The sequence below is a fragment of the Eretmochelys imbricata genome, chromosome 13, assembly GCF_965152235.1.
Source record: "Eretmochelys imbricata isolate rEreImb1 chromosome 13, rEreImb1.hap1, whole genome shotgun sequence".
NCBI lineage: Eukaryota > Metazoa > Chordata > Testudines > Cheloniidae > Eretmochelys > Eretmochelys imbricata.
Window position 1 is genome coordinate 43,445,256 of NC_135584.1, and position 71,542 is coordinate 43,516,797.

Consider the following 71,542-nt stretch of genomic DNA (forward strand, 5'->3'; position numbering starts at 1 on the left):
GGGCACAAAAGCAAACTATCCCAACCAATAGGAAAGTTAGGAATTGTGGTAAGAGGCCACCTTGGCTTAACCAGGAGGTCTTCAATGACCTGAAAGTCAAAAAAAAAAAAAAAAAAAAAAAAGTCAGGCAAAAAGCAGAAACTAGATTAAATTACAAAGGACAAATACTTTTAAAAACCCACAAGCATGTAGGGACTAAATTAGAAAGGCCAAGGCACAAAATGATATTAAACTAGATAGGATCGTAAAGGATATCAAGGCAGTATTTGACAAATAAATAAGAACAGAGAGAAAGACCAAGGACAGGATAGACTCATTACTCACTAAGGATGGAAAGACAAAAACAGAAAATGCAGCAATGGCTGAATTGTTCAATGCCCTTTTTGTTTCAGTTTCCACTCCCCCCCCCCCCAAAAAAAAAAGTTAAGTAATCAGGCAGCTAACATAGTGAACATCAGTGTAAATGGGGCAGGACATGAGCTAAAACAGAAAAAGAAAAAATTAAGAATTACTTAGACAAGTTAAGTGTCTTCAAGACAGCAGGGCCTAATGAAATACACCCTAGAATACTGAAGGAACTGGCTGAATCCATTAGCGATTTATCTTTGATAACTTAGGGAGGACAGGACAGATACCAGAGAACTGGAGAAGGGCAAATATAGTACCTAGCTATAAAAAGGGCAATATGGAAAACGTGGGGAATTATAACCAGTAGGCTTAATTTCAGTAACTGGAAAGATAATGGAGCAAATAATCAGTCAATCTATTTGTAACCTCCGAGATGAAAATAAGGTAATAAATAACAGTCAACATGGATTTGCCAAGAAAAAATCATGTCAAACCAAGGTAGTATCCTTCTTTGACAGAATAACAAGTTTTGTGGATGGGGGGAAGCTGTAGATGGGATATTGTTCAGCATTAGTAAGACTTTTGATACTGTCTCACATAAATAAACTAAAGAAATATCACCTAGACCAGGGCTTCTCAAACTTGGTCCATGGCTTGTTCAGGGTAAGCCCCTGACACGCTGCAAGATGCTTTGTTTACCTGAGCATCTGCAGGCAGGGCAGCTGGCAGCTCCCAGTGGCTGCGGTGCACCGTTTCTGGCCAATGGGAGCTGCGGGAAGCAGCACTTCCTGCACCTCCCATTGGCTGGAAACAGTGAACCATGGTCACTGGGAGCTGCAAGCTGCCGTACCTGCAGATGCTCAGGTAAACAAAGCATCTTGCAGCGTGTCAGGGACTTACCCTGAACAAGCCATGGACCAGGTTTGAGAAGCCCTGGTCTCGATAATTCTTACTCCTTCTTCAGTGCATGGGATTGGACTCTACGACTGATCAGTGTCCCTTCCAGTTCTACATTTCTATGATTCTGTGATCGACTTCCATGGAGTTATGTTGCTTCGCAACACCTGGGAATATGTCCCTGCATCTCCTCCCTGAGCTGTCTCTCAGAGACTGAGGGGTTTTGCCCTGAGCCCAGCTCTGCCTGTGTCACTGTGCATCCACCATACAGAGGTAGCTGCCTGAGTCCCCAAGCTGGGACTCAGTGATGTGCAGAGAGCTGTGTTTCCCATTTTCCAGGCGCTCACCTATGAACCGCCCCACAGTGACTTTGTCATTAGAGCTTGCGGTCAACAGATTTGCTGGCTTTTGCCTAGAGCGTTGCTGGTACCAGTAGAAGGTTTGATAAGCGCTGGTGAAAGAGCAGGACATGGTGGTGACCTCCCCTTCGCCAGTAACCAGCCACTCGGGGCTCTGAACCACTTGGGATTCACAGCAGGAGACTGGAGGGAAACAAATGGGTGCAGTAGCTCAGAGAGAGAGAGAGATCGATCTTCATTCCTCTATCTATCTAAGAGATTTTAAACTCTCAGTGACATCTAAGAATCTGCATCCTTTTGCCCTTTAGAATGAGGAAATATTTGTTTACCTCACAGAGAAAAATAAAGGTGATGAGAAGGCCCCACAGAGTAGCTCCACTCTCTGAGGCCATGGTGAGCTCCGTTCTTCTCTCCCTTGCAGATGCAGATCGAAGCAGAGTCAATCCGAGAAAGGTCTGCAGGAGACCAGTGGAAATGAGAATTTTCTGTCCCTTCAGGTTACAGCCTCTCAAGGGGAAGGATGGCAATGATACAGAGCCATACACCTCTTCAACATGCATTTACTCCAATGGACCTACCCCGATTTAAAGCAGCTGGGGATATGGCTCCATTGACTCCAATGGACCACTGCCAATTCAAAAGAGCTGAGGATCTGTCCCCTTGAAAGCTCAGAGAATTGGTAGGTAAGATCCCCTGGGAAGCAAATCTATGGGGGGGAAAGAGTTCAGGAGAGTTGGCGGTTTTTAGAGAGATATTATGAAGGGCACAAAAGCAAACTATCCCAAGGTATGGGAAGGTTAGGAAGTATGGTAAGAGGCCACCTTGGCTCAACCAGGAGGTTTTCAATGACCTGAAACTCGAAAGAAAGAAAGAAAGAAAGAAAGAAAGAAAGAAAGAAAGAAAGAAAGAAAGAAAGAAAGAAAGAAAGAAAGAAAGAAAGAAAGAAAGAAAGAAAGAAAGAAAGAAAGAAAGAAAGAAAGAAAGAAAGAGGCAAACAGTAGAAACGAGAGCAAATATTTAAAAACAGCAGCACAAGCATGTCGGGAACAAATTAGAAAAGCCAAGGCACAAAATGAGATTAAACTAGCTAGGGTCATAAAGGATAACAAAGTATTTTACAAATATACAAGAAGCATGAGGAAGACCAAGAACAGGGTTGGCCCACTACTCATTAAGGATGGAAAGACAATAACAGAAAATGCAGCAGTGGCTGAATTGTTAAATGCCTATTTTGTTTCCGTTTTCACCAAAAAAAGTGATTGGGCAGCTAACATAGTGGACGTCAGTGTAAATGGGGGTAGGAACTGAGGCTAAAACAGGAAAAGAAAAAATTAAGAATTACTTAGACAAGTTAGATGTCTTCAAGTTGGCAGGATCTGATGAAATACATCCTAGTAACTGGATGAAGAGATCTCTGAGCATCAGTGATTATCTTTGAGAACTTATGGAGGACGGAAGAGACACCAGAGGACTGGAGAAGGACAAATGTAGTGCCTGTCTTTAAAAAGGGGAATATGGACAACCCTGGGAATTATAAACCAGTCAACTTAATTTCAGGGTCTGCAAAGATAATGTAGCAAAAAATGATCAAACAATATATTTGTAATCTCCTAGAAGAAAATAAGATAATAAATAACAGCCAGCATGGATTTGTCAAGAACAAATCATGTCAAACGAAGGTAGTTCCCTCTTTAACAAGTCTCATGGATAGGGGAGAAGTGGTAGGTGGGATACATCTCAACTTTAGTAAGACTTTTGCTACTGTCTCACCTGACTTTCTCATAAACAAATTAGAGAAATATCACCCAGACAAACCTTATATAAGATGGGTGCACAACTGCCTGGAAAAGTGTACACAGAGAATAGTTATCAATGGTTCACAGTTGAGTTACAAGGGCATATCGAATGGGGTCCCATGGGGAATCTGTCCCAGGTCTTGTTCTATGAAATATCTTCATGAATGGTTTATGGACAATGGCACAGAGAGTACACTTGTAAAGTCTGCAAAAGATACTAAGCTGGGAGGGGTTGCAAGTACTTTGGAGGACAGAATTAGAATTCAGAATGATCTTGACAAACTGGAGAAGTTGTCTGAGTTAAATGGGATGAAATTCAATAAGGACAAATACAAAGTACTCCCCTTAGGAATCAATTGCACAAACACAAAATGTGAAATGAGTGCCTAGGAAGGAGTACTGCAGAATAGGATCTGGGAGTTACAGTAGATCACAAACTAAATATTAGTCAGCAACATAATATGGTTGCCAAAAAAATGAACATCATTCTGGAATATGTTAACTGGAGCGCTTTAAGCAAGAGAATGCATCCGACGAAGTGGGTATTCACCCATGAAAGCTTATACTCCAATGAGTCTGTTAGTCTATAAGGTGCCACAGGACTCTTTCCCGCTTAAGCAAGAGAAGTAATTCTTCCACTCCACTCAGCACTGATAAGGCCTCCAATGCAGTATTGTGACCAGTTCTGAGCACCACACTTCAGGAAAAGTGTGGACAAAGCCTAGGGAGCAGCCACAAAAATTATGAAAGGTCTAGAAAACATGATCTGTGAGAGAAAAGAGAAAAAACTGTGTATGTTTCATCTGGAGAAGAGAAGGAGGGGAGACATGATAACAGTCTTCAAATAGGTAAAAGGTTATTTTAAAGAACAAGATGATAAATTGTTCTTCTTAACCACTGAGGACAGGACAAGAAGTAATGAGCTTAAATTGCAGCAAGGAAGATTTAGGTTAGACGTTAGGAAAAGCTTCCTGTCAGGGTGGATAAGCACTGGAACAAATTGCCTAGGGAGGTTGTGGAATCTCCATCACTGGAAGTTTTTAAGACAAACACCTGTCAGGGGTGGTCTAAATAATATTCACTCCTGCTTCAGTGCAGGGGACTGGACTCTACGACTGATCAGTGTCCCTTCCAGTTCTACATTTCTATGATTCTGTGATCGACTTCCATGGACTACTGTTGCTTTGCAACATCTGGGAATATGTCCCTGCATCTCCTCCCCTAAGCTGCCTGTCAGAGACTGAGGGTTTTTGCCCTGAGCCCAGCTTTGCCTGTGTCACTGTGCATCCACCGCGCAGAGGTAGCTGCCTGAGTCCCCCAGATGGGAGTCGGTGATGTGCAGAGAGCTGCGTTTCCCACTTTCCAGGTGCTCGCCTATGAACCACCCCACAGTGACATTGTCATTAGAGCTCGTGGTCAACAGGTGGGTCGGCCCTTGCCCAGGCAGCTGCTGGTACCAGTAGAAGGTTCGGTAAGCGCTGGTGAAAGAGCAGGACATGGTGGTGACCTCCCCTTCGCCAGTAACCAGCCACTCGGGGCTCTGAACCACTTGGGCTTTGCAGCAGGAGACTGGAGGGAAAAGAAATAACAGCAGGTAAAATAAAGACTATGAGAGTGTTACATTGACTCTTTATCTATGGATCTATCTATCCAGCCTTCCCACTGCAGACTCCATCCATCACTCTATTGTTCTATCCCCTGTATCTATATCTACTTGTCTATACAGTTAGATATAGATCTTGCCATCAGCATCTATTTATTCTTCTCCGTACACTCCCTGAATCTTAAAAAAGCAGGACAAGGAATGATAACAAAGAACTCCAAAGCAATATTACTGTTCAAATAGATCAGAGGCTGCGATATGTCCCATTGGCAGGCCCCTCTCTCCTGATGGGTGCAGTAGCTCATAGTTAGATAGCGTAATGGAGAGCTATCTATCTAACTATTTACCTATCCATCTATAAGATCTTGCCCCTCACTGACTTTTAAGAGTTTGCATCTTTTTACCCTTTAGAACGAGAAGATATTTGTTTCACTCACACAGAAAAACAAAGGTGAGGAGAAGGCTCCACAGAGCAGTTCCACTCCCTGAGGCCATGGTGAGCTCCGTTTCTTCTCTCCCTTGCAGAGGAATATACCGAGGCAGAGTCAGTCCGTGGAAGGTTTGCAGGAGACCAGTGGAAATGAGAATTCTCCTTCCCCTCAGGTTTCAGCCTTCTCGAGGGGAAGGATTCTCCGCCTACAGAGGCTGCTGTTTCATTGTGTGCCCCGGGGAGGAACGGCAGCTCTGTGAACTGGGCTGGGCTGGGGACATTGAGGACAGCCCGGACCTCAGGCTGTGGGAATTAACCAGGGTCTGCAGGGGAGGAGGGTGAGCCCTCTAGCGCCATCTGCTGCCCTGGGACAAGAGAGGGGATGGGAAGAAGTTTTTTGCTTCAGAGGAATCCCAGCTGAAGGATCACGAGAATGATACAGAAGCAAACACAGTTTCATTCCCCATTTTCTACACTGATTTACACCTGCTGGGGATATGGCTACATTGGCTCCAATGAACCACTGCCAATTTACAAGAGCTGAGGATCTGTCCCTTAAAAACTCAGAGAATTGGTAAGTAAGATCCCCTGGTAAGCAAGTCTATAGGGAAAAAGAGAGCAGGAGAGTTGGCAGTTTTTCTAGAGGGATATTATTATGGCCAGAAGAGCAAACTATCCTAATGTATAGGAAAGTTAGGAAGTATGGCCAGGAATCATGGCCAATGGGAGCGGCGGGGGTGGAGGCTGCATGCCAGGGCAGCAGCATGGGCCGCGCAAAGCCACTTGTTCCCCTCCACACACACAACAAAGGGGAGCTGCCCCAGGTAAGTGACCCTCAACCCAACCCCCTAACCCAACCCTGAACCCTCTCCCACACCCTAATTCCCTCCCAGACCCCGCACCCCAACCCTGAGCCCCTACTCTGAGCCCAAGCCCTGAGCCTGCTCCAGCACCCTAAATCCCTTCTAGATGGTAGACCCCCACAGCAAAACCCTGAGCCCCCTCCCAAACCCTAACTTTTGCCTAGAATCCAGACCCCAGCCCTGAGCCCCCTCTCGCACCCTAATTCCCTCCCAGACCCCGCACTCCCACCCCAACCTCCTGCCCTGAGCCCCCTCCCACACTCCAAACCCCTTGGCCCCAGCCTGGAGCCACCTCCTGCATCCCTAAGGCCTCATCCCCAGCTCCACCCTACAGCCTGCACCCCCAGTTGGATCCCTCACCCCTCCCACACCCACCCTCATGTCTCAGTCTTCTCCCACATACTGAACCCCTCATTTTTGGCCCTATCCTGGAGCCGAGGGGCCCCACAAAATCTAATAGCCCCAGGACCCCAGAAGAGTTAATCCAGCCCTCGAAGGAGTACTGCAGAAAAGGATCTAGGGGTTGTAGTGGATCGCAAACTAAATATTAGTCAGCATTGTAATATTGTTGCAAAAACAGTGGACATCATTCTGTGACTCAAGTATTGCGACCAGTTTAGGGCACCAGACTTCAGGAAAAATGTGGATAAAGCCCAGGGGGCAGGAACAAAAATTATTAAAGGTCTAGAACACATGATCTATGAGGGAAAAGAGGAAAAAACTACATGTTTCATCTGGAGAAGAGAAGGAAGAGGGACATGATAACAGTCTTCAAGTAGGTAAAAGGTTGTTTTAAAGAAGAAGGTGATAAATTGTTCTCCTTAACCGCTGAGGACAGGACAAGAAGTAATGAGCTTAAATTGCAGCAAGGGAGATTTAGTTTAGACGTTAGGAAAAGCCCCCTGTCAGGGTGGTTAAGCACTGGAATAAATTGCCTATGGAAGTTGTGGAATCTCCATCACTGGGGATTTTTAAGACCAGGTTAGACAAACACCTGTCAGGGACGGTCTAGATAATACTCACTCCTGTTTCAGTGCAGAAGCCTGACCTATATAACCTATCAGTGTCCCTTCCAGTTCTACATTTCTATGATTCTGTGATTGACTTCCATGGAGTAATGTTGCTTTACACCATCTGAGGATCTGTCCCTGCATTTCCTGCCCTAAGCTGTCTCTCAGAAGATGAGAGTTTTTGCCCTGAGCCCAGCTCTGCCTGTGTCACTGTGCTCTCACTGCACAGAGGTAGCTGCCTGAGTCCCCCAGCTGGGAGTCGGTGATGTGCAGAGAGCTGCGTTTCCCATCTTCCAGGGGCTGCCCCACGAACCGCTGCTCAGTAGCATTCTCCTGAGGGCTCACGGCCAGCAGGTAGGTCAGGTCTCGCCCAGGGAGCTGCTGGTACCAGTGGAAGGTTTGGTACTTGGTGGTGAACGCGCAGGACATGGTGACAACCTCCCCTTCCCAAGTAGCCAGCGACTGGGGGCTCTGATCCACTTGGGCTTCGCAGCAGGAGACTGGAGAGAAACAAAATACCAGTTAAAATATTCAAGTGTAGGTGAGAGTGTGTTACTTTGCCTGTCTACCTATCTGACCATTCTTCCCTATGTGCTATCTCCCTATCCTTCCCTCTGAAGCACCTTTCCGTCCATCCATTGACCCATGCACCCTATCTCTCTCCACCTAGAATCTTCCCCAGTCTGAAAAGAGGCAAGAAATGCTAACAAAGAACCCCGGGACAAGATGACTCTGTAAATAGATCAGGCACGGAGTGTTTCCCATTGGCAGCCCCCTCTTTCCCATAGATAGGTGGTGTAACTCTGAATCAAACAAAGCAGGGAACTGAATCAAATACGTCTCCACTCATTTCTGCCTCAATGTCCGACAAGCGAAGCAGCTGCCTTGGAGGAACCCAGAGTGTTCTGAGCAGAAACTTACAGTACAAAGGAAGAAAGACCCAGGGGATTTTCAGTCTCATGATTCCCAGGGGGGTGAGGTGAATTTCTGAGACCGGTAGCAGCCGGGCACTGAGGTGCAATGGTGCCTGGCTCATCTCGGCCTGATGTTTTCTTATGCTCAGACACATCATGTGACACCTCCCAGCCTAGGATCCTGTAACTGCCGCCGCTTGCTCCTGCACAATCTCAGCTGCCTTCTCGGAGCTGTACAATCACAGCGTAGACAAAAGCACCCAGCATGAGGGGTTTCCTTGGCAGTATCTGAACAGCACCGGCTGCGATGTCCAGTGGCTATAATGTTAGCCTGGGTTCGAGTCCTTCCTCCACCACAGACATTCTGGATGGCTTTCAGCAAATCACTCACGGCCACGTTTTTAAAGGGTGGCCCAGTGGGGTTTTCAAACACACCCAGGACCCCTAACACCCATTGATTTCAAAGGATGTTTGGCACCGAGGCACTTGTGAAAAATCCCACCAGGTACTTAAAGCCCTTTAAAAATCTGTCCTTTTGTTCCTCAGATCCCCAGCCATAAAATGGGGGTAACTTTCCCACCTCACACGGGTATTGTGTGGACCAATAAAGTGATGATTGTGAGGTGGATAGACACTGTGATAATATGGCCAGAGAAATACTCAATGCAGGCAGTTTTAGGCTGCAATGGTCAAAGATTTGTGAGGGAGTTTGTAGCCCAATTTCCCTTGAATTCCACAGGGAGCTGAGCTCCTAATTCCCTTGGGCTCCTTTGAAAATATTTTAAAAGCGCTTTTGTCCCATCCCACCCCCCCGACCCAACCCCTGCAGTATCTCAGCACCAGACAGACATGAATGGATTTAGCCTGGGATTTTCAAAGGAACCAAAGGGATTTAGGAACCCATGTCCTGTTGCATTTCAGTGACATTTGGCCACCTAGCCTCACAATGGCACATTTCTTGAGTTTTTATGAAGTTAAGGAGTCTAGCAATAGTTATTCTCAGTCAGAGGAAACAAGGGGACAGATTTTCAAATATTTCTGATATCAAGAAGGCCAGAAATGACCAGGTTGCAGCAGATAAACAAATGTGTGTGTAAAAAGAAAAGGAGTACTTGTGGCACCTTAGAGACTAACCAATTTATTTGAGCGTAAGTTTTCGTGAGCTACAGCTCTCTGATGAAGTGAGCTGTAGCTCATGAAAGCTTATGCTCAAATAAATTGGTTAGTCTCTAAGGTGCCACAAGTCCTCCTGTTCTTTTTGCGAATACAGACTAACACGGCTGTTACTCTGAAATGTGTGTGTGTGTATGAGAGAGAGAGAGAGAGAGAGAGAGAGTTGTGTGCAGGACTTTGAGAGAGTGCATTTATGTTTGATCTGCATGCGTGAGTGAGTCTGGGATGTGTGTGAGTGTGTGTGTCACTTTATGGTGTGTGAGTGAGAGAATTTGAAGGTTGTGTATGAGTGATTGTGTGGCTGTTTGTTGTATGTAAGAGAAAATTTGGTATATGTGTTATTCTGGGAGTGTGTGACTTGTTTGTGCATGTGAATTGTGAGTTCACTTATGTAGAAGTGTGTGTGTGTGTGTGTGTATGAGAGACAAAAAAGAAAGAGAGTAACTTTGTGAGTGTGTGTGACAGAGATTTTGTGTTTGTGTGTGTGTCCGTGAAACACATAAGTAGTTATGTGTCTAAATGACATTTCAATGTCCAGGCTGAAATAAGGATGTGCCTTTATATTTGGTAGTAAAACAGTGGTGAAAACTCCTGCACAAATTTTCATTAGTTCCTGCAGCTGTCAAAGTGCAACGCAATGGACACCAGATGGCAGCACGTGACCACAAGCCTGTTTGTTTGCTTTCAGAACAGGGTTTGCCACATTTTTATTACATTTTCTTTTCAGATCAACCCAGCAGGGCCTGAGGGATTTCTGTTACTTCGCTCTCGGTTTTAGGTGATGGGGAACCGTCCACTTTCAATGCAGTTTGTAGTTCCTGTGATTTGAACATGCAGGCTGAGAGTTTGAAACTAGCCCAAGAGAAAAAGATGCCCGATTCCCATTAAAATTCATGCAGCTTGAGTATCCACATTTCCAAAGCAGCCTAAGGGATGCCCAAATACTTTTGAATTTGAATGGAAGTTGATCCTCTAAATCCTCTAGGGCTTTTTGAGAATGCCAGCCTCAGTATAAATCTGGGAGTTCTCTTTCCAGGAATAACTGAGCTCCTCTGACCATACCATGATGTTTGCCCCTGTGCAGAGCCCTAAGTGCCAGTTGAGTCCAGAAGTGAGGGTTAGGTGTCCCTTGGGTTAAATGTCAACCCAGGATGGAATTTCAACTAGGGTTTTCAAAGGAGCCTAGGGGAATTAAATGCCCAGCAACCATTAGTTTTGAATAGATCCACAAGGAACCCATCCCATACTTCGCCAGCCCACAGTGAGATATTAATAGATTGATTGATGGATAGATCCTAAAGTGAGAAGAGACCTTTGTGATCATCTAGTCTGACCTCCTGCTTTAACACAGGCCAGAGAAGGATACTCAGGGATACCCGCACCCAGCCCATATCTTGTGGCTGACCTAGAGGAAAGACACCCAGTCTTGATTTAAAGACTTCAAATGATGGAGAATCCACCATGTCCCTGGGTCAGTTGTTTCAGTGTTTAATTACCCTCACTGTTAAAAATGTGCACTTTCTTTCTAGTCTTAATTTGTCTCACTCCGGCTTCCAGCCATGGGATCTTATTCTGCTTTTGTCTTGTTCCATCTCCTCTTTGCGGCGAATTTCTGAGTACCATTGTGGTGCCCCCTTTTCCCAGAAATCAGGAAGAGGTTTTCATCTCCAGAAACCCAACTGTGGCAGGTCTCACCCCACTTCATAGCCCTCCCCCCACCCCCACACCCCTTTCCTGCCCGTGCTCGCCTCCTAACTTCACCTGCAGGAGTCAGTTTCTTACAGTAGTTGGAGAGGTGTCAAGTTTTTGTTCAGGGCTCCCTATGAATTTCAACACAGTGTCTCTCCTGAAAGTGCAGAAGTACATGGCCGCGTCCAGCAACTCCAGAGCTGTGATCCTCATACTGACAGAGTGTCTGGACTTCTCCAAATTAACAGAGAATCTCTCCCCGGCCTCATTCCTCTTTGTTCCTCCAGAATGTTGCCAAGAAAGGAAAAGAAGGCTTTCCCCAGGGGGCTTTTTGTACCAATACAAATAATAACTGCTAGCAGCTGTTTCATAAGTGCAGTCCAGGGAAACGGACTCGCGCTCCACCCCTGACACTGAAGGCTGGGTCTGAGTTACAGCATCTTCCATGCTGGAGCCTGGCACAAGAAGAGGGGGAAAGAGAGGTTAGTCGGAGGATGCTGTCACTGAGGGGAGTTCTTTGTTCAAGGAGTTTTTAAGGATCTGCAGGGATTTCATGGAATCATAGAAATGTCAGGCTGACCTCAAGAGGTCGTGCAGTGCTCCCCCCCGGCCATGAGACCACCCCTGACAGGTGTTTGTCTAACCTGATCTTCAAACCCTCCAACGATGGGGATTCCACAGCCTCCCTACTTAATCTGTCTGGAGCTCAACTCTCCTTATAGTTAGAAAGGTTTTCCTAACATCTAATCTATATCTCCCTTCCTGCAAACTAAGTCAGTTATTTCTTGTCCCACGCTGTGGACATGGAGAACAGATCACCCTCCCCTTTATTTAGACTCCCAGAATCCATTGAAATTCAATTCCAGTGGGATTTGGGCACCTAAATGCCTGCCTGAGAGCATCCCTTATTGCAGAAGAGGAGGGGGAAGGAAGAGGAGGAGGAGGAGGAGGAAGGTCTGTTTAATCTCTCGGCGCCAGTAATGAAGGGGGAAGCAGGTGGAGAATCTTTCAGAAACGGGATTTGGAATTTTACTCACTGAAAAGCCAAATCAGCACAATGGCTGAGCCCGGGATCGTGACCATCCCCCCAGCGTCTCGGCTCTTCTGCAGGGCGCCGCCGCTTTTCTCTCCAGCCAGCCTGGGAGAGAGTCACCCAGGCGGCAGCTCTTCTCCTCCACCTGCAGCCCTGGGCCGAGGGAGGCGAGAGAGCCGGTGTCTGAATGGTGAAGGTCAGACATCAGGCAGTGATGTCACAGCTGGAGGTGGGGCCAAGCATGAGCCTCCCCTCCCCTCAATACCTGCCCTGCCGCTGAGCCCACAGGTGCTGGAACTAAGGGTGCTGGGGGGAGAGCGGGGGCTGCTGCACCCCCTGGCTTGAAGTGGTTTCCATCAGATCCAGGGTTTACAGTTTGGTTCAGTGGTTCTCAGCACCCCACTGTACACATTGTTCCAGCGCCCCTGGCTGAGCCCCCACATGCCTCACCGCGTATGAGGGGCTGGCAGGAGAACTCGGCCACGGGACACCAGAGGCTGGAATAAACTGGTGCGCCCTGTCTATGGAGAGCCACGCTGACTGTGCTGCGGTGCCTTCTGGAGGAGAACAGCCCGAACCGCAGCCGGACCCAGGGCCAGCCGGAAACTGACCCATCATCTCTGTCCCAAGGGAGCTGCGCTTCCCAAAAGCTGGGGGCGTTTTTCCCTTCGCTGCCGGTGGATTTTTCCATGGCTGCAATGGTGGATGATGCCAGGTTGTCCAGAGAAGGGACTTTTCCCTGTAAAATTCCATTTCCTAAAGAAAAATTCCCCTCCAGGGTTTACCTGTTGTTTTTAATGTTTGTGGTCATATGTTTTAAGGAGTATCAAGCGGGAAAGAAAAGCACTAGGGACTCTAGGCCCTACATCTGGTTACATCAGTGTAAACCCACAGCAGTGCCAATAAAGTCACTGTAATTGATAAGCAGTGTGGTCTGGTGGATAACCAGCTGGAATGTGGTTCAGGGCTGCTAGGTTCTATCCCCAGCTGTCTGACCTTGAGAAACCCCCTTCCCTACTTTCAGTCTTTCTCTGTCTTGCCCATAGAGCTTGTGAACTCTTTCGGGGCAGAGACTTTCTCTGTGTTTATGTACAGCAGCTGGGGATTTGACCCCTTGACTCTAGCTAAGCTATGATTCATTCACACCAGCTGGGGATCTCTGCACCAGCATCTCCTCCACCAAGCTGCCTTGCAGAGAATGAGGGTTTTTACACTTAGCCCATCTTGGGTCGTTGTGCCTCCGCCCCACACAAGTAGGGGCCTGAGTCCCCCAGCTGGGAGTCTGAGCTCTGCCAAGAGCTGCTTTTCAAATCCTCCAGGTGCTCACCCATGAACCACTCATCAGTGACTGTCTCCCTAGCATTGACAGTCACCAGGCAGCCAACCCTCTCCAGGGGAGCTGCTGGTACCATCGGAAGGTTTGGTAAGCGCTGGTGTAAGTCCAGGTCATGGTGGAGATGTCTCCTTCCCAAGCAGCCCATGACTCGGGTCCCTAAATCGACAAGGCCTCACAGCAGGACACTGCAGGGAAATACAATGATAGCATTAGAACGACGTATGTCAGAGTGTTACAGTACCTGTCTAACGTAATGTCTGTCTGTCTCCCAGAAGCTGGGAATGGGCAACAGGGGATCAGAATCACTTGCTGATTATCGGTTCGGTTCAGTCCCTCTGGGGCACCTGGCATTGGCTGCTGTCAGAAGACAGGATACTGGGCTAGATGGACCTTTGTTCTGACCTAGTACGGCTATTCTTATGTCTCTCTCCCAGTCTATCTGTGTATCTTTCTTTCTTCTGTTGCCTCTCTCTAATTTCTTAATTCTCCTATCTACCCATGTCCATCTGTCCTTCCTTCTGCACCATCTATCCATACATCAATCTGTTGTAAAATGCAATTTCCATATCTTTCCATCTCTCTCTCTCGCTTTCTCTTTATGCCCTTCTGAAGTCTTGAGAAAAGGAGGTAAAAATGCCAACAAATGTTCCAAATCACTACAAATAATGAAATAGGACAGTGACATGTCCAGCTGGCAGCCCCCTCTCTCTTTATGTGTGCAGTACCTCCTAATCATCCTAAACCCCGAGTGAAATGCTGCCTCAGCCATTTCCGGTTCAATATCCCACAAGCGAAGTAGCTGGGTTGGAAGAGGCCAGAGTTTTCTGAGCAGAAACTTACAGCAGAAGTGAAGAAAGACCCAAAGGCATTTTCAGCCTCATGGCTCTGACATGAGTGGTGTTACTTTACTAGTACCTGAGACATTCAAAGCACAGAGATACACTGGCTCCCTGTCTCATCTCTGCCTGAGTTTTTGCACCTCAGGCTCATCACCTGACACATAAACCAGGTTGAGGTTCCATATCTGCCTCTGTTTGCTAGGCACCAAGCTGAACTGCCTTCTTGCAGCTCTGCAACCCCAGCCATAGGGACTATTCCAGCGGCCGCATCCACGAGTATGGGAGTAAATTTGATGTGTGTAAGTTTGAATGTATGAGTGAATTTTGTGTGGGTAAGTGGTGTGTGGTTGTGTCCAGAATATACTGGATTATATGTAAAATTTACAGGTCAAATGTCCAGGATGACAGGAGGATTTATGCGGATATTTGACATCTATCTAGTAGAACAGTGGTGGAAAACTGCAGAACAATTTTATACAAATTTTCGGTAGATGTGAACACTGGATGAAAAGGCCTTTAGGTGGCAGCGCTTGAACACAAACCCGCTATTTCCTTCCAGACAAGGACAGGTCACACTTTTATTAAATGTTATGTACAAATAAACACACTGGGTTTTCAAAGAGTTCTATTATTTCACTTTTGTTTTTGGGTTATGGGGACCCTTCTACTTTCAATCCATTTTATATTTCCCTGGGATTTTAAAATGCAGGCTGTAACTGTGAAGACTGCCTAAGGGTAGGCAAGGTAAATAATCCCTAAAATTAATAGGGATTGGGCATTCAGGATAGGATTCCAAAGCAGACTAAGAGAGTTAGGTGCCCAAATCTCTTTTAATTTCAATGGGATTTGATCATCCTTTGAAAATTCCAGTATCAATATAACTCTGGGAGCTATTTTTTTCAGTTCTGCCTAAACTCTTCTTACGATACAGTGGTGTTTGCCCCAATTCAGAGGGGCCAGCACAGATTAAATCCATGCATTGGGGGCTGAAGTAAGACTTAAGTGGTGCATAGGCCTTTTTGCTGATCAACTAAACAATTTCAGCTGTGATTTTCAAAGGATCCATTGGGAGTTAGGCACTTAAATCCCCCTTGAGTTTCAATAGAATGTGGGTGCCTAACACCATGAGGAGCCTGTGACAGTTCCAGCCTTCACAACCAGGGGTTTATTCAGCAGATTCATGGATTTGTAAGGAAAGGACAATTGTGATCATGTGACCTGGTCCCCTGTATCACACAGGGCAGAGAATTTCAGCCATGGCTCCCTGAGCTATAGTATGTCTTTTAGAAAGAGAAATCCAATCTGGGTTTGAATCATCCAAGTGATGAAGAACCCAGCACCTCATTAGATAGGCTGGTCCAATGGGTAACTGAAACATTCACCCTCGAAAATTTTCACCTTATTTCTAGCCTGCATTTGTCCTGCTTCAGTTTCCAGACACTGGATCTCATTCTGACTTTCTCATGCTTGATTAAAGACTTCTCTGCTTCCAGTAATCTTCTCCCAGTAATGGTCCTTCTGGTCCTTGGGTCACATTCTGCTTTGTCTCCTTCCAGCTCTCCCCTTTGTGGTGAATTTCTGAGCACAGTTGTGGTGCAGATTCCCAGAAATCAGTTAGAGGTTTTCATCTCCAGGAAGCCAGCTGCAGCAGTTCCCTTTCCCCCTACACACACACACACACACCCCTTTCCTGTCTGTGGTCTCCTTCTAACTTTGCGTGAAGGAGTCAGTTTCTCAGGGAAGGAGAAAGCTGTAGGGGTTTTGTGTAGGGCTCCCTGTTAATCACATCACCGTGTGTCTCTATTGAAAGCACAGAAGTACATGGCTGAGTCCCTCAGATCCAAACCCGTGATCCTCAAACTGATGGAGCTTTCGGATTTCTTGAAGTCCACAGAGACACTCTCCCCAGCCTCGTTCTTCTTTAATCCGTCGGAATATTCCCAAAGTAGGAAAACAAGCTTTTCTGCTCCATGTTGTTTGTACCAATACAAAGAATAATAGCTAGCATCCATTTTGTAAGCACAGTCCAAGGTCACAGACCCACTCTCCACACCCGACGCCGCCAGCTGGGTCTGCATTACCGCATCTTCCATGCTGGAGCCTGTTACACAGAGTGGGTGAGGGAGAGGTTAGTCGTAGAATGTTGCCCCTGACTTGATTTATGGAGCGCATCCCTCATTGATTATCCTGATGATGATAATAATCTTCTTCGTCATCTTCATCTTGGATCAGGCACTGACACTTATTTTCTTTGCACAGCACCTACCCCGAGGTGGAAATCATTGGCTGTTGCTGCTGATTAATTATTGGCAAATATTTATTAATTATTAAATATTATTATATAGTATTATTATTGTATTACTAGTCCAACCCCACAATCTGTTTTACTCAGATTCCCAGTGATTTCCATTGGAACGTTTTACCCATGGGAAGAATGGCCCAAGGACTGGGCAGCATTGTGATATTTTCCCATTACATAAGAACGGCCATAGCGGGTCAGACCAAAGGTCCATCTAGCCCAGTATCCTGCCTTCTGACAGTGACCAACACCAGGGGCCCCAGAGGAAATGAACAGAATAGGTTATCATCAAGTGATCCACCCTCTTCATCCAAGGTTTACCAAACTTTCAGGCTGAAATTTTTCAAAGGAGCAGAAGAGAACTAGGTACCCAAAACCTCCCTTTGAAAATCCCTGCTCAGTTCACCGAGTCTCCCCAACCTTTACTTCTAGTCGAGTCTATTCTGGCTCTGAGTTAAGAAGATTCCAACTGTAGAGTCTCTATTTACCAAGTAATACCAAAGCGGTCACAGCCCAGTGTAGGTTTTGTTCCTTCATAGTGAAAAGATTTTCCTCCTGCCTCAGTATCACACTTCTCTCTTCTTCTGCACCAGAAGTCGTGTTAGCTCTCAGGCTGCTGTATGGCCCTCGACATGACAACTGACGTGTCTGTGACTTCTCTGCTGCAGAAAAGCAAAGAGTGTTTCCTGATTGATTGTAGATTGGCAGCAGACCCAAACTTCCTGGCAGAGTTAACCACTGATTGAGTGACACCACCACCCCACTGGCAGATTGCAATCAGAACTGGCTAAAAGGGCGGGAACTGGGTGTGCTTTGTTCCAGGTGAGCCTTAAGTGGGCCTGACTGCAGAAAAAGCCAGTCAGCTGCGAACCAGCTGAGCAGCGAACAGCAGAGCAGCTAACAAAAGGAGTTTGCCTGGGAGTTCACCTGGGGAGAGCCCACTGAGGCTTACATCTTGCCGGATTCTCTGAGTAATTACTACAACTCCTGAGGAAGCTCGTAGAAGGAAGGTAATATGGATGGGGGGTGTTCAGCTGTTGTGACCTGTACTGGATGTGCCATGTTTGTCTTTCTTCCACAGGACAGATGCGACTTTGTCTGTACAAAGTGCAAGCTGGTCTCCATACTGGAAGAGAAGGTTCAAGGTCTGGAGCAACAGGTATCGACCCTGCGTTGCATAAGAGAAACTGAAGATTTCCTGGACAGACGTCAGGATAGGCTTCTACGGGCACAAGGTTCTGAAGATTCAGAGCAGGCTGCACTGCGGGGACAGAAGGATGGTGAAGAAATTTGGCAGCATGTGACCTCCAGAAGAAGAAAGGGGAGCGTCCATGTACCAGCAGGGCAGATACAGGTAAGTAACCGTTTTCATGTTCTCTCCACAGGTACTAATGCGGAGAGTGGACCAGATGATACGTCTGAGGGAAGGGAGCAGAAAGAGACTCCGCCGATTGGAAGACATAAGATGCACTGTCCTAGGGTTCGGGGTTTCACGACCACCTCCCCCAAGAGAAGGAGGCGGGTGGTGGTGGTTGGGGACCCTCTCCTCAGGGGGACTGAGTCATCTATCTGCCGCCCCGACCGAGAAAACCGAGAAGTCTGCTGCTTGCCAGGAGCTAAGATTCACGATGTGATGGAGAGACTGCTGAGACTCATCAAGCCCTCAGATCACTACCCCTTCCTGCTTCTCCACGTGGGCACCAATGATACTGCCAAGAATGACCTTGAGCGGATCACTGCGGACTACGTGGCTCTGGGAAGAAGGATAAACGAGTTTGAGGTGCAAGTGGTCTTCTCGTCCATCCTCCCCGTGGAAGGAAAAGGCCCGGGTAGAGACCGTCGAATCATGGAAGTCAACGAATGGCTACGCAGGTGGTGTCAGAGAGAAGGCTTTGGATTCTTTGACCATGGGATGGTGTTCCAATAAGGAGTGCTAGGCAGAGACGGGCTCCACCTAACGAAGAGAGGGAAGAGCATCTTCGCAAGCAGGCTGGCTAACCTAGTGAGGAGGGCTTTAAACTAGGTTCACTGGGGGAAGGAGACCAAAGCCCTGAGGTAAGTGGGGAAGTGGGATACTTGGAGGCGGCATGAGCAGGAGCGCGTAAGGGGGGGGGCTCCTGACTCATACTGAGAAAGAGGGACAATCAGCAGGTTACCTCAAGTGCCTATATACAAATGCACGAAGCCTGGGAAACAAGCAGGGAGAACTGGAAGTCCTGGCACAGTCAAGGAATTATGATGTGATTGGAATAACAGAGACTTGGTCGGATAACTCACATGACTGGAGTACTGTCATGGATGGATATAAGCTGTTCAGGAAGGACAGGAAGGGTAGAAAAGGTGTGGGAGTTGCACTGTATGTAAGAGAGCAGTATGACTGCTCAGAGCTCAAGCATGAAACTGCAGAAAAACCTGACAGTCTCTAGATTAAGTTTAGAAGTGTGAGCAACAAGGGCGATGTCGTAGTGGGAGTCTACTATAGACCACCAGACCAGGGGAATGAGGTGGACGAGGCTTTCTTCCAGCAACTCGCAGAAGTTACTAGATCGTAGGCCCTGGTTCTCATGGGAGACTTCAATCACCCTGATATCTGCTGGGAGAGCAATACAGCGGTGCACAGGCAATCCAGGAAGTTTTTGGAAAATGTAGGGGACAATTTCCTGGTGCAGGTGCTGGAGGAACCAACTAGGGGCAGAGCTCTTCTTGACCTACTGCTCACAAACCACGAAGAATTAGTAGGGGAAGCAAAAGTGGATGGGAACCTGGGAGGCAGTGACCATGAAATGGTCGAGTTCAGGATCCTAACACAAGGAAGAAAGGAGAGCAGCAGAATACAGACCCTGGACTTCAGAAAAGCAGACTTTGACTCCCTCAAGGAACTGATGGGCAAGATCCCCTGGGAGAATAACATGAGGGGGAAAGGAGTCCAGGAGAGCTGGCTGTATTTTAAAGAATCCTTATTGAGGTTACAGGGACAAACCATCCCGATGTGTAGAAAGAATAGTAAATATGGCAGGCGACCAGCTTGGCTTAACAGTGAAAACCTTGCTGCTCTTAAATATAAAAAAGAAGCTTACAAGAAGTGGAAGGTTGGACAAATGACCAGGGATGAGTATAAAATATTGCTCGGGCTTGCAGGAGTGAAATCAGGAAGACCAAATCACACCTGGAGTTGCAGCTAGCAAGAGATGTTAAGAGTAACAAGAAGGGTTTCTTCAGGTATGTTAGCAACAAGAAGAATGTCAAGGAAAGTGTGGGCCCCTTAATGAATGAGGGAGGCAACCTTGTGACACAGGATGTGGAAAAAGCTAATGTACTCAATGCTTTTTTTGTCTCTGTCCTCGCGAACAAGGTCAGCTCCCAGACTGCTGCACTGGGCAGTACAGCATGGGGAGGAGGTGACCAGCCCTCTGTGGAGAAAGAAGTGGTTTGGGACTATTTAGAAAAGCTGGACGAGCACAAGACCATGGGGCCGGATGAGTTGCATCCAAGAGTGCTAAAGGAGTTGGTGGATGTGATTGCAGAGCCATTGGCCATTATCTTTGAAAACTCATGGTGATTGGGGGAGGTCCCAGATGACTGGAAAAAGGCTAATGTAGTGCCCATCTTTAAAAAAGGGAAGAAGGAGGATCCTGGGAACTACAGGCCAGTCAGCCTCACGTCAGTCCCTGGAAAAATCATGGAGCAGGTCCTCAAGGAATCAATTCTGAAGCACTTAGAGGAGAGGAAAGGGATCAGGAACAGTCAGCATGGATTTCCCAAGGGCAAGTCATGCCTGACTAATCTAATTGCCTTCTATGACGAGATAACTGGCTCTGTGGATGAGGGGAAAGCGGTGGACATGTTGTTCCTTGACTTTAGCAAAGCTTTTGACACAGTCTCCCACAGTATTCTTGCCAGCAAGTTAAAGAAGTATGGGCTGGATGAATGGACTATAAGGTGGATAGAAAGCTGGCTAGATTGTTGGGCTCAACGGGTAGTGATCAATGGCTCCATGTCTAGTTGGCAGCCGGTATGAAGTGTAGTGCCCCAGGGGTCAGTCCTGGGCCCGGTTTTGTTCAATATCTTCATAAATGATCTGGAGGATGGTGTGGATTGCACCCTCAGCAAGTTTGCAGATGACACTAAACTGGGAGGAGTGGTAGATACGCTGGAGGGTAGGGATAGGATACAGAGGAACCTAGACAAATTGGACGATTGGGCCAAAAGAAATCTGATGAGGTTCAACAAGGACAAGTGCAGAGTCCTGCACTTAGGACGCAAGAATCCAATGCACCGCTCCAGACTAGGGACCGAATGGCTCAGCAGCAGTTCTGCAGAAAAGGACCTAGGGGTTATAGTGGACGAGAAGTTGTATATGAGTCAACAGTGTGCCCTTGTTGCCAAGAAGGCCAATGGCATTTTGGGATGTATAAGTAGGGGCATTGCCAGCAGATCGAGGGACGTGATCGTTCCGCTCTATTCGACATTGGTGAGGCCTCATCTGGAGTACTGTGTCCAGTTTTGGGCCCCACACTACAAGAAGGATGTGGAAAAATTTGGAAAGAGTCCAGCAGAGGGCAACAAAAATGATTAGGGGACTGAAACACGTGACTTATGAGGAGAGACTGAGGGAACTGGGGATGTTTAGTCTTCAGAAGAGAAGAATGAGGGGGGATTTGGTAGCTGCTTTCAACTACCTGAAAGGGTGTTCCAAAGAGGATGGCTCTAGACTGTTCTCAGTGGTAGCAGATGACAGAACAAGGAGTAATGGTCTCAAGTTGCAGTGGGGGAGATTTAGGTTGGATATTAGGAAAAACTTTTCCACTACGAGGGTGGTGAAATACTGGAATGTGTTACCTAGGGAGGTGGTGGAATCTCCTTCCCCAGAAGTTTTTAAGGTCAGGCTTTACAAAGCCCTGGCTGGGATGATTTAGTCGGGGATCGGTCCTGCTTTGAGCAAGGGGTTGGACTAGATGACCTCCTGAGTTCCCTTTCAACCCTGATATTCTATGATTCTATAAAAAGGGGGGCCCTCCCACCTGAGCTCCTCCACCTGCCCCCGGCAGAACAGCGCCCCCTAGTGTCACACTGGGGTCAGCACTAGCTCTCAGGGAAGAGAGCCCCATAAAGAGCCCCCACCCTGCTGCCTGCAACACAGCATCCCCTACCCCCCTGCTGGGGCACTGAGGCCATCCCTGAGTCACCCACACCATCCCATGAATTATCAGGTGTCCCATCCAAATCCAATATAAAGACTTCAAGGGGTGGAGAATCCCTCACACCCCTAGGCAGGTTGTTCCTATGGTTAACTACCCTCACTGTTAAAAAATGTTTGCCTTTGATCTGGCCTTTGGTCACGTAGCATATATGAAAATGAATTACACATTCAGAGCTGCTGTTGGTACCATTTGCTGTCTTTTGACATTATAATAGCACCTGGAAGCCCAATTGAGAGCAGAGCCTTCTTTTGCTGGGCACTGCACGGATATATAGAGACAGTCCCTGCTCTAAGAAACTTACACTCTAAATAGAAAAGACAGACAGAGAAAGTATTATTCACCACCTCCATTATACAGATGGGGAACTGAAATTTAGGGAGATTAGGGTTGGATTTTTTTCAAGGTGCCTATGGGAGTTAAGCATCTAATTCCTATAAAATGCTCTGACAGTCTTGGCTCTGGCCTCCTATGTGACCTTGCATGAGTCGCTTCTTTGTAGGACACCTAGCACCATCAGACCCAATTTAGCAATAATAAGAAAGTTTCAAAGGGGATTGGGCAGCGTCATAGGCTGGCCGGCCCTTTGCAGCAAGCTAGCTTCAGCTACCAGCTCTCTCATGACCAGGCAACATAAGGGCTCATTAGTGACCTAATGGGGGTTAATTAGAAAGGCTGACCCCCCCCCGCCCCCCCCCGCCCCAAGCCCCAGTTGCGGTGGTGAGGCAGGCAGAGCACTATTTAAATAGGGCAGGGCGCTCATTAATGGAGAGGGTCCTGGAGAGAGGTGTGAGGGGAGGCCCTCCGTGGGAAGAGCATGTGGTTGTCAGGTTGAGTTACCCTTAGACTGTAGGGTAGGTTCCTGTGGGGAGGGGGGGTGTCCCTGCGATAGGGCCTGCAACAGGAGACAGAGACCCAGGCTGCTCCTGAGGGGGATCCCTGAGATTGGGCCCGAAAGAAGAGAGGAGTTCCTTGGAGCTTAACTGCTGGAGTCCCTGGGGAAGGGAAGCGGCAGGGCATTATGCTGGGCAAGAAGAGAGAGAAGAGGAAGCAGGGCCAAGAAGCAGAGGACTTCAGTGGGCCCAGAGGAGGCAGGGGCAGAAAAGCTGTTTGGACAGTTGCTGAGGACGTTAATTTGCCCCATTTGTTAGCCCAGAAAGGGGAGTGAACTGCTGAATGACTTGGCTGGAGCCTGGAGCCCAGAGAAAACACAGCCGGGAATGGACCCGGCAGCCAACGAAGTAGCCAGGCAAAGTCCCCTGCCACGCCAGACCCCGGAAACGAGTGGTGAGGCCTCGGGCATAGAAGCATCGACCGCTCCCTGGGGCTCCTGGGGAAATGCTGCCTTCATGGCCAAGGTCAAAGCGCCTCCGGTAGAGCTGGGAGCCGAAACCACGTTTCCTCGTTCCCCCCCCCCCCCCCCCCCACCGCCCTAACTAGGGAGCCTCCCCCTCAGCAGGGCTATAAACTCCTGTCCCCGTCTGCCCACGGGCCTCTGTCCCACACCGCCCGGCGCGCCCCCAGCGCCCCGCAGCCCCCTCCCGGGTCACACCCACAGTTACTGTACAGGCTACGCCTGCCCCCTGTGTCACTGTGTCTCCACGGCGCAGAGGTAGCGGGCGGTGTCCCCCAGCCGGCAGCCGCGGATGTGCAGGGAGCTCCGCTTCTGCCCCGGATCGTGATCCGCAGTGAAATTCGGTTCTTGTGTCTGGTTCCCCTTGCCGAACAGCATCAGCAGGAAAAGGGGCCGCTCCCCGGGAGCCTGCCGGTACCAGTGTAAACTTTGGATAGCGCTAGAGTAAGTGCAGGTCACGGTGCCATTCTGCCCCTCAGAGACATCCAGCCATTCCGGGCTCTGCTCCACAGAGAGCTGCCCGCTGGCCACTGGGAATAACGGAGACAAGGGGGAAGCAAGTCAGAAGCTGCCACGAGCCACCTACCCCCGGGAACCGCGGGGTGGGGTGGGAAGAGAGACAGGCTGCGGGGGGACAGACTGACCGATCTCTCCATTTCACTCCCTTCTTCCCCACCACACAGTCAATGAAATCCAGCCCCAGCTCCCTGCTAGTAACCAGGGGTTCTGTCTCCCCAGCCCTTACCCCACAGGTGCATTAGCTGGATCACCCAGGACAGGCCCCGCGGCCTCCCCATCCCTGCGCTCACTGACACCCCAGGGCGCGGAGAGGCTGCTGGGTTCTCCCTGGGGCTGGCACATGTGTTGGGGTCTCCTGTGCTGTAGGGATCGGACACGTCCTTCTCCCCCCTCGTGTGCCCAGCCAATCAGCGACCAGCCCCTTCTCTCCCGTCGCAGCCGTGCGTCCCTGTGCGCAACCTTAGTGCGTTGGTTACACTGCTAAACGCTGACCCCTAGTGGCCAAATCCGTACCTCAGGTCGCAGTAGAGCATCCTCTTGGACCCTCCCCCAGCGTGACAGAAAATCCTTTCAGTTGGGTGATTTCCCCTCACAAAGGAATTGAGTGCAGATCCCAGTGGAAATATATCACTTGCTTCACAGTTCTCAAACGATCCTAAGGGAGTTAGGCACCTAGATATCATATTATTTGGGCACCTAATTCTCATAAGATGTTCTGAAAATCACTTCCTCTTTTCCTTGCTCTGCCACTGTCTTCCTCCGCTACCTTGTCTGTACAGTGAGACTGAGCCTGGCCGTGGCTTTATCAGCCACCACCGTATAAATTTGAACTAAGAGGTCCATTTCGTAGTGGGCTGGGGGAACCCGACTTCCTTAAGCTCCCTGGGGAAAGCTCGTCTCAGTAGCTTGCCCAAGGTCACGCAGAGTTAAGAAAGATTGTATTGAAAGATGTCCAGGCGGATAGAAAGAAAATCCCGTGGGTGGAGGGATAGATACATCTATAGCCCGAGAGCTGGGAATGGGGGATACAGAGCGAGAAACTGACCCCTGGGTTCAGGAGACCTACCCCATCCCTTAACCACCAGACCAACCTCCCCCTCCCCAGAGCTGTAAATCCTTTCCCCCAGCTCTATGAGGCTAGTCCCACGCCGCCCGGCGCGCCCCCAGCGCCCCGCAGCCCCCTCCCGGATCACACCCACAGTTACTGTACAGGCTACGCCTGCCCCCTGTGTCACTGTGTCTCCACGGCGCAGAGGTAGCGGGCGGTGTCCCCCAGCCGGCAGCCGCGGATGTGCAGGGAGCTCCGCTTCTGCCCCGGATCGTGATCCGCAGTGAAATTCGGTTCTTGTGTCTGGTTCCCCTTGCCGAACAGCATCAGCAGGAAAAGGGGCCGCTCCCCGGGAGCCTGACGGTACCAGTGTAAACTGTTGATGGTTTCCGAGTAAGTGCAGGTCACGGTGCCATTCTGCCCCTCAGAGACATCCAGCCACTCCGGGCTCTGCTCCACAGAGAGCTGCTCGCTGGCCACTGGGAATAACGGAGACAAGGGGGAACCAAGTCAGACGCTGCCCTGAGCCACCTGCCCCCGGCAATCGCAGGACAGGGTGGGAAGAAAGACAGGATGCACTGAATGCATCCGATGAAGTGAGCTGTAGCTCAGGAAAGCTTATGCTCAAATAAATTTGTTAGTCTCTAAGGTGCCACAAGGACTCCTTTTCTTTTTAGGCTGTGGGTGGATAGACTGACCGATCTCTCCATTTCACTCCCTTCTTCCCCACCACACAGTCAATAAAATACAGCCCCAGCTCCCTGCTAGTGACCAGCGGTTCTGTCTCCCCAGCCCTTACCCCACAGGTGCATTAGCTGGATCACCCAGGACAGCCCCCGCAACCTCCCCATCCCTGCGCTCACTGACACCCCTGGGCGCGGGGACGCTGCTGAGTTCTCCTTGGGGCTGGCAGGTGTGTTGGGGTCTCCTCTGCTGTAGGGATCGGACACGTCCTTCTCCCCCGTCGTGTGCCCAGCCAATCAGCGACCAGCCCCTTCTCTCCCATCACAGCCGTGCGTCCCTGCGGAGAACTCCTTCGCTCAGGGCCCTTTACCTTGTGAGGGCTGCCCCCTTGTGGCCAAGTGCATAAGCGGGTGCAGAAATATTTAGTTCTTTTCAAAGGGGAGTCAGGTGCCCAACTCCCATTGACCTCTACCAGAACTGGGTGTTCAAATCCCCTAGGCAGCCATCCTGATTTTACAGAAGTGATTCTTTTTTTACTTCTATTAAAAGTCTTCTTGTAAGGACACTGAATGCTTTTTCATTGTTCTAAGATCCAAGGGTTTGGGTCTGTGGTCACCTATGCAAATTGGTGAGGATTTTTACCAAACCTTCCCCAGGAAGTGGGGTGCAAGGGTTGGGAGAATTTGGGGGGAAAGACGTTTCCAAACTACGTTTTTTCAGGAACCCAGATAAAGTTTGGTGGTGGCAGTGGAAGTCCAAGGGCAAAGGGTAAAATAGTTTGTACCTTGGGGAAGTTTTAACCTAAGCTGGGAAAAGTAAGCTTAGGAGGTTTTCATGCAGGTCCCCACATCTGTACCCTAGAGTTCAGAGTGGGGAAGGAACCTTGACAGGCTGCCACTCTTAAAAATGATTAAGGGACTGGAACACATGAGTTATGAGGAGAGGCTGAGGGAACTGGGGATGTTTAGTCTGCAGAAGAGAAGAATGAGGGGAGATTTGATAGCTGCTTTCAACTACCTGAAAGGGGGTTCCAAAGAGGATGGTTCTAGACTATTCTCAGTGGTGGAAGAGGACAGAACAAGGAGTAATGGTCTCAAATTGCAGTGGGGGAGGTTTAGGTTGGATATTAGGAAAAACTTTTTCACTAGGAGTGTGGGGAATCACTGGAATAGGTTACCTAGGGAGGTGGTGGAATCTCCTTCCTTAGAGGTTTTTAAGGCCTGGCTTGACAGAGCTCTGGCTGGGATGATTTAGTTGGGGATTGGTCCTGCTTTGAGCAGGGGGTTGGACTAGATAACTTCCTGAGGTCCCTTCCAATTCTGATATTCAATGATTTTATGACAGCGGGCTCTGTGCCACATTAACCTGGCAACTTACACCTAATGGGAAAGGGAATTTAGATTTATAAACAGAATAATCAATTAATCAGGTCCCTCCATCATCCCTAAATCCCAGGAGAACAGAAGAATGCATCATTTTCACATTGTTCTGGCAGTCATCACCTCCCCTGGGTTAAGATTCACAAAAGTAACTCGTGATTCTTGGGTGCCCAGCATAAGACACGGTAAAGAGTCTAATTACCAGAGGCAGTGTCCCCAGCCAGCCAGAAAAGAGCTACAGGAATGATTTGAGATGACTTTAAGACTCTGATCCCAAGAATGACGTGTGCATGGAATTCAGTGTGATCTGTAGCCTAGGCTAATTAGCCTGTAAGGTCTTTGGGACAGGGAATCTCTTGTCCCGTGTTTGGGCAGCGCCTTGCTCAATGGGCTCCTTGTTCATGACTCGGGCTCCCTGGCACTAGGGTAATACAAAAACAAGGAGTCCTTGTAGCACTTTAGACACTTACAAATTTATTTGGGCATACGCTTTCATGGGCTAAAACCCACTTCATCAGATGCGTGGAGTGCACCCTACAGTAGGGAGTTATAAATACACAGCATATGAAAAGATGAGAGTTGCCTTACCAAGTGGGGGGTCAGTGCTAATGAGCCGATTCAATTTAAGTTGGAATTAGGCAATTCTCAACAGTTGACAAGAAGGAGTGGAAATCACTTTTATAGTGTTAACGAGGCCAGTATAAACAAGGTGGCTCATTTCAAACAGTTGACAAGAAGGTGTGAGTATTTATCAAGGCGAAATTAGCTTTTGTAAAAACAACAGGGAGTACTTGTGGCACCTTAGAGACTAAAAAATTGATTTAGTTTCTGTAGTGATCCATCCATTCCCAGTCTCTATTCAAGCCTAATTTGATGGTGTCCAGTTTGCAAATTAATTCCAGTTCTGCAGTTTCTCATTGGAGTCTGTTTTTGAAGGTTTTTTTTTTTTTCTTTTTTTGTTGAAGAACTGCCACTTTTAAATCTCAAGTATCAGAGGGGTAGCCATGTTAGTCTGGATCTGTAAAAGCAGCAAAGAGTCCAGTGGCACCTGGGTGGCATCTAAAGAAGTGGATATTCACCCACAAAAGCTTATGCTCCAATACGTCTGTTAGGCTATAAGGTGCCACAGGACGCTTTGCCACTTTTAAATCTGTTATTGAGTGACCAGGGAGACTGAAGTGTTCTCCAACTGGTTTTTGAATGTTGAGCTCAGGAACATCAGTTATAGGGCAATGCTCTAGTTTGTGATTACAAGAATGATTTAAGCCATTCTTGTAATAATTCTTAAAAGGTAACTTTGTCCCAGTCTCTCTGCATCTATCTGGGAAGGAGATTTATGAGTAGATGGCTCTTTAATCTACTGGACAAAGGCATGTAAGACCCAATGGCAGGAGCTGAAGCTAGAGAAATTCAGGCTAGAGATAAGGTGCCAGCTCTGTAATGGTGATTAGCCATCGGAGCAACTTTCTTAAGGAAGTGGGTAGATTCTCCAGCTAGGAGTCTTTAAATCAAGACTGGATGTCTTTCTCCAGATCCACACAGAGCATGGGCCCAATGCGGGAATCACTGGTGACATTGTCTGGGGTGCAGGGAGTCAGACTAAATGATCACAGTATTCCCTTCTGCCTTAAAATCTATGAAACAGAGGCACCCAGAATCACTCATCACTTCTGAGAATCTTGGCTCCTGTTATAATCAAAGGGTTTAAAAAGCGGCAGGACTTACAGTAAAGATGAACGACCAGGATCACTAGTAAGGCCCCAGGACACCTCTTCTTTGTGCTCCCTCTCATTTCTGTGACCCATGTCCTAGAAGGGTTCCTGGCCCCTCATGTATTTATCACCTGCAGGCTTCTCCGTCCTCTCCTGGAGCTTTTTAAATCTACTTGCATTTCTCCTGCTTGAGAGGCAAGACATGTCCCCTCTCGCCCTATCAACAGCAAGGCCCATCCCTCCCAGACAAAACACAAACTCACTGCAGAGACCTATGCAATTAACTTCCTCTCCAATGCACTTCTTTCAAGACGCAACACTGCCCCCAGCAGTTAAAGTCTTTGTACAGGAGGATGGCCACTTTGTTTCACTGGGTCTCCACAGCACAGAAATAGCCAGCTGAGTCGGCGAGCTGAGAACCGTCGATGTGACATGGCTCTGTCTCTCCCTTTCCAAGACCTCAGCTATGAAATCTGGTCCCTGGGTAACGTTCCCATCCTCATACAGGCTCAGCAGCAAGGCAGGACTTTCCCCAGGCAACTGTCTGTACCACTGTACGCAGGACACTGTGCCCGAGTAGCTGCAGGTCAGAGTGGAGATCTCCCCTTCAGATCTGGTCAGAGATGGAGGACTCTGATCCACTTTAATTTGGCAGCTCACCCCTGTAGACAAAGGCAAATGGAGAAGCAACAGATGAGCTTGTTCGGTTCTCATCACCCCCTCATCTTCCCCAGCAGTTGCTCCTTATCGCTGTTCTTCATCAGCCAAAATAAATCAGAATCTCTTAATATTCTGGGCCTTGGTGTAAATCTGTGTGGCTCCATCAAAGTCAGCAAACCTCCCCTGATAAGCACCAGCTGAGTGCCTGCTCCGTTCTTGTGATATCAGCCCAGCATCTCCTGGAGAATGCAGAGGCCTCTTGGGTCATCAGGGACTAGAACTGCTCTGGGGAACGGAGGCACCGAGAGACAGGGGAGGGGGTTTCCAAAGGAGCCAGGCACTCAAGGCATATTGCAGTTTCAAAGGGATTCAGGCGCCTGACGCTGTTGGCCTCCTTCCAAAATCCAAGCCTAAGTCACTTGCCTAAGACCACAGAGTCTGTGGCAGAGCCGGGAAATGAGTTCACGTCTCCTGAGCCCAGTCTAGTGGCTAAAGCACCAGACCTTCCTCATCCCCACATTATAATTATCTCAGTACTGGAGTAACTCAGTGCAACTCCATGGCCTGTTCATTGCCCAGGAGAACAGGCTAGGTCCTTACTGGCATTAAACTCTATGAATTATTATTATAGCACCTGGAGACCCAGCTGAGATCAGAGCCCCTTGTGCCAGGCGCTGTAGAGACACAGAATACAAGACAATTCCTGTCCCCCAGAGCTCAATAGACAAAATCTCCACAAACATACAATGGAACTGAACTGAGCTGGGGGGTGAGGCATTGTGCTGGATGCTGCAGAGACCCCCAGGAACTGAGATCTGGGCCCTGTTTCGCCGGGCACTGCACAGACACAGTGTGGAAAAGCCCATGCCATGATGAGCTCACAGTCTAGACAGACAAACTCCCCCTAGAACTGAATGGACAGTATCACTGACAAGGATGCCAGCTGCCTTTCCATTGCTGCTCCAGGTTACCCCTCAGCGCACTGAGGCCAGGGGATGGAGCTTTTTCCCTGCCTCCAGGACAGTAATGCAAAATCTGTCTGCAGCCCTCTTTGCTGGAGGAATCACACACTTTATTCTCACACTGTGAGCCCAGACAATCAGGGACAAGCCCTTAGTCTCACTAAAATAGAACCATGCCCTGGCGTAACCCTTTGCCTCTGTTTCAGAGTAGCAGCCATGTCAGTCTGTCGCTGCAAAAAGAAAAGGAGGACTTGTGGCGCCTTAGAAACTAACAAATTTATTTGAGCGTAAGCTGTAGCTCACGAAAGCTTAAGCTCAAATAAATTCGTTACCCTTTAAGGTGCCACAAGTCCTCCTTCCCTTTGCCTCTGGTGTCTTAGGGGAAAAGCTGCTCTCTGCCGGGCAAAGAGACAAGAGACGGGTGCAACTTGATTAACCTCAGGTTTCAGAGTAACAGCCGTGTTAGCCTGTAGTCACAAAAAGAAAAGGAGGACTTGTGGCACCTTAGAGACTAACCAATTTATTTGAGCATAAGCTTTCACGAGCTACAGCTCACTTCATCGGATGCATACTGTGGAAAGTATAGAAGATCTTTTTATACGCACAAAGCATGAAAAAATGGGTGTTTACCACTACAAAAAGTTTTCTCTCCCCCCCACCCCACTCTCCTGCTGGTAATAGCTTATCTAAAGTGATCACTCTCCTTACAATGTGTATGATAATCAAGTTGGACCATTTCCAGCACCACTTTAGATAAGCTATTACCAGCAGGAGAGTGGGGTGGGAGGAGGTATTTTTTCATGCTTTGAGTGTATAAAAAGATCTTCTACACTTTCCACAGTATGCATCCGATGAAGTGAGCTGTAGCTCAGGAAAGCTTATGCTCAAATAAATTGGTTAGTCTCTAAGGTGCCACAAGTACTCCTGTTCTTTTTGATTAATCTCAATCTCCTTCCTCTTCGTTACAAATGCTTCCCCCTCCTGGCAAGAAACACACATATTGAAGTGAATCCCCCTGTCGTTGTCACTGTTAGTATGTGCTTATATACGAATGCACAAAGCCTTGGAAACAAGCAGGGAGAACTGGAGGTCCTGGTGATGTCAAGGAATTATGACGTGATTGGAATAACAGGGACTTGGTGGGATAACTCACATGACTGGAGCACTGTCATGGTTGGTTATAAACTGTTCAGGAAGGACAGGCAGGGCAGAGGAGGTGGGGGAGTAGCGCTGTATGTAAGGGAGCAGTATGACTGCTCAGAGCCCCGCTATGATACTGCAGAAAAACCTGAGTGTCTCTGGATTAAGTTTAGAAGTGTGAGCAACAGGAGTGATGTAGTGGTGGGAGTCTGCTATAGACCACCGGACCTATGAGGTGGATGAGTCTTTCTTCCAGCAGCTCGCGGAAGCTACTAGATCGCATGCCCTGGTTCTCATGGGTGACTTTAATTTTCCTGATATCTGCTGGGAGAGCAATACAGCGGTGCATAGACAATCCAGGAAGTTTTTGGAAAGCGTAGGGGACAATTTCCTGGTGCAAGTGCTAGAGGAGCCAACTAGGGGGGGAGCTTTTCTTGACCTTCTGCTCACAAACCGGGAAGAATTAGTGGGGGAAGCAAAAGTGGATGGGAATCTGGGAGGCAGTGACCATGAGTTGGTTGAGTTCAGGATCCTGACACAGGGAAGAAAGGTAAGCAGCAGGATACGGACCCTGGACTTCAGGAAAGCAGACTTCAACTCCCTCAGGGAACGGATGGGCAGGATCCCCTGGGGGACTAACATGAAGGGGAAAGGAGTCCAGGAGAGCTGGCTGTATTTCAAGGAATCCCTGTTGAGGTTACAGGGACAAACCATCCCGATGTGTCGAAAGAATAGTAAGTATGGCAGGCTACCAGCTTGGCTTAACGGTGAAATCCTAGCAGATCTTAAACATAAAAAAGAAGCTTACAAGAAGTGGAAGGTTGGACATATGACCAGGGAAGAGTATAAAAATATTGCTTGGGCATGTAGGAATGAAATTAGGAGGGCCAAATCGCACCTGGAGCTGCAGCTAGCGAGAGATGTTAAGAGTAACAAGAAGGGTTTCCTCAGGTATGTTGGCAACAAGAAGAAAGCCAAGGAAAGTGTGGGCCCCTTAATGAATGAGGGAGGCAACCTAGTGACAGAGGATGTGGAAAAAGCTAATGTACTCAATGCTTTTTTTGCCTCTGTCTTCACAAACAAGATCAGCTCCCAGACTGCTGTGCTGGGCATCACAACATGGGGAATAGATGACCAGCCCTCTGTGGAGAAAGAGGTGGTTAGGGACTATTTAGAAAAACTGGACGTGCACAAGTCCATGGGGCCGGATGAGTTGCATCCAAGAGTGCTAAAGGAACTGGCAGCTGTGATTGCAGAGCCATTGGCCATTATCTTTGAAAACTCGTGGCGAATGGGGGAAGTCCTGGATGACTGGAAAAAGGCTAATGTAGTGCCCATCTTTAAAAAAGGGAAGAAGGAGGATCCTAGGAACTGCAGGCCAGTAAGCCTCACTTCAGTCCCCAGAAAAATCATGGAGCAGGTCCTCAAAGAATCAATCCTGAAGCACTTGCATGAGAGGAAAGTGATCAGGAACAGCCAGCATGGATTCACCAAGGGAAGGTCATGCCTGACTAATCTAATTGCCTTCTATGATGAGATTACTGGTTCTGAGGATGAAGGGAAAGCAGTGGATGTATTGTATCTTGACTTTAGCAAAGCTTTTGACACGGTCTCCCACAGTATTCTTGTCAGCAAGTTAAGGAAGTATGGGCTGGATGAATGCACTATAAGGTGGGTATAAAGTTGACTAGATTGTCGGGCTCAACGGGTAGTGATCAATGGCTCCATGTCTAGTTGGCAGCCGGTGTCAAGTGGAGTGCCCCAGGGGTCGGTCCTGGGGCCGGTTTTGTTCAATATCTTCATAAATGATCTGGAGGATGGTGTGGATTGCACTCTCAGCAAATTTGCGGATGATACTAAATTGGGAGGAGTGGTAGATACGCTGGAGGGCAGGGATAGGATACAGAGGGACCTCGACAAATTGGAGGATTGGGCCAAAAGAAATCTGATGAGGTTCAATAAAGATAAGTGCAGGGTCCTGCACTTAGGACGGAAGAACCCAATGCACAGCTACAGACTAGGGACCGAATGGCTAGGCAGCAGTTCTGCGGAAAAGGACCTAGCGGTGACAGTGGACGAGAAGCTGGATATGAGCCAGCAGTGTGCCCTTGTTGCCAAGAAGGCCAATGGCATTTTGGGATGTATAAGTAGGGGCATAGCGAGCAGATCGAGGGATGTGATCGTTCCCCTCTATTCGACATTGGTGAGGCCTCATCTGGAGTACTGTGTCCAGTTTTGGGCCCCACACTACAAGAAGGATAAATTGGAAAGAGTCCAGCGAAGGGCAGCAAAAATGATTAGGGGTCTGGAACACATGACTTATGAGGAAAGGCTGAGGGAACTGGGATTGTTTAGTCTGCAGAAGAGAAGGATGAGGGGGGATTTGATAGCTGCTTTCAACTACCTGAGAGGTAGTTCCAGAGAGGATGGTTCTAGACTATTCTCAGTGGTGGAAGAGGACAGGATAAGGAGTAATGGTCTCAGGTTGCAGTGGGGGAGGTTTAGGTTGGATATTAGGAAAACCTTTTTCACTAGGAGGGTGGTGAAACACTGGAATGCGTTGCCTAGGGAGGTGGTGGAATCTCCTTCCTTAGAAGTTTTTTAGGTCAGGCTTGACAAAGCCCTGGCTGGGATGATTTAATTGGGTATGGGTCCTGCTTTTGAGCAGGGCATTGGACTAGATGACCTCCTGAGGTCCCTTCCAACCCTGATATTCTATGGTTCTATGATTCTATGTTTTGTGTCTGTGTTAAATAGTTCCCTTTCCCCTGGGTTTAACACTCTGACTTGCCTCCCCCTGGGCAAAGGGGGGATCCCCAGAGCTGGGCTTCATGGGAATGGGCAGAGCCAGTTCTGCACAAACACTCTGCCGCTGTCTCAGCCTTGTGCTGTAGGGCGCAGCCTGTGGCAACCGGAGATCAGCCTCGGTTTAATCCTCAGTGTCTCATGCTCCCCCAAGGAAGGGGGCTATTTTGTGCCCCTGATGTATCTTGTGTATCTCCATTTGTGTTTCTTATGCCTGGCTGTCTGTCCCTCTCCCTGTCGATGTATCTATAAACCCACCCAACACTTTTTTCTTTTCCCTTTCTTTTCTCCCTGTTCATTTGTTTTTATATTTTAACTTTTAATTTCCTTCCTCCCGCCAAACCTCCAGGCTCCTTAGGTCAGTGGTTCTCAACCAGGGGTACATGTACCCCAGGAGGTACACAGAGATCTTCCAGGGGGTGCATCGACTCATCTAGAGATTTGCCTAGTTTTACAACAGGCTACAGAAAAAGCACTGGCGAAGTCAGTACAAACTAACATTTCATACAGACAATGACTCGTTTATACTGCTCTATATACTATGCACTGAAATGTAAGTAGAGTCGTTATATTTCAGTTGATTTATTTTATAATTATTTGGTACACAGGAAAAAGTCAACAATTGTTCAATAACAGTGTGGCCGGGGCAAGTCTGTATTTTTAGGTCTGATTTTGTAAACAAGTAATATTTAAATGAGGTGAAACTTCGGGGTACACAAGACAAACCAGACCCTTGGAAAGGGGAACACTAGTCTGGAAAGGTTGAGAGCTGCTCCCTTGGGGGTCTTTCCCTAGGAGGTATTCCCCAAGTGCATTCCCTCCTCAGCCTCTCTGTCTCAGCTCCCGACCTGTGCGAAGGGGATCCTTGCACAGCCCTGCCTCACCAGGGAGGTGGGGGGCTGACCGTGTTAAGGAAGGTGACGCACGCTCACAGATGCACTGTGTAAGAAGCAGGTGGTGGTGTTGTACCGCCAGCCAGCCTGACAGCTACCCTCCAGCTGGGGAGTTTTTGCACAGGCTGCCAGTTCTCCTGTGTCACTGTGTCTCCACGGCGCAGAAGTAGGTGGCTGCATCTCCCAACTGTGATTCTCTGATGTGCAGGGAGCTCAGCTGCTTCCCCTTGTCGAGCTCCGCCGTGAGGTTGGGCTCCTTGGTTTGTTTCCCATCGGACACCAGAATCAGCAGGGAGACAGGCTGGCCTCCGGGAAGCTGCCTGAACCACCGCAAATTCCAGAAATTGCTCGTCGTGTAGTGGCAAGAGATGCTGCTGTTCTGCCCTTCCCGAGTGACCGCAGACAGGTTCTGTTGCACCTCGGCCTGGCAGCTCCCCCCTGCGGGCAGAAGGCAAAAGACACACCCCATAGATGACAGGGCACCTCTGCCCAGTTCACACACTGGCCAGATGCAAAGCCCGGTGGAGTTTCTCTTCATTTCCAGGGGCTTTGAATCTGGCCCACAACTGCTCTTTTCCTAGATTGCTGTATTCCTAGATTGCTCTCATCTAGGGTTAGGGTTAGGGGGTTAGCCGTAGATTATTGCTTGCTGCGAGATTCACAAAGGCACAATAATAAGAGACAGCCCTTGCCCCAAAGAGTTTACAGATTAAATAGCCAAGCAAAGGGTGGGAGGGGAAACTGAGGCACAGAAAAGGGAAGGAACTCCAGCAGGCCAGAGCTGGGAACTGAACCCAGGAGTCCTGTATCCCCATCCACTCCAGTACAGAGAATGGTGCGTGGCTAGCAAAGCGAAGGGAGAGTCAGAGAATTAGTTCTTGTCTCTTAAATCCACCATCACGTTCAGCATCATCTGTAGCGTTTCCTGCCCCCAGACTTACAGGGAATGTTCACCAGCAGTAGCAGCAGCCGTGGGAACAGCAGCCAGGGTCTCTCCATTGTCCCTCAGCAAAGGAGCTTTATAGCCGGGTGTTCCCCGTTCAGTACAGAAGGTTCCGCCCCCCCACAGGTAGATTTACTTCTCCCCCTGGGGCAAATTTACCAGCTCCTCCTCCTGAAGTAGGAGCCTCTTTGGTGCCTTCAGCAATTACGGGGTAGCCTAAGACAGCCAGGAAATGAGTCCCAGGAAGTCACTTTGTAGAACTGCTCTGAGCAAGTGGGTGTTGTGAGTGGGCGGAGTTGTGACTGGATGTTGTGAGACTTGTGGCTGGAATAGCTATCTAGATTTCCTGCTGCAAATCGGTCTAGGCATCCATTTAGCCACCCTGCCCGCTGCTTTGTCCAGCCCTCCCTCTTGCTGCAATATCTGTCTATGCTGACATTCATCTCCCTGGTATGTGAGGGCTGAGAGTAAAATCATTTCCCACACAGGCCCAAGGGCTCTACAAGTCTATGCACGCACATACCCACCTCCCTGACAGGCTGCTGTGGATTTTGTCCTCAAAGCACACTCGTACAAAGCACACTAGTACACAGCTGAGGGCTCAGGCTGGCTGCTGGGGAAGCTGAGCGAGCTGCACCGGTTGGTGGTTTCCAAGGACCTGGTGAAGGAATCTCCCTGTTCCCAGCCACCTGTGATCCTTAATATCACGAACCGCAGGGAACCGCCCGGGACCTGCTGGCAGCAAGGGATGCTCCGCTCTCCCCGCCGGTAACTGCAGCTGAGCTGTGCGGACTGTCCCTCGCTGGAGACAGCGGATTTGTCCTGAGTGACGGCGTATGGGCTGCGGGCCCCTGTGGGGAAAACGGGGCGAGGGAGGCCAAAGGAGCTCAGGCCCAGGGAGGGGCGGGTGTTTGGTTGGAAGTCCCCTTACAGTGGAGGGCTAGAGATGAGCCACCAGGAGACAGACGGAGTTTTACAAACTACAGGTGTCTCTGTTGTGCTCAGTAGAGCTGACTACAAAGAGACAGGATTGGCTTAAACGCAGTAATAAAATACCAAGTGACGCCAAGCTCTTAAATCCTGCATGAGTGTGAGAGGGAAGGTATGTTAGTGTGTGTGAGAGAGAGAATAACAAAGCACAGAGAACGAAAGGGTGTAATACCTCGCAGCAGTGCAATGAGCAGAAGGAAGTTCATGGGTGCTGTGGTGTCTGTCAGACCTTGCAATGAAGGGCAGGACTGGGTCCCTTTGCCTAGAGATCTGAGTCTGACACAGGACATTCTCTGGGTGTGGGCTGCATTCTGGGGGCCAGTCTGTTTATCTAGGAGTGTGCCGTGTTGTTGTAGCTCTGTGAGGCCCACGCTATTGCAGGGATAAGGTGGGTGAGGTCATATCTTTTATTGGACCAACATCTGCTCGTTGACAGGCTTCCCAGCAGAGGAAGAGCTCTGTGTAGCTGGAAAACTTGTCTCCCCAACAGAAGTTGGTCCAATCGAGGATATTATCATCTAGGATCGTGCATGGATCTCTTTGCCTCTGAGAAGAAATGTGGGTGTGTGTGTGTGACGGAGGTAGGCATAGATATCTATATTTCTGAGTGTGTGTGAAGGGGGGATAGATGTCAGAGAGTGTGCCTGTGTGTGTGATTTCAGTGTGTAGGTTTCTGGCTGTGTGTTAGAATCTGTCTATGTGTGTGTGTGAGTCTAGGAGGGAGGGAGAGAGTGTGTGTGGTATGTGAGAATCCTTATGTGAGTGTGTATGTCTGTGTAAGTGTGTGTGTGAGACAGAGAGAGAGAGACTACTTGTGTAAGTGTGTCCTGTGTGTGACTCTGTGTGAGGATGTCTGTGTGCATGTTTCCGGTCTGAAACTGTCTGACCTGAACAACAGGGAAAATCACATTGGAATTACTAAGTTACCAGATTGTCTCCCCAGAGAATGCTTCCCCATCTGCTAGTGTTGTGGGGCAAGGAAGCTATTTGTGATATAAAACCACCCGATCCAGGCAACTGGGGAAGGCGAAAAGGTGAAAATGTGACTGTCTATAATTTTCCAGGTGTTTCTTCAAGGTTCTTCCTTAAATTACTGACTTCTCTCCCCTTTATTCTGTTCACATAGCTTCTGTTCTGGTCCATTCCAATGTATTCTGTTCTGTTCCATTCTGTTCTTATTGCCTCTCACCTACTCTGTTCTACTTCCCTTTCCTCTCTTCTGTGCGCATATCCTCTGTTCTATTCTAACTTCCTCTTATCTCCTCTCTTCGGTCCTTGTGGCCTGCCCCACCCAGGGTTTTGTGACGGGCTGCCTGTGTTCATCTCGCACGGTGCTCCAGCGCGCACAGATACACCGCGGCGTCTTCCAGGCAGCTGCTGTTCAGGTACAAGAAGCTGCTTTTGGTTTTAGTGTCCAGGTTCATGGTGAAATTCTCTCTAGTGTCTCTGCGGCTAGAGGACAGGGAGGCCACGAACCGCGGCTGGCCCCCCTGGGGCTGGCGGTACCAATGCACGCTGTACTCGGTGCCCGTGTAGGAGCAGTTGAGCTGGATGGGTTCTCCTTCATGGGCAGGGGCCTGGGACCGGTCCTGGGTCACCGTGTATTGGGCCAAAGTACCTGGGGGGGAGGAGGTTGGTTTTAGTTCAGGTTTTCTTGCTCAGCAATGACAGAAAAATACATGCACCTCTGTCTAGACAAGGGAGAAAACAAGCAAACGAAAATCCACCCTTCTGCCTGTCCATCTGCCTATCCTTCCACTGTCCGTCTGTCCATCCATCCACCTTCCCTCTGCGCTGTCTGCCTATCCATCCATCTACCCTTCCCTCTTGCTGTCTGTCCGTCCGTCCACCCTTCCCTCCCACTGCGCTGCCTGTCCATCTGCCCATCTTTCCCTCTGCACTGTCCTTCTGTCCTTCCATCCACCTTCCCTCTGTGCTGTCTTTCCCGACTCCATCTGTCTCTCTCTCACTCTGCACCATCTGTGCATCCTCCCCTCTGCACTGTCCGTCTGTCTACCCACGGGCTCCCATGCCCATGGTATCGGAGTGCCTTTCTTTCAGAAAAGCCTGGAAATCCCAACCCGTGGCGCCGTGCTCAGAGCAGAGCCTTGAATACCTGGCGCCAGCACCAGCAGCAAAGCGGGCAGGCTCATTGTCAGGGACCCAGCTGCAGAGTGAAGTGGCTGGACGAGGTGAAGCTCTGACACCGCTCAGCCTCCAGGGGTGGCCTTCAGGCTGGAAGGAAATCGGTACATTTACCCTGCTCAAGTGGGTGGGGGAGGGAAAGGGTTTTGCTTCTGAGTGCCCTGGGCCTGATCCTCCACTGGTGCAGATTAACTGGGTTCCATCAGAGTCACTGGGCCGGTTCCCCAGCTGGAGCAAACTGGCCATAGCTCCGCTGTGTAAATGGCTGATGTAAATCACTGGAGCTGCATTTAAATCCGGGGCAGCTGGTCCCGTTTCTGACAGTTAAGGCTCTGTCCCTATAATTCATGGATTTCCCTCTCTGTTGTGCTCTCCTGGGTTAAGCAATACTTATGTAGCGCGCACACACCAACATCAAGGAAGCAAAAAAATGGTTAAAAGCCACTGGCCGAAGAGGGTAACAAGGCGAAGCGCCAGCCTGTCTCCCTATCAGGCACCGAAAATTGTATCGGGAATTTAAAAAAAAAAAAAAAGGATGAGGGGAAGCGAGTGAAAATAGGGTGTCAATGAAAAGCGGATGGTTGCCGCTGAAGGTGGGTGGAGCGGAATAGCCACTAGGGGGCAGCAGAGGGTACGGCACATGGGGCACTGGCCTGGTTCTACCCTCAGGTGTATCCCGGGAATGGCTGGGCCGATCCGTTTGGCCTGGTGTCCCATCTCCAAAACAGGCTGGTGCCGCACTGTGATTATTTCAGCAAGAGGCTAGGGCCCCCCCTCGGCAGCGTGATTGGTGCTTTAAAAACAGATCGCCACAAGGCTCCCTGCCCCTAAGAGATGACGTGGGCAGCAGGGAAAGGCAGACCAGGGGATGGGAGGGAAACATGCACAGAGAGTAGAACGGACTTGCCCAAGCTCATATAGCAGGTCAGTGGCAGAGACGGGTAGTCACCCTTAGACTGAAGGCTCTTTAGGGAAGAGACTGGGCTGGCGGACTGTGCTTCTGCACCCCCTAGGGCAGGGGTGGGGTTTAGGGTTATGGTGAGAGTGAACTGTCAGGTTGTAGCATTCGTATTTTTGGTTACAGTCTTGCGGGACAGTTACAGTTCAGGGCAAGGGTTAAGTAGAGGGTTAGGTTTACGGTTCAATGGGAATTGAGTGTCTAGATTCCTGAGGCCTCTTTCAAATCTCAGCCCAGTTACCTAGGATAAATATCCAAATGCTGAGAATAAAACATGTTTCCATAGTATCTTCTATCTATACAGACCAAGTTTCAAACTACCAGCTACTGCCGCTGCCTCAGAGGAATATAAATTTCACGTCTGTAAGGGCAGCTAGAAACCGACGGAGAGGAAGAGGGAGGAGTTTGGGGGAACTGCCCGCAGATCCACTGAACAGAGTGGTTTCAGGTCAGCCTGCAGCTGACATATTAGTGTTGTTAAGGGGAGAGGGATGGGCTTGTGGACAAGGGTCTGCTCTGGGATTCAGAGACCAGCTCTGCCGCAGACTGTCTGTGTATGAGGATGTGTACTCCTCTATGCCTCAGTTTCCCTAGCTGTAAAAAAAGGAGAGTTTTTTTCTAACTCATATAGGGACTGTTCAGATTTCTTGACGGGCCCAGGAATCAGTGGGGCATGAATATGTTTACCGGTAGTAATGTCTGGGATTATCACAACAGATGTAATGGGATGAGGCACCCAACTCCGTTAACGTCATTTGAAATGCCCTCCAGAACTCCTGAAAGAATGGTTTTAAATCATTTTCCTCTTTCCTCTGCGGCCTTTGCCGACAGCCCGAGTGAAACCGAAGATGCCGAGCGTCGAAAGGTTTCCAATGACAAGCTGTGTTTATCTGTTCAACCAGCAGAGGGCGCTGCTTTCTCACGGTTTTACCACGTACCACAGGACTTCAGAGTTCGCCGGCCTCCACACACATATTCTCGGGGAAAGTGTCTTGCAATTAAATAGTTTCCAAACAAATCTACCCAAAATGCAAATGTCTCTACAACAGGAGTGTTGATGTGACGCCCGTCTCTGGTCTCTCTCCAGGGCAGGGCCGGCGAAGGGGAAGGGAAGGGAGGGTTTGGCACAGATGCGCTGCGTGGCTCTGTCGCCGTGCGCGCTGCAGGGCGCAGAGATACACCGCGGTGTCCGCCGGCTCCGGGGCTGCGATGCTCAGAGCTGTGGAGCTGTCATCGGCCTGGGAAGAAAACCTCCCCTGGGCGAAATCCGCATTTTCTCGATAAGCCCCGTACAGCTTCGTCCCTCTCCACAGAATGTACTGCGGGGCTCGGTTAGGAGACTGTCGGTACCAGGAGAGAGAGACGCCAGAAGAACCGGTGGTTTTGTAGGAACAGCTGAATGTTACTGAGCCTCCTTCTACGTCAGACACCTGGGATTCCTTGGACTGGATCGAATCACCCAGCGTAGCACCTGGGACAAGAAATAAGTCAATACAATGCACCAGATACAGACAAGCGGAGTGCCCAACCGGGAGAGGAGAAGAGATTGTGGAAGAGAGAGAATAAAACTAGGTATGTAGGTAGGTAGACTGAAAAGGAGAAAGTGCTACAGAGAAATGGAGAAAGGTGGCGGATTGCTTCTGGTTTGGGGAGGAGAGAGAGGGTGTTTAATTAGCAGTGAGTCAGGCTGCATGAACAAATCTAACAGCTCAATGACCTGGATACAGAGTGAGTATAAAAAGGTCTAGAACAAAACACATTTCCATTGTTTAGCGGACTCTGCTCTGAGTCACAAAGAGGAGGCGAAAACACAACAGGGAAGCAACAGGATTGTTGGCTGAATGCTATAAACCAACCCACATGCCTCCCTGAAAAGTCCAGAGGGGCGGATCTGAACCCAGTGCAGTCCCCGAACCCAGAGGAAATGAGGGGAGGGGAGTGGTGTTTGCTTCTGATTTCTATGTGAAACGGTCTGTTTCCTGGCTCTCTCAGCCACCCCAGCTTTTAGAAAGGTTTGGTTCTTTGTAGCTGTCACTATCTCTATGCAATAGATAAAATGTTTAGACATGAAGTGCACTTCTTAGGCTCTCTGATTCCCTGGCGAGGCATGCGTGTATAAGAAGCTGGGCGAACAGAGAGACTGGCAGACACAAAGAGAGACCTGGGTGGATGGATGTCTATTTCAGAGGAGCTGAAACGCTTCACAGCAGCTAAGAACCTGGCCCGACAGAGTTAGACCAGAGTTGCGGTGATGGGACACAGATCAGAACCTCGCCCAGTGTCTTTTACCACGTTTCCAGCTGCAGGAAATCCTGGTACAATTTTCCAAGTTTTGTGGGTGATTTGTTTTATTGACAACAAATATTGTTACATAAAGGTTGTAAATTCATGCATATATTAATTCACATAAATATAACTGAGACGATAACGCATCGGGCTCGGTTTGCACAGCATAGTGGCTCTAACCCTGCACAGGGATAGAAACGGAAAGATCCTCCCTGACATGGGAAGAGCAGAAGGAACTGAACTCGGCAGAGACGTGTTATAAAAAAGGGTCGGGTAGGAAAACAGTCTCTGCCACCCTCGGTGTGTGTGAGCCCCTCGCTCACTTCTTGTATCTCAGGAGCTGCAACTCTGCTCTACTGCGCACCTCAGAGCACAGTGATACGCGGCTGTGCCTTGCAGGGACACAGCCTCAGTCTTTAAGGGAACCCTCTTATTATGGTCGAAAAAACTGATGAGAATGTTCCAGAGGTGACCGTGTTCTTCTCAGCAGGAGATTGATGCGCTGTCTATATGTGCTCGGTTCGGATACTGACGGAACCAGAAGAGATTTGGGCTGGTGAAAGCGGCGGTGAAATTACACTGCAAAGTGGCGGGTTGCCCCTCTGAGATTTTCATTGCTGCAGGAGACTGAAACACAAAATTACTTTGAACAAGACATGTTGAAAGACAAAAAAACCCAGTAATTAAATTATATTTATTCATTCATATTTTTACACAAAAGTCTCGAATGATCTTATGTAGAAACTGGTTTCCATTTTAAAGCAAAGTATCTCGAAAGGAAATCAAAGTTCTTTCCTTAAACCATACGATTCTCTGGTTCAGCGAATCCAGTTTTCTTTTAAAACTTTTAGGTGGGATTTTCAAAAGATCGTTAGGAATTTGGGTGCCTAAAACCCCCTAGGGTTTGAAAACCCTCGCCTGTAATAAGAGGACTCTTGTAGCTCTTAAACACAATAACTCACGTAAAAACTATCATTTCTCTCACCTGACTTCACAAGGAGAAGGCAGAAGGCAGAAGACCGTTTTGCAACTTGAAATTATCCTCCTTTTTGCGAGGCCCTTTACCCAATTATAAAAATAATTCTTCCTCCTGTTTCGTTTATTAAAAGAACGTACATGCTGTAAAAATGCTCTCTCTGTGACTCCCCCTCTTTCTTTTCTTCTTTTCTTTCTGACATGAGAAAGAAATGCTATCCAGGGGAGTGTAGGGTTCAATTACAACTTAAATAAATAAAATACAATGTAAAATGTAATTCCCACGCCCCCTTGTGGACACAATAAATCATGCAAGTAATTTTGAAAAAACAGCTAGAAAACGTAAGAGTGGTCTAGCCCAGTATGGCCAAAGGTCCATCTAGCCCAGTGTCCTGTCTTCCAACAGTGGCCAGAGGTAGACGCTTCAGAGAGAATGAACAGAACAGGGCAAGTATCGAGTGATCCGTCCTCTGTCGTCCAGTCCCAGCATCTGGCAGTCAGAGGTTTAGAGATACTCAGAGTATGGGGTTGCATCTCTGACCATCTTGGCTACTCGCCATTTATGGACCTATCCTCCATGAACCAATCATATATTTCTCTGAAGGGGAAAAAGGCTTATTTTCACATGGAATTTCTCACGCTTCTCTAGGGCCATCATAATTTATGGGTCTGGTGCAGAAGTCATTGGGAGAAATTCTCTAGCCCTTGTTAAGCAGAAGGTCAAACTATATGGGCATAATTCTTCCTTTGGATATTAAAAATCTGTGTATCTCTGTGTTACTTATCTCCAAAAGAAATTATTTCAAAGACTGGATTATTCCTACAAGCCATTCCTTAGTTACAGGAGTTTGGGGAAAGTGTTTCATTGCTTCTTAAGAAAAAAAGATCTTCTCACTAGAGTTCCGCATTTAAAACCTGCTTAGTGTAAATTATTAGGAGTATTAGGGGTTGTAACTCTGCCATAACCAATCCCAATCCCGGTTGGAATAGCAGGAGAGTTGGCATCCGGCTGGCAGCCAGCCATAAAACTTTGCCAAATAAATCCATCAAATGAGTCCTTTATATGCCCTGTAAAGGCTTGGACTGATTAGATTTTTACCAGAATAATTCAACAAGTGTGGATTTCCCCCCACACCCACACAGGTACAAGTGTTTCCCTTGATAACCCTTTGCCTCCCTGTAAAGTTCAGTTAAGAAAAACGCTGCTTGAGAACTTATTTGGAGTTTGATTTATGGGCTATTTACTTTGCATGTGACATACAAATTGGCAACATCATGTTTGAATGGTCACATAGCTTTAACTTTTTGGATCTCGGGTGTCTTCTCTCATTCATTGTGTAAATCACCCTAGTTCTGTGATGAGTGAGGGGCATGAGGAGGAGGAGGAGCACTGTGGGTAAGTTCATCCTCAGCTGACTTCGAGGCCCCATTGTGCTGGGTGCTGCCCAGACACTGGTAGAGACAGCCCCCGCTGCGTTTAAACATTTGGGCTGGGATTTAAGAGCCCGAGGAAGGAAGGCCTCCATTCAATCACAGGTATTTGTGAATGCGTGTATCCATTTGTTTTGGTGGGTGGCATTTTCAGGAGAAGGGTGTGTGTGTGTGTGTGTGTGTACACATTCTGTAATGTATCAGCGAGATGCTGACAGGGAGGACAGCACCTGTGTGTCTGAGCTGTGGCCCAGCCCTGCATCCCTCCCTGGGGGCGAATGCTGGGTCATGGGGACGTTCTCTCTGGTCCCTCTTCCATGCAGAGCCCCTGAAGGTGAAGGGAGGGGAGGGTTTTGTACAGCTCTGCTGTGAGGCTCTGTCACAGTGCCCGCTGCAGGGCGCAGTAATACACCGCCGTGTCTGCCAGCTCCAGGGCTGTGATGTTCAGAGCTGTGGAGTTGCCATCAGCCTGGGAAGAAAACCTCTCCTGGGCGAAACCTGCGGTATCACTGACGGAGCTGTCTTCCTTCGTTCCTCTCCGCAGGATGTACTGCGGGGCGCGGGTCGGATACTGACGGTACCAGTAGAGATAGACACCAGCAGGGTAGCTGGTTTCATAGGAACAGCTGAGGGTCACGGAGCCGCCTTCAGCTCCAGATATCTGGGGTTCCCTGGGCTGGACCGAGTCACGGTCACCCACCACAGCACCTGCAACAAGACATAAAATGTACTGGTTGTATGCAGTCTGAGCGCTCACGTCTATACCTTAGATAGAATGAGAGCGAGGAGGCAGCGGGACAGAGAGAGAGACTGCAAAGAGGGAGAGAGGGAAAGAGAGAAATGGGAACAGGGAAACCCTGGGGGATGTATATACAGTGAGAGAGAGATTCCTTACAAATGAGGCAAATTCTACGACCAACTACCTGGATAAAAGAAAAGGAGCCCTTGTGGCACCTTAGAGACTAACCAATTTATTTGAGCATGAGCTTTCGTGAGCTACAGCTCACTTCATCAGATGCATACCGTGGAAACTGCAGCAGACTTTATATATACACAGAGAATATGAAACAATACCTCCTCCCACCCCACTGTCCTGCTGGTAATAGCTTATCTAAAGTGAGTATCAGGTTAGGCCATTTCCAGCACAAATCCAGGTTTTCTCACCCTCCACCCCCGGTGAGAAAACCTGGATTTGTGCTGGAAATGGCCTAACCTGATGCTCACTTTAGATAAGCTATTACCAGCAGGACAGTGGGGTGGGAGGAGGTATTGTTTCATATTCTCTGTGTATATATAAAGTCTGCTGCAGTTTCCACGGTATGCATCTGATGAAGTGAGCTGTAGCTCACGAAAGCTCATGCTCAAATAAATTGGTTAGTCTCTAAGGTGCCACAAGGACTCCTTTTCTTTTTGCGAATACAGACTAACACGGCTGTTACTCTGATACCTGGATAAAGAGTGAAAACAAAAAGGCCGAACATCACACGTTTGCTCATGGTGTTTAGTGGCTCCGGTTTCAATTCCGCCCTGAACCCTTCAGCCCTGGAGAAACAGCCTCCTCAGCTGAATGTGATAAACTAGCCCCAATTTCTTCAGCCCCTGGCCTAATAAGGGGCGTATGTGGAACTCGGAGCCCTTCCTAGCCCACAGGAAACGGAGTGTGGTTGGTTTAGCTTCTGAACGGCGTCCTTGCCTTCCTCAGACCTCCCTTGTCGAGGTCTTGATTTGCTAGTAAGTGCGACTCTCTTTGCAAGCGGCTACATTAAGTAGGAAGTACAGTGACGGGTTGTACATAGAGTAAATTACATGTCGGAGAAATCTAGGACCCCACCTCCCTGCGACCAATATCTCAAGGGTGCTTGTTTACTGGTGCACGGTGAGTAAGAGGTGCGCTTCAGGGTTGGCTGCCTTGGAAAATCCCCGCTTCTACAACAATCACATTTAAATGTTCAAGTTGAATCGCTCGCGAGAGACCTCCCGGAGGGCAAAATTACACCCGAGTGCGCCCCTGGAGCTCATTCAAGAAAAGTCGGGGTTGATGCACACAGGTTTCAAAGGATTTCCTGAATATCCGGGTATTTGAGCTTTGCAGGATCAGAGGGGCAAAGGAATTCCCGTTCTGAGACTTCTCTACTGAGAACCGGGCACCCGCCCCCCAGATGTAAATTTTAGGGTTGCTACAAACAATGGGATCTGTTTTCAACTGAGACTGGGCAGAGAAGGAGAGAGAGATGCATGGAAGTGGGAAATAATAGGGCAACTTTCCCCCATTCATTTAAAATGTAATGGGCCTCAGTCTTGCTGAGAAAACGCTCCATTTTCATTTGTTTGAATTGCGTTGAGTTGGATTCGACTGGGTTGAGGCTCTCTGAGATTGTTTGTCGCTTGGAATGAATTGAGTTAAACCGGGTTTCTTTGGGTTTGTAGTAGGTTGGGTTGGGCTGTAATCCCCTGAGTTGGGTTTGGGATTGAATTTCATTGAATTGAGTTACGTTGCACTGCTTTGGGTTGGGTTTGATTGGATTGTATTGGGATCGGTTCAGATGGATATAGGGTTCAGCCAGGCTGGAATGATTTAGGCAGAGTTGGCTTGCATTACACTGGGCTCGGGTGGATAGGATTTCATGGGGTGGAGGGAGGAGGAATGAACGCATGCCCATGCGTCTTGTTGCCACGTAAGATGCTGTAAACACAGACAAATTTTAGCGTATCCATTACACGTTTATTGATAGAGTCCTCCTCTTCTCTAGAAGAGTCAGACTTGTTTTGGTAAACTTGTAATCCGATACGTAGCATAACACTGGGAGGGAGTTCCTGAATCTCACTTTCACATGAAATTATAGTCGTGACAAAATGTTATTAAAAGTTTGTACCCTTGCTCTAACACTTGTCCTTTGTGGCTTACCTTTCTTATCGAAAAGACTATTTTAGTCCAAAACATCTTCACTGATAATAATAAAAAAAACAGAGGAATATACTGTAGGGCAAAATGAAGGAACTAAATTGTGTTCGAGAGGACTGACAGAATATCAGATTGGACAATCTGTTTAAAAAACAACAACTTTTTTTCCCCTAAGACATGTCAAGGATGATCCAAGTACATTTGGTCCTGCCTCCTCACAGGGAGCTGGACTAGATGACCTCTTGAGGTCCCTTCCAGCCCTGTGTTTATATGATTCTGTCCTATTACCGTAAACAAACCCCCGCTGGCTTCTTGTACGAGTGGAGGTGCAGTTCTCCCTCACTGTGGGTCTCAGAGCACAGTAATACACAGCGCTCTCCTGGTGAGAAACAGCCTCAATCTTGAAGGGAACCGTCTTATTACCCATGTACAAAGATGCTGAGAATTTTCCCTGGACAAGCGTCTGATCCGGAGCATCAAACTTCGCTTTAGTCAGTATATGCTGGGGAGGCTGGTTCGGATACTGCCGGTACCAAAACAGATACGGGCTTGGGTCACGGGTGGTGAAATTACACTGTAAAGTTACACTTTGTCCCTCTGAGATTCTAACTTCTGAAGGAGACTGGTGCAAGGAGTCAGTTTGTGCAAGACCTGTGGAGGGAAAGGAAAGCTTTAAACATTTACCTATGTGTGGCTGGAACTTTTAAACTCGATGGCACCTGGATCCTTCACTCGCTTGTGCTCCTGTGAAAATTTCAGCCTGTGTATGTATAGGTCTGAGTCACACCTTTAAAAAAAATCTCTCTCTATTCCCAGCACGCTGATGACTTGGTTTGTGATGCTAACCTGGCTGTCTCTTTGCAAAGGAAAACAAAATTCCTCCTACGACTTATTTGTTCAGAGACCTGTATTTTTTTTTCTTTGCAAATGCTTTTATTTCAAACGAAATTTTTTAGTCTCACCTGACTGCGGAAGCAGAAGACAGAGCTGTACAGCCACGTACAAGAGCATTTTGAAGCTTCAGGTTATCCTTGTGTTATTACTACGATCGGCAGCTAGTTAGAGAATATCTCCTCCTCATTTGTGTTTTTGAGAATGACCATTCATGTCCTAAAGATGAAACCTGTTTCCTCCGTGACCTTTGTCTCCTTCCTCTCCGCTTGTGACGCCACACAACGAGGCAGACTCATCCAGCTTCTGATTCCAAATTACTTTAATACACACAGGCAAAACCTAATATGGATGTGAAGGTGTGGCGCGCCCTCTAGTGGATGTCAGATAAAACAACAAGAAAACCAAGCGCTCATCTCTTGCGACAATCCGCGGTCTCCCATGGGACGCGGCGCCCGGGGTCTCTCTCCAGAGGAGTTTTGACAATGAGGCCATTGTCCGGATTACGGGAGGGTTACCAGTTTTTGAAAGTTACCCTCAAAAGATACAAAATAATTCGGCTTTGATTCCTTGCTCTGCCACAAATTTCCTGGGTGACTTTTTGGGCAAGTCATTTAGGGTCTGATTATTATAGGCACTAAGGTGCCCAATGAGGCAATATAGAGGCTTTGTGGTATTTTAAAAGCTCCTAGATGCCTAACTCTCATTGAACCCCTCTAGGCGCCTAATCTCCATCGTAACACACTTAAGGGCTAGATTCACAAAGGGACTTTGCCACCTAAAGTGGCAAGTAGGTGCCTAAATCCCAGAATCAGACCTTTTTAGGATTCACAAAACCCCGGTTCAGCTGCTCCCAAGCCCTGTAGTTGCCTTAAATCTCACCGTGCCTAAATTTTTTTTTGAGTAACAGTTCCCTTAGGTGCCTGCAGTGGTTTTTCCTGTCAGGATGCACACTGCCATGACAGGAAAGTGGAGGCCTAAACCCTAGAGTGATTCACAAGCTGGAGGACTATGGGTGATCCTGCACCAAACTCTGCCGCTGGGCCAAGTGTAGCCATGCCCTCAGTAAGTGGGTTTTTTGTGCAGCTCCCCTGGCGGCTTTGCTCACTGTGTCTCTCAAGGCGCAGTAATAGACAGCGGAGTCGCTCATTTCGCTGGACTTTTTCTCCAGGTGGAAGGATTTGGAGTCTTTCTCCAGCTTAGCAGAGAACCCTCGCCTGCGTCTCTTCTCCTCCTCATCCGAGGCTTCATATTGTGTCAGCAACAGGCGAGGGGCTTCAAGGGGATACTGCTCGTACCAGTAGAGTACAGGAGATCCAGAGTAATCATAGGTGCAATAAAGAAGCACAGATTTTCCTTCATGGATGGTAACGGTGCTTTCGGGCTGAGTTACTGAGTCTGCATGTGTCGTTTCTGCAAAAGAGAAAATAAAATTGCTAATTGATCAGGGCTGGAATTTTCATAGTATCTTAAGGCATTTGGGGTCCCAAACTGAGTTGTAAATCGGATCCTCACTTTCTTAAAATCCATCCGAAATCTCAGCCAAACATAACATGAAACATCCTCTCAAGTTTACCTCTCTTCCAAAGATCTCCTTCAATTTACTCCTACAATTACCTATCTTCCCCCTCTTAAAAATGGTGTCCAGATTCCTTCTATTCTTAAGCCATTTACATTTAGAAATAAAGAACCATTTACACAAAAGGAAGGAATCCATGTCTTTTTCACACGAATAATTGTATATGTCCTTCTGTTGTGTCTCTCTCAGCTATCCGTTTCATATTTAGGCACTGAAATGTTGGAAGGTAAGAAAAATAGACTAGAATGTCTTGGCCACTGCAAAAATACAATTCATAAAATGAAAACAATAAAATAGTTCAAAACAAATTATACTCACTTGAACAAAACATTATCAAAATCATGAAGGAGAAAGAGAGCGTCATGACCGTTTTAACAATTTGTTGTTTAATAGTCCTGAAAAATCTGCCCTTTCCCACATCCACAGCTGTGTCCTTTTCTTTTCCCTCATGCACAGAAGAGCAAAGACAAAAGTTTGCTTTGGAAGGGATGCCTTTAGAAATATTTCTGCTTTTGCAATAGCTTGGCAGCTGTGCTAGTTGTATGCTTGTGTCTCTTTTCTGCCTGCAAGAGCCCTTGAACTTTTTCTGACAATGCCTGAGGAGAAGAGTTACAGGAAACTGCAGATGAAAGGAAAGACGTTTTGTGTCGCAAACAAATGGACTAGGTCTCACAGGTGTAACAGCGACCCCCTGTGTGCTAATCTGTTAAGCAATGGGGAATATATCGCAGAACAGCTGGAATGCGTTAGTCTGTCTGGACTCCACATTGGACGTAGTGGGGGCGGGGAAGGGGGTTTAGGGTCACTTAGTTTTACCCAAAATAAAAACTGAGGGGTCAATTAAAATATTATCTGAGTGAGTAAAGGAAATAAACTTCCTGCTCTAGGGTGTAAAATAATGTCTTATGAGTGGGGTGGGGTGTAGAAAGAAATTTTCCCTAAGGGCAGGTTCCCCCATATCGATCCAGCAAAGGGTCCCTTGGACCTTCCTCTGAAGCAGCTTTGTACTGGCTACTTCTGGAGACAGAATACTGGACTAGGTGAAGCCTGATCCACTATGATCCTGCATTTCCTGGTTTCCTTTAGAATTGTGAGCAATTTTAGTGTTCTACCCTAACTGTAATCTTAAACCCTAACTCAAAATTCTAACGCTAAACCTATCCCCCAGCCCTGCTATGAACTCTGAACCTTTATCCTAAACCCTTTCCCTAATTCCAGCAGAGCCATAACCAAATGCTGAAATCCTAACCCTAAACAGAACACCAACCTTAACCCTAACCTAAACATTGCCAAAACCCTCACCCTAACCTAATCCTAACTTATCTGTACCACTACCCTTACCTAACCCTAATACCAACTCTAATCCTACTTTCCCTTAATCCTGTCCCCAACCCTAATCAAAAATTTAACTCTGACCCTAACACTAAATGGAAATCCAATCCTAATTCTAATCCTACTCCTAGCCCTCACTTTAACCCTAAATCCTAACCTAACACAGCAATGTCTCTAACCATAACCCTAGGAAAAATGGTAACTAGAAACATAATCCTACCCCTAACCTAGTGCTAGCACTAACTGTTTAGGACTAATCCTAAACCCATATTTAAAACCCTAACCCTAAAAGAGGCCTAACCCCAATTTCCACCCTTCAGCTTCTAGCCATGCTCCAATCCTAAAGCTTTAACCCTAATCTTAACCGTAACCTTAAAATAGCCATAACCCTAATCCCTAACCCTTACCAATAACAATAAATGTAACCCTAAATTCTAACTTATTGCCATACAAGCAACACCCCAGTCCCTTACCCCTAACCTTTGACCTACCCCTAACCTGGACTAGACTAAAGAATGGGGATTAGAGCATGACAGAGTTTTTGAAAGTGTTAAAGAGAGAGGATCTGCTCTCTCTGTACCCAGTTATGAACATTCAAACACCTCTGAGCTCTTGAGACACCCACAGCCTCAGCTATTTCAGTCCTTTGTGTTTCTCAGCCAGCGGGGTTTTTGTACAGTTTCCCCTGGCGGCTTTGCTCACTGTGTCTCTCAAGGCGCAGTAATAGACAGCAGAGTCGCTCATTTCGCTGGACTTTTTCTCCAGGTGGAAGGATTTGGAGTCTTTCTCCAGCTTAGCAGAGAACCCTCGCCTGCGTCTCTTCTCCTCCTCATCCGAGGCTTCGTATTGTGTCAGCAACAGGCGAGGGGCTTCATGGGGATACTGCTCGTACCAGTAGAGATCTGGAACCCCAGCATAGTCGAAAGTGCAGATGAGAAGCACGGGTTTTCCTTCGTGGACGGGAACGGCGCCTTCTGGCTGAGTTACTGGGTCTGCATAGGACCTTCCTGCAAAAGAAAACAAAATTGCTAACTGATTCAGGCTGGAGTTTTCATAGCTTCCTGAGGCAGGTGCGATCCCGAACATAATTGTAGAAGGGTTCCTCACTCCTTTACTTCTCAATGTAACCCTTCTGCCATCAGAGTTGGCAGCAACAAGAGCCGGGTTCAATATCTAGGGGATCCATTCCAATAACACAATGCAAACCGGCTCGAGCCCCCACCCAGTGACCTGGGACAAATATATACCACCCCCGCTGGGCGCCTCCAAGAGGCAATACTTCCCCTCTCGCAAGCACATAGTCTGAGTGTAGCAAAAAGCCTTTTAATAACAGAGAGAAACAATGTGGCATTATGTTGGGGAAACACCACCAACAGGATTCATAACACAACCCATGAGCAAAAAAAAACCACCCCAAGCAAATTTGGGCATGCCTTTTCCCGTTGGTTCTTGAGTCCAGCAACCCCAAATCACCCAAAGTCCCAAAAGTCCAATGCCCCAAAAGTCTCTGTCCCTGGTCAGGGCAGCCCCAGAGTTCGAAAGTTTATCTGCGGAGCTTTACCTCCCAACCTGGGTGGAGATGGGATGGGGGTAAGAGGCACCTTACATGATCTGAAGCTGACCGCCCCATAGCTCCATAACTTCACTCCGCCAGCTGCCCCACGAACTCCTTCGCTCAGCTCCTCGGCCCACAAGCAGCTCCTGCCATCCACAAACTGTTCCACGTCCAACTGCTTCACCAGCCAGTCCACAAGGCACTCCAGCCGTCCAGCAAACTGCTCCACAATATATCTTCAGGCTCCCCCACTGCTTAACACAACACTCAGTGATTTCAGCTCTTAGGTGAATTCAGCTTGTAGTAGGGGAGCCCCACTGCTGGTGCACTGTCAGCCCAAAGTGAGCTCAGCAGCCTATAACTAGACTTCTAATGAAATCAAAATTAGCTCTGATATTCCACAGTGGAGAGAGAAGGAGGTGCAATTATCATGTAAGGCCCTCACCAAGGGGCCCATGCCACCAAGTATTAATATTTGTCCCCAGCCTCTCTCCGTTCACACAGTTTTGGAACCCATGACCCTTGCCTAGCAAGTGCTACTTAGTTGATGGTGAATCCCTCCATCATAACAAAAGGCCACATACAGTTCCAAGCACAGTTCCCATAATCAGGGTAATAACAATTTATTCTTCCTGCCCCAATAACAGAGACACTGGGGATCCCACAGCAGCCAAAGTGACCATTTGAGCAGCTATGGGCTCATGCTAGGCGTGGTGGGTGTGCCTATGCAAATGAGATCAGCCCCTGAAGTTCTTTTCCACAACTTGCCACACCTCACCACCAGATGTCAGGGTGGAGCTCATCCTGACACTGCTTACATCAAGTTTACATAATTTCAAAACTTCTCATTCAATTTACTCCCACAAGTACCTATCTTATCCTGTCCCCCAGAAAAGGTGTCCTTTTTCCTTTTATAGCTGAAAAATATTTACATCAGAGATAAAGAACCACTTTTACAAAAGGAAGGGAAGCCCACCTCTTTTTCATTTTCCCACATTAATACTTTTCTGTGTCCCTCATATTGGATCTTTCTCAACAATCGAGTTTCACATTTGGGCATTGAGATGTATGGGGAATGGAATAGAGTATAGGATATGAGAATAGAACTACAGATTAAATGAAAAATTCTATAATATTTAAAGTGGCAGAATTGAATCACACTCTCTTAAAACAAAAACCATTACAACCCATAAAGCAAAAATCAGAGGCATTTTCATTGTAATAATTGTTAACGTTACACCTCTGCTTGTCCCCTGATCGTATGCGCAAAGAGGAAGCTGTGTCCTCTTTCTTTGCCAAATTTAAAAAAAAAAAAAAGCACAAAGCGAAAATACTGTCTTGGCGGTGATGCCTTTAAAATCTATATTGCATCTCTTGGACTTCTCCTGTCTCCTAGCCTTATGCAGCTTATCCTAGCCTCTTTCTTTTGTGCTCTGCCCTTGCTCAAGAATTCTTTCTGAGTCTCTCCGAAAGGAAGGAGGAGGTGGGGACTGCAGAAGGCAGAGTTCCAGAGCACACAGGGTTTTAGAAGCTGTCATTGATAGATGGGATATATACTGCAAATGCAACACTGCCACCACGTGGGAGTTTTCTCTTCTCTATCACTGATTATAAGGGTGTTTCCCAGTTAAAATTGTACCACCAAAATGAGGAGAGTATTGGTATGGAGTTATCTTTTTCTTTCGTGTTTTTGTGGGTTTGTTATTTATCTGTTTTGGAATGAACCAAACTCTTCTATTTCAGGGCATGAGCCAAATTCTAGCTGACCAGAGTTCAGGGAAGGGAAAAAACCTGTGGACAGGTTGTTCAATGAGGGGGTGTCAAGGTTCCTTCCACACTCTGAACTCTAGGGTACAGATGTATGGACCTACATGAAAGACCCCTTAAGCTTATTTTAACCAGCTTAGGTTAAAACTTCCCCAAGGTACAAACTATTTTACCTTTTGTCCTTGAACCTTTATGCTGCCACCACCAAAGTGTCGAACAAAAATAACATGGGAAGTGCCCACTTGGAAACATCTCCCCCCCCAAAAAAAAAATATCCCCCCAACCACTACACCCCCTTTCCTGGGGAAGGCTTGATAAAAATCCTCACCAATTTGCATAGGTGACCACAGACCCAAACCCTTGGTCTTAAGAACAATGAAAAATCAACCAGGTTCTTAAAAGAAGAATTTTAATTAAAGAAAAAGTAAAAGAAAAACCTCTGTAAAATCAGGATGGTAAATACCTTACAGGGTAATCAGATTCAAAACATAGAGAATCCCTCTAGGCAAAATCTTAAGTTACAAAAAGACACAAAAACAGGAATATCCATTCCATTCAGCACAGCTTATTTTATCAGCCATTTAAACAAAACAGAATCTAACGCATATCTAACTAGATTGCTTGCTTGCTTGCTTACTCTTTACAGGAGTTCTGACCTGCATTCCTGCTCTGGTCCCAGCAAAAGCAACACAGACAGACAGACCCTTTGTTCTCCCCTTCCCCCAGCTTTGAAAGTATCTTGTCTCCTCATTGGTCATTCTGGCCAGGTGCCAGTGAAGTTATCTTAGCTTCTTAATCCTTTACAGGTGAAAGGGTTTTTCCTCTGGGAGGGAGGGATTTAAAGGTAGTTAGCCTTCCCTTTGTATTTATGACAGGGGGAAAAGATAATAACATAAAATGTGGAAACGGCAGACGTGCTTAATGACTTCTTTGTTTCAGTTTTCACCAAGAAGGTTGGTGGTGATTGGGTGTCTAGCATAGTGAATGCCAGTGAAAGAGCTAGGATCAGAGTCTAAAATAGGGAAAGAACAAGTCCATAATTACTTAGACAAGTTAGATGTCTTCAGATCACCAGGACCTGATGAAATGCATCCTAGAACACTCAAGGAGCTGACTGAGGAGATATCTGAGCCATTAGCAATTATCTTTGAAAATTCATGGAAGATGAGAGAGAATCCAGAAGACTGGAAAAGGGCGAATACAGTGCCCATCTTGTCAAGGTTTCTTCCCCACGCTGAAATCTAGGGTACAGATGTAGGGACCTGCATGAAAGACCCCCTAAGCTTATTTCTACCAGCTTAGGTTAAAACTTCCCCAAGGCACAAAGTCTTCGCCCTTGGATTAGGTAAAAAGCTGCCACCACCAAGTGTTTTAGACAAAAAAACAGGGAAAGGACCACTTGGAGTTCCTATTTCCCCAAAATATCCTCCCATGCCCTTACACCCCCTTTCCTGGGGAGACTTGAGAATAAACAAGATGAGCACAAACCCCTTGGATTTTTAAGACCCAAAAAAACCAGTCAGATTCTTAAAAGTCAGAACTTTATTAGAAGAACAACAACAACAACAACAAAAAGAGAGAGAGAGAGCAACTGTGTAAGATCAGAATGGAAGATAATCTTACAGGCAGTCAGATTCAAAACAGAGAGAATCCCTCTAGGCAAAACCTTAAGTTACAAAAAGACACAAAACCAGGAATACACATTTCCTCCAGCACAGCGAATTTACAAGCCAAAACAAAGAAAAACCTAATACATTTTCCAGCTAGATTACTTTACAGGAGTTGAAGGACTTGCATCCTTGATCTGTTCCCGGCAAAGGAGACAGACAGACAGACAAAAAACTTTCCCCCCCCTCCAGATTTGAAAGTGTCTTGTCCCCTCATTGGTTATTTTGGGTCAGGTGCCAGTGAGGTTACCTTAGCTTCTTAACCCTTTACAAGTGAAAGGATTTTGCCTCTGGCCAGGAGGGATTTTATAGCACTGTATACAGAAAGGTGGTAATCCTTCCCTTTATATTTATGACACATCTGTAAAAAGAGAAATAAGGACCATTTGGGGAATTACAGACCACTCAGCTTAACATCGGTACCCAGAAAGATAATGAAGAAAATAATTAAGCAGCCAATTTGCAAACAGCTAAAAAATAATATGCTGATAAATAAGTCAGCATGGATTTGTCAAGAACAAATCCTGTCAAACCAACCTGATAGCTTTCCTTAACAGGGTAACAAGGCTTGTGGATGGGGGGGGGAAGTGGTAGATGTGGTATATCTTGACTTTAGTAAGGCTTTTGATATTGTCTCACATGATCTTCTCATAAACAAACTAGGGAAATACAACCTAGATGGAGCTACTATAAGGTGGGTGCCTCACTGGTTGGAAAATCATTCCCAGAGAGTAGTTATCAATGGTTCAGAGTCATGCTAGAAGAGCCTAACGAGTGGGGTCCCTCAGGGACTGGTTCTGGGTCCGGTTCTGTTCAATATCTTCATCAATAATTTAGATAATGGCATAGAGAGTACACTTATAAAGTTTGTGGATGATACCAAACTGGGAGGGGTTGTAAGTGCTTTGGCAGAGAGGATTAAAATTCAAAATGATTTGGACAAACTGGAGAAATGGTCTGAAGTAAGTAGGATGAACTTCAATAAGGACAAATGCAAAGTACTCCACTTAGGAAAGAACAATCAGTTACACACATACAAAATGGGAAATGACAGCCTAGGAAGGAGTACTCCAGAAAGGGATCTGGGGGTCATAGTGGATCACAAGCTAAATATGAGTCAACAGTGTAACACTGTTGCAAAAAAAGCAATCATTCTGGGATGTATTAGCAGGAGTATTGTGAGCAAGACACAAGAAGAATTACTTCCGCTCTACTCCACGCTAATTAGGCCTCAACTGGAGTATTGTGTCCAGTTCTGGGAGCCACATTTCAGGAAAGATGTGGACAAATTGGAGAAAGTCCAGAGAAGAGTGACACAAATGATTAAAGGTCTAGAAAACGTGACCTATGAGGGAAGATTGGAAAAAAATAGATTTGTTTAGTCTGGAGAAGAGAAGACTGAGAGGGGACATAACAGTTTTCAAGTACATAAAAGGTCGTTACAAGGAGGGGGGAGAAAAATTGTTTGTCTTAACTCCTGAGGATAGGACAAGAAGCAATGGACTTAAATTGCAGCAAGGGAGGTTTAGGTTGGATGTTAGGAAAAACTTCCTAACTGTCAGGGTGGTTAAGCACTGGAATAAATTGCCTAGGGAGGTTGTGGAATCTCCATTGTTGGGGATTTTTAAGAGCAGGTTGGACAAACACCAGTCAGGGATGGTCTAGCTAATACTTTGTCCTGCCTTGAGTGCAGGGAACTGGACTAGATGACCTCTCAAGATCCCTTCCAGTTCTATTATTCTACAACTGCTCATTGCAAGGTTTCCTGCAACTTCTTCTGTATCACTCTTGGAGACAGGAGACTGTGGTATATTAAACAGCTGATATAGTATGGTCCTGTGTCTCTTGACTTAATTAAAATTTGTGTACAAAAATAGTTAATTCTTAACCCTAATCCCAATCACTAATGCTTTTTTGCCCAAACTTTACCCCCAAAACACCAACATTGGACAGTAACCTTCAGCACTAAGCCTGACCTAACCATAACACTAATGCTAAACCAGAACCATAAGCCTTAATTTTAACCTTAGCCATACATTTGAACCATTACTCCTGATCTTGATGCTAACTCTAATGATACATATGCCTGTAATCCTAACCACAACTATCAGCACTAACCTTAATGATAACCCCAATTATAACCCTATACCTCACCCTAATCTAAAACCTTGACTCCTTAAATGTTTACCCTAATGCTAACCTTCAGCCTTAACAATAACCTGGCCAAGAATAAATGAGGGAATTAGAGCATGACAGAATTATTGAAAACATTAAAGAAAAGGGAATTTTATTTTGCCTGTGCCCTTTTACAAATTTGTTACATGCTGAGTACTTGAGTGACCCAGACTTCAGATGCATCAGTCCTTTGTGTTCCTATACACTGGGGATGGCATGGAAAAGCCTGTGTATTCTTAGTGCAGGGCTAAATCTGCTATGGGATCCTTTATTAGATACAATGAGAGACTGTTAATCTTTAGGTAGCTCAGGGCGCTTTCTCTCGCTCTCTCTCCAGAGACTCTGTATAGACCAAGGAACGCTGGGGTGAAATGAGGCCTTGGGTACAAAGCGAGGGGCTAATTTAGCCTGTTGTTTTGGGGTGAATGAAGGCAGAAGGAGCCCCTGGGTGACTGAGGAGGGTTTTTTTTTTCATTCTGGAAGGCCCTGTGGCTCAGTGTGGGGCTCACGGCACATAATACACAGCAGAGTCACTGAGCAGTCTGAAATTTTTGAGCAGAGGGTAGGAGTTTTTCTCGTGTTTGGCTTTGAATCCTTTCCTCTCTCCCTCCTCGGCCTGCTCTTCAGAGTCTCTCAGGAAGAGCTGGAGCACCTCTGTGGGATATTGGATGTACCAGAAGGTACGAGCAGGCACAGAGCTCTCATACGTACAGTCCAGAAGCAAAGATGCCCCTTCAGAGAGAGGGATGCTGCCTTGAGTCTGTGTCACCGATTGTCTGTGTGTCTCCCCTGGGTGGAAAAATAAATGTGTATGTGTTGTGATAAATATGGTAGGTAGGTGGTAAATTCCTAATTTCTTTGAATCGCTGAGTGAAATACATAATCCACATTACTTTGGATAATTTTTTTTCCCAAAAGTTACACAAGGTAGAGCCATGAACATAAACCATGGAAGGGTTTACTTATTGCAAGGAAGGAAAATTATCTTCCTCCCCTGGCCTTCCTCTTCCCCCCTCCTCCCCCATAGCAAAATTAGAGAAGACCAAGGATTACCCTGCTCTGGGTCACCATCCTGAAAGCAATGAACAATAGAGACATTTAAAATGAATCACAACATTTTAGGACATTTGGGGATATTTTATCTCCACTTCAGGAAAGGAAAAAGGAAGAATGCAGTGCTTGAAATGCAAAAGGCTGGGCTTTTCCCCCCACAAACCCTATGAGACACTAATAATTTCCACCCAGGACAAAATAAAAATTGTATTTCCACAAGAATATTCCCAAAGTGGCTAGTATGCCTCATTGCATGGTTTGAAGGCTTCCTTGATCAAAAAGATAAGTAGCTATTTTTAACAAAACTGAAATATGGTTCTGTAGTTCCTTGTTAAATGAGAGGAGGAAAAATATTGGAAGCCCTGATACAATGGTTAACTTTATCATCTGTTCTTGGAATTCCCAAAGTGGATCAGATCAGAAATCCAACTAGTGTCTAGCTGTGGCCAGAACAAGTTGCTTAAAAGGAAGACAGATGCCAAACACCCTGCAAAAGCCAGTTATGGGTGAAACTTCCCTCAGTTAGATCTCTCTTTCTACAAGGTATTTTATAGCTCAACCAGAAATTCTGGGATTATTGCAAGAAAGACTGGTGAAATTCTCTGGCCTTTATTACACAGGTGGTCAGACTAGATGATGGTGGTCCCTCCTGTATAAAAATCTAAGAATCTATTAATCACTTTGAGGTAGGTTTATGCCCCAAAGCAGGGGTATTTCTGACCTTTCCAAACTTCCACCATCTATGCTAAATTAGAGGGATAAAAAGAAATTGGGTTCAAATTCTCAGTTGGCGGAACCTGATTTAACTCGAATGAAGTCTGAGAATCTGGCTCAATAGTTCTGACACATTTCTGAGTTCATACGCACCGAGAATGGAAAGGATCACAGTAACTGAGATCCAGGTGACGAAAACACAGTCCCGCTACCAGCTGGGAGAGAACCTTCTTCCCAACACCCATGAATGAATCTTCCTCCTTTTTCTTTCCCCAGAGATGAAGAGGGGATGGGAAGAGAGGTCTTATTCTGAGCAATGCCTTACATATATATACAGCTTCAGTGGTGAGAAACTCTCTGATCTGTAGAATGACGGTGATTCTAACCACACAGAAATCTGATCTCGCCCTTGAATGAGACTGCCTGGCTTCTCCACAGTGTCTGAGAGGGGGTGGGAGGGGAAATTGTGGGGGTAAGGGAGACCACATTAAAGACCAGGCTCTGAAATGACAGCCCTGCCTGAAAGGTGTGTTGTTGATAAAACATCGCCTCCCTGTGTTAAAAAGGAGGAAGTTATTTTTCCAAAGCAGCTTAAAGTGTTTCTCTTCTAACTATTCCCATGTGTAATAGCTGCAAAACCTGACTCATGTTATGCAAAGGGAATTTTGAGGCCAGTTCTTCGGCTAGTGGCCTCTGTTGTTAAATGCCTCAATTTTCCCCCTCTAAGTGGTGTTCAAAAGAGGAGTTATTTTGTCCAGCTCCTTTTACATGTTCCTCCATGCATGCTCCGGCTTCATTTCACTCATGTCCCAGATATTTCCATCTTTTTTGGGTATCTTGGGAGATAAGAACTTGTTCAGCTTCCTTACCAATCTCACCGTTTATTATAAATCGTTCCATTTAGTACCCAGTAACTCCCCGAGGAATAGCCTTTTGAAGGCATCTAGATGTCTGTCTAACTGTGGTGGATTTTCAGCTTTCACGTTGACATGTTAAGGTGGAAATAACATTTGAGTAGAAATTTCATAGTTTGGTCCTTAAATTGTAGATTTCCAATGAATAAATCCTTGTTTAAACTGTAAAAGAGGCAAAGAGTCCTGTGACACCTTATAAACTAACCGACGTATTGGAGCATAAGCTTTCCTGGGTAAATACCCACTTCGTAGGATGCATTGTTTAAACTGGTGAATGGTTCATGGAAATTCATGATCACGTTAGCCATTGACCCTTTGGAACTCATTGGTACAAGACTATATATGTGATGTCAACAGTTTACCAGGATTTTTTTGTAAGGATGATTATATGGCTAAACAAATCCCAGCGTGTCCCTGATGAGGGCTCTACAATTGGAAGGTGGATGAAATTTTCCAATCTCAAACAAACTGATATTTGTCCAGGGTTAGGGGAGAAACTCCCCTATCCGAGATTATCCCATAACTACCCAGAGCAAGGTGTCCTCTCCTGCCCCTTCCTCTGAAGCAGCTGGGAGTAGATACAGTTAAAGAGCGAACACTGAACTGGATGATCCTCTGTTCTGATCCAGTCTGGTCAGTCCAATGTTCCTGTCGTCCCAATGTCTATTTCATTCCATTTCTGAAACCTTCACGCAAGAGACAGCTGGGGAGTTACAGGAGGAACGAATTGTGTAAAAATTAATGACAGAATTTGCATTTTTAGGCATCCTGTTGGGAAAAAGTAACACGTTGAATTTTTAGTTTCACAATGCCATATATATTTAATGTTTCAGATCCTCTGCTGTTGTAAACTGGAGTAGTTCAACTGATTCCTAGGAAGCTCACTGCTTCAAAACGAAAGGGGAACTGGACCGGTTTGTAGCGGAGCTATGACCAGTTAGCACCAAGGTGGGGTCTGCCCCAGTGGCTCCACGGGACATAGGCAGATTGACACCATCTGGAATCTGGCCCATTCACGCCATAGCTGCTACGCAGATTAAAACTATTTGGGGAGCTAAACCACAAAATCTTTGTCTCTCGTCACCTCCCCGCAGTGGGCTTTTGTACAGCGCCTCTGCTGGGTGCGATCACTGTGTCTCTCTCGGCGCAGTAATAGATGCAGAATCGCGCAGTTCACTGGAGTTTTTCTTCAGGTGGAAAGTCTTCCCCTGTCTGTCGGGTGTGGCGGAGAACCCTCGCCGGCTCCTGCTCTCCTCCTCATCCGATGCTTCATTATATTCTGCCGGCAAGAGGGGAGGGGCTTCATTCGCGTAGGGCTGGTACCGCCGGAGCGCAGGCATATAGGAAGTGTCATGGGTGCATTTCAGCAGCGCTGGTTCCCCTTGGGATACTGTCACTCTGTCCTCAGGCTGTGCCACCGACTCTCCGTTAGCCCCTTCTGGAAAACAATAATAGACGGCTCTTGGTTTGAACCTGAAATGTTTATCTAGCTCCCAAGCTTACAGAGACTGGGCAGAGGGTTCCAGTCTCTGGAAGCTTGGGAGTAACAGTAGGGGAAATTAGTATGGGGAAAATTAGGCTTAGGTTTTGTAATGACCCAGCCACTCCCAGTCTATTCAGGGGACACCATCATGGGACCTAACCACATCAGCCACACCATCAGGGGCTCCTTCACCTGCACGTCTACCAATGTGATCTATGCCATCGTGTGCCAGCAATGCCCCTCTGCCGTGTACATTGGCCAAACCGGACAGTCTCCACACAAAAGAATAAATGGACACAAATCTGACATCAGGAATTATACCATTCAAAAACCAGTAAGAGAACACTTCAGTCTCCCTGGTCACTCAATAACAGACCTAAAAGTAGCAATAGTTCAACAATAAAACTTCAAAAACAGACTGCAGTGTGAAACTGCAGAACTGGAATTAATTTGCAAACTGGACACCATCAAATTAGGCCTGAATAAAGACTGGGAGTGGTTGGGTCATTACAAAACCTAAACCTAATTTCCCCCATACTAATTTCCCCCTATTGTTACTCACACCTTCTTGTCAACTGTTTGAAATGGGCCACTCTCATTACCACTACAAAAGTTATTTTTCCTCCCTTGGCATCCCGCTGTTAATTGAATTCTCTCTTAGACTGACCTCACACTTGGTAAGGCAACTCCCATCTTTTCCTGTATTTATACCTGCTCCTGTATTTTCCACTCCATGCATCTGACGAAGTGGGTTCTAGCCCAGGAAAACTTATGCCCAAATAAATTTGTTAGTCTCTAAGGTGCCACAAGGGCTCCTCGTTGTTTTAACATTTGAATGTCTTTAGAGATCCCCAATGTCCTACTACAATGGCTCAGTTCCACAGCAGATAGGAACCAGTGCAGCTCAGCTGATTCCTATGCACTTTCTCACGGATTTAGAACATTTGAGGAACTGGATCATTTACTCCCATGGAGCTGCACCCAGTTCCAAGAGTTTGGGATCTGGCCCATTGACTCCAGTAAAGCTACACGCATTTACACCCTGGGGATGGGATTCAGTGACTCCAATGGAGCTGTGCAAAGTCTGTTCTTCTGCGGCTCGAACCCACTCATCTTAAGTGCCGCCGCCTCTTCCCCCAGCGGGTTTTTGTGCAGCGACCCTGCTGGGTGCGATCACTGTGTCGCTCATGGCGCAGTAGTAGACGGCGGAGTCCCGAAGTTCACTGGAGTTTTTCTTCAGGTGGAAAGTCTTCCCCTGTCTGTCGGGTGTGGCCGAGAACCCTCTCCGGCTCCTTCTCTCCTCCTCATCCGATGCTTCATAGTCTCCCAGTAAGAGGCGAGGGGCTTCATCTGGGTACTGCTCGTACCACCAGAGCCTTGGAGACTGGGTCGGGTCATAGGTGCATTTCAGCAGCACTGGTTCCCCTTGGGATACTGTCACTCGGTCATCAGGTTGGGTCACTGGCTCTCCATTAGCTCTTTCTGGGGGGAAAAAGTCACATGGATACAGACGGCTCTTGGTTTGAACCAGGGATGTTTATCTACCTTCCAAACTTCCAAAAACTGAGGGGAGGGGCTAAGATTTATAAAACTGGTGGTTTAATAACTAAAATCTGGAGCTAACTCCGCATCTCCTGCGACGTCTTTTTACCCCACTGCCTTCCACGGAGTTGTGACAATTCACAGCAGCTGAGGATCTGGCCCAGTAGACCTGAAATCTTACTCACCGAGAGTGGAAAATATTGCAACAACTGAGACCCAGGTGAGGAACATCTTCAGGGGATCAGGTGAGCTAGAACCTTGTCCCCAAGCTGCAGAGGGAAGCGTCTCCCTTGCCTTCCCCAGCCGTGAAGACAAGTGGGGAAAGAGGTCTTTAAAATATAGATCCACGCACTTTCTTTGCGGCGCAACTCTCCTCCGCTGCGTGCCTACGGCGCTAACTACACGGCAGCCTGCTACTGCCCATGAACTAGGCTCCCTGGCTTCTGCGAGGTGTCTGAGAGCAAGGGCGGGGGAGAAATTGCGGGGGAATCCGAGACCACAGGAAGCAGCGGGCTGTGAAATGGCAGTTCTGCACTTGGGTGAGGGGCTGGTAAAACAGGGCCCTCTTGTGGTACATCTGCAGGGGAACTTCCTCAGCCGCTAACACGGTTTCTTTTACAACACTCCGGCCATAGTAGCCAGCTGTAAAACCTGCCTGGTGTGACGCTGAGCCGGGTTAGGCAGCTGTTGTGCTGAGACCTCAGCCTGTCGTGTCACCCAAAGTCCTTTCAGTGTTTCCTTTGTATTCCTCCCTCTGTTTATCTGCACCCACCTGTTGTCTCCTCTTCCACTTGGATTGTAAGTGGATTCAGTGAGGAGGATGCCTGTTTTTGTTCTGTATTTGCCTAGAACAACAGGTGCTCCTACTTGTTATCATAATCACCGGTGACCACGGGTCCCTTCCAGAATTGCCACGTTTATGGGCTAAATCCTCAGCTACTGTGGATTGTTGCAGATCCGTTGACTCTACCATGAGCATTTAAACCAGCTGTTCCCATTCCCTAATTTTATTTAAAATTTGTGGAGGGAGGAGGTTGTGATGTTTAACATCAATTTATAAACCAGAGAAAACCCTGCATTAACGCAGACGGAGGGGAGAAATAATCAAAAATATGCACCACAAGGATTCGTATTTAATGTACCATATCCCCAAATGGTCTAAAGAGCCATAGCTTCATTGAGACAAATGGATCCACACAGATTTTCACCAGCTGAGGTTTCATACTGTTACATATGTAGTGTAACAGTATGATGTGATGTAGTGGTGGGAGTCTGCTATAGACCACCAGACCAGGGGGATGAGGTGGATGAGGCTTTCTTCCGGCAGCTCACGGAAGCTACTAGATCGCATGCCCTGATTCTCATGGGTGACTTTAATTTTCCTGATATCTGCTGGGAGAGCAATACTGCGGTGCATAGACAATCCAGGAAGTTTTTGGAAAGTGTAGGGGACAATTTCCTGGCGCAAGTGCTAGAGGAGCCAACTAGGGGGGGCGCTTTTCTTGACCTGCTGCTCACAAACCGGGTAGAATTAGTGGGGGAAGCAAAAGTGGATGGGAATCTGGGAGGCAGTGACCATGAGTCGGTTGAGTTCAGGATCCTGAGGCAGGGAAGAAAGGTAAGCAGCAGGATACGGACCCTGGACTTCAGGAAAGCAGACTTCGACTTCCTCAGGGAACGGATGGCCAGGATCCCCTGGGGGACTGACTTGAAGGGGAAAGGAGTCCAGGAGAGCTGGCTGTATTTCAAGGAATCCCTGTTGAGGTTACAGGGACAAACCATCCCAATGAGTCGAAAGAATAGTAAATATGGCAGGCGACCAGCTTGGCTTAATGGTGAAATCCTCGCGGATCTTAAACATAAAAAAGAAGCTTACAAAAAGTGGAAGGTTGGACATATGACGAGGGAAGAGTATAAAAATATTTCTCGGGCATGTAGGAATGAAATCAGGAGGGCCAAATCGCACCTGGAGCTGCACCTAGCGAGAGATGTCAAGAGTAACAAGAAGGGTTTCTTCAGGTATGTTGGCAACAAGAAGAAAGCCAAGGAAAGTGTGGGCCCCTTACTGAATGAGGGAGGCAACCTAGTGACAGAGGATGTGGAAAAAGCTAATGTAGTCAATGCTTTTTTTGCCTCTGTTTTCACTAACAAGGTCAGCTCCCAGACTGCTGCGCTGGGCATCACAAAATGGGGAAGAGATGGCCAGCCCTCTGTGGAGATAGAGGTGGTTAGGGACTATTTAGAAAAGCTGGACGTGCACAAGTCCATGGGGCCGGATGAGTTGCATCCGAGAGTGCTGAAGGAATTAGTGGCTGTGATTGCAGAGCCATTGGCCATTATCTTTGAAAACTCGTGGCGAACGGGGGAAGTCCCGGATGACTGGAAAAAGGCTAATGTAGTGCCAATCTTTAAAAAAGGGAAGAAGGAGGATCCTGGGAACTACAGGCCAGTCAGCCTCACCTCAGTCCCCGGAAAAATCATGGAGCAGGTCCTCAAAGAATCAATCCTGAAGCACTTGCATGAGAGGAAAGTGATCAGGAACAGCCAGCATGGATTCACCAAGGGAAGGTCATGCCTGACTAATCTAATCGCCTTTTATCATGAGATTACTGGTTGTGTGGATGAAGGGAAAGCAGTGGATGTATTGTTTCTTGACTTTAGCAAAGCTTTTGACACGGTCTCCCACAGTATTCTTGTCAGCAAGTTAAGGAAGTATGGGCTGGATGAATGCACTATAAGGTGGGTAGAAAGCTGGCTAGATTGTTGGGCTCAACGGGTAGTGATCAATGGCTCCATGTCTAGTTGGCAGCCGGTATCAAGTGGAGTGCCCCAAGGGTCGGTCCTGGGGCCGGTTTTGTTCAATATCTTCATAAATGATCTGGAGGATGGTGTGGATTGCACTCTCAGCAAATTTGCAGATGATACTAAACTGGGAGGAGTGGTAGATACACTGGAGGGGAGGGATAGGATACAGAAGGACCTAGACAAATTGGAGGATTGGGCCAAAAGAAATCTGATGAGGTTCAATAAGGATAAGTGCAGGGTCCTGCACTTAGGATGGAAGAATCCAATGCACCGCTACAGACTAGGGACCGAATGGCTAGGCAGCAGTTCTGCGGAAAAGGACCTAGGGGTGACAGTGGACGAGAAGCTGGATATGAGTCAGCAGTGTGCCCTTGTTGCCAAGAAGGCCAATGGCATTTTGGGATGTATAAGTAGGGGCATAGCGAGCAGATCGAGGGACGTGATCGTCCCCCTCTATTGGACATTGGTGAGGCCTCATCTGGAGTACTGTGTCCAGTTTTGGGCCCCACACTACAAGAAGGATGTGGATAAATTGGAGAGAGTCCAGCGAAGGGCAACAAAAATGATTAGGGGTCTAGAACACATGACTTATGAGGAGAGGCTGAGGGAACTGGGATTGTTTAGCCTGCAGACGAGAAGAATGAGGGGGGATTTGATAGCTGCTTTCAACTACCTGAAAGGGGGTTCCAAAGAGGATGGCTCTAGACTGTTCTCAATGGTAGCAGATGACAGAACGAGGAGTAATGGTCTCAAGTTGCAGTGGGGGAGGTTTAGATTGGATATTAGGAAAAACTTTTTCACTAAGAGGGTGGTGAAACACTGGAATGCATTACCTAGGGAGGTGGTAGAATCTCCTTCCTTAGAAGTTTTTAAGGTCAGGCTTGACAAAGCCCTGGCTGGGATGATTTAACTGGGAATTGGTCCTGCTTCGAGCATGGGGTTGGACTAGATGACCTTCAGGGGTTCCTTCCAACCCTGATATTCTATGATTCTATGATTCTATATAATAGAGTGAATAGTGTGAAGAAAGTGAGTAAAGAATTATTAAGCCCTCACATAACTCAGAAACGTTTAAGGGACCACATCTAAAACAAAGCCTAATAGAGTCTGCCCAAGCTGGGAGCAGGGGTTCCACTGGGTATTAGACTTTTCAGCTTGGAAAAGAAAGGACTAAGGGGGGATATGATAGAGGTCTATAAAATCATGACTGGTGTAGAGAAAGTAAATAAGGAAGTGTTATTTACTCCTTCTCATAACAGAAGAATGAGAAAGTCACCTAATGAATTTAATAGGCAGAAGGTTTAAAACCAAGAAAAGGAAGTATTTATTCACACAACACACAGTCAACCTGTGGAACTCCTTGCCAGGGGATGTTGTGAAAGCCAAAAGAATGAATAAGTTGAAAAAAGAACTAGATAAGTTAATGGAGGATAGGTCAATCAATGGCAATTAACCAGGATGGTCAGGGATGCAACCCTGTGCTTCCTAAATCTTGGGCTGCTACAAACTGGGGCTGGATGACGGGGGATGGAGTACTCAATACATTGACTTGTTCTGTTCATTCCCTCTGAAGCATCTGGCACAGTGGCACAGGCCACTCTAGGAAAACAGGGCTTGGGGCTGGATGGATCATTGTTCTGACCCAGCCTGGCCATTCTTATGTACGTAGACTGGTAGAACCATAGTTTTTAATCCCTGAAGGGATGAGTAGATTATCTAGTCTGACCGCATGTGTACCAGAACCTGTAAGAATTTCACCCAGTTACTCCTGCATTGAGCACAATAACCTGTGTTTGACAAAAACACAGATTCCAGAAAAGCAGAGAGTCCTGATTTTTAAGACTTCAGGTGATAGAGAAGCCATCACTTCCCTTGGTGGTTTGTTCTCCCCCCTCCCCCATTTTTAACAGTATGCCTTATTTCTCATTGGAATTGGTCTGGGTTTATCTTCCAGCCATTGGTTCTTTTCATTCCCCTCTCCACTAGATTACAGCTCTTTCCTCTGCCTTCCCTGCGGGTACACTACTTATACCACAATGAGGTCAAGTTATGAAAATATAACTTTTTTTTCAGAGACAGGAGTCTTGGACTTTCTGTGCGTCAGTGGATTTTTGTTCAGCTCCCCTGCTAGTTGCTATCTCTGTGTCTCTGAAGGCGCAGTAATAGACCGCAGAGTTGTTCATTTCACTGGAGCTTTTCTTCAAATGGACGGATTTCTTGTCTTGGACATGGTCAGCAAACAACCCCTGACGTTTTATCTCTCAGCCATAACTTCGGTGCTTTATGGGTGTGTTGAATATACCAGAGAAGATAAGGGAATAGGATAGACTCATGGGTACACTCAGTAACCAAAGGTGCTCCTTCTTTGACAATAGCTGTACCTTCAGTTTGTGTGACCGAGTCTCCGAACTTCCCTTGTGGAGCGGGGGGGGGGGGGGGGAGCAGACATTTGTTCTAAACACTGTCATTTAGGGTGAGAATATTTAAAGTTACCTAAGTGGTTTAGATGCCTATACCCCGTTATTTGGGGGTAACCTGAACCTTAAATGCATCCAGCCTCTTTTAAACATTTAACTCTTCCGAGCCTAGGCTTTTCAAGAGTGGTTGGGTTTTGCAAAATGGCAATAGAAAGTATTTCAAGCTAGACAAACGAAAATGCTGCTTACTCGAAATCACAACCAACAAAATAATTGACCCTGAGGTGAAGAACATGGTGGGAAGTCAATGGTTCTTGATCCGAACTGTTCTTATCACCCTCGGGAAAAAAAAAAAAAAAACAATTATGAGGAAAGGATCCGCCTTTTTATTTCCCACAGCTACCAGAAAACTGTCTGTTTCAGAGTAAAGCCCTAAAATCACGGGCTGGTTCTCTACTGTTTCTGTTCAGCTGTCTGTGTGGGTGCTAAGATCCTCCTGAGTGGGTGGGTCCTTCACATCTGACATTTTTCTTGAGCTGCAGTGACAGCGTTTTAAACAGGGCTCAAACACAAGGAGGAGGGGTTGGACTGCAAGAGGCCAAGAGTTCATAAGATACCAGGGGACAGAAGGGTGGGTCATGCAGAGATAAAATATCATTGTAAAGATGAAACAGACCCTCCTTGTGGTCAAAGGCATCCGCTGAACAGGTGTGTCCTGATGGAAAATAGGGGTATATTGATGGGATGGAGGAAGGTAGTCATGGGAATAGGGCTGCAGTGGCAAAGGAGCCAGCACACAGAGCTGTAAACAGGGGAGTTTGGGAGGAAGACTAGGAGAGCCAGGCAGAGGAACAGCCAGGCTAGTGAAGGGAGTGTGTGGTGGTCTGGCAGTGTTCTGGTGCTCACTGGGGGTTTGTTTTGCTGTGGGTGCTGGTGTTTTTTCGTGTGGTTTGTGTTTCCTGGACTAACAGGATTTAGGTGGGAAGGCTAGGACAGATACAGAGGCAGCAGTGGGAGTGACCCATGTCATGAAAGACACAATGAAGATGACGGGATGTGGAAGCTGCGGCATGTACGTGATCCTGGAGGGGGGACCTGACAAGAGTGTCGTCTGCATGAAATGCCGTCTGCTAGAGCTGATGGAAGAAAAGATCTGAGGACTGGAGATGCAGGTGGAGACTCTGGTTGAGTTTAGAAGGGGGTTCAAGTGGATGATGGAGCAAGGACATGAGGAGGCTGAAGGGAAAAGCTCAGACTTGCAGATGGAAGCAGGACCAAAGAATTCTGAGGGGAGACTGCTGGGTGAAGAAAATGAACAGTGGAAGTATGTGACTAAGAGAACCGGGCAGAGAAAAAGATGGGCTAGTGAAGGAGAAATAGAGCTCAGGAACAGGTTTGCGGAGTTGGAAAATGAAGAAGAGGCACAGTAGGTGGTCACTGAAGGTGGAGGGGCAAGGAAGAAGAGAAAAGCAGCTAGTCCTATAGGAAGAGGGGAAGAGTCAATGGAGATAACACCAAATATGATCCCCAGGAGGATACAGGATGGGTTGCAGAGGATTGCAAGGGACAATAGGAATCGAGAGGACTTGCAGCCAGAGGGAAGAGGGGATAGACCAGAGAATCGCACCGTCACCAGGAAAAGGCAGGTCTAGGTGTTTGGGGACTACTTACTGAGAAGAATAGACAGGCCTGTAACTAGAGCTGATCCAGAGAATAGAAGGGTGTGCTGTCTACTGGGTGCTAAGATACGGGATGTGGACCTGAGGCTGAAGAGGATCCTAACGGGAGTAGGAAATCCACTGATTGTCCTTCATGTGGGAACAAATGATGCAGCTAGATTCTCACTGAAACGTATCAAGGGAGACTGCCAGGCTGGGGAAGACGCTTAAGGAAATTGAGGCTCAGGTGATCTTCAGTGGGATTCTGCCTGTTCTTAGAGAAGGGCAACAAAGGCGTGACAAGATTATGATGCTCAACAGATGACTCAGGCAGTGGTGTTATAAGGAGGGCTTTGGGATGTATGGCCACTGGGAGGCATTCATGGACAGAGGACAGTTCTCTCGGGATGGACTTCA

General features: G+C 47.3%; 1 pseudogene and 3 gene segments (V, D, J or C); all 4 read right to left on the bottom strand.

Annotated features, from left to right (window-relative positions):
• Positions 1-23,375: 23,375 nt before the first annotated feature.
• LOC144273307 (T cell receptor alpha variable 27 pseudogene) lies at positions 23,376-23,938 on the bottom strand (annotated as a pseudogene).
• A 953-nt stretch (positions 23,939-24,891) lies between these two features.
• LOC144273308 (T cell receptor alpha variable 27-like) lies at positions 24,892-25,559 on the bottom strand. The segment is given in 2 exon segments: positions 24,892-25,187; positions 25,508-25,559. Coding segments are annotated over 2 exon segments (348 nt in total).
• A 9,526-nt stretch (positions 25,560-35,085) lies between these two features.
• LOC144273309 (T cell receptor alpha variable 21-like) lies at positions 35,086-35,942 on the bottom strand. The segment is given in 2 exon segments: positions 35,086-35,381; positions 35,885-35,942. Coding segments are annotated over 2 exon segments (354 nt in total).
• Positions 35,943-49,473: 13,531 nt separating this feature from the next.
• LOC144273310 (T cell receptor alpha variable 18-like) lies at positions 49,474-50,407 on the bottom strand. The segment is given in 2 exon segments: positions 49,474-49,877; positions 50,362-50,407. Coding segments are annotated over 2 exon segments (450 nt in total).
• Positions 50,408-71,542: the final 21,135 nt, after the last annotated feature.